Source organism: Stenella coeruleoalba (assembly GCF_951394435.1).
Source record: "Stenella coeruleoalba genome assembly, chromosome: 18".
Taxonomy (NCBI): Eukaryota; Metazoa; Chordata; class Mammalia; order Artiodactyla; family Delphinidae; genus Stenella; species Stenella coeruleoalba.
Window position 1 is genome coordinate 50,760,503 of NC_137164.1, and position 72,089 is coordinate 50,832,591.

General features: G+C 38.1%; 1 protein-coding gene across 1 annotated transcript; it reads left to right on the forward strand.

Annotated features, from left to right (window-relative positions):
• Window positions 1-25,631: 25,631 nt before the first annotated feature.
• LOC307176610 (uncharacterized protein) lies at window positions 25,632-41,058 on the forward strand (the record flags this gene model as incomplete). Its single annotated transcript, XM_079902941.1, has 2 exons — window positions 25,632-27,223; window positions 40,815-41,058. Exons 1-2 carry the CDS (start codon window positions 27,093-27,095, stop codon window positions 41,056-41,058), a joined length of 375 nt encoding a protein of 124 aa, XP_079759067.1. The 5' UTR covers window positions 25,632-27,092.
• Window positions 41,059-72,089: the final 31,031 nt, after the last annotated feature.

Consider the following 72,089-nt stretch of genomic DNA (forward strand, 5'->3'; position numbering starts at 1 on the left):
AAAACCCAACACAGCCAAAAATAAATTAAAAAACCAAACCAAACCAAAAAAACCCCGAGAGTATTTATAGAACAATGAAGGGGGCAGTGCCAGACTGTTTTCCACTGATTGCACTGAACACCTCTGGAATTTTTAGTTCTAGGTGCTATAAAGTATGTGGATATGTGTGCATATGAAATTGCTAAAAGGGCTGAAATCCTGTCAGAGAGAAAATAAATGAGGAATGTTTTGGTGGGGGAGAATAGCATTATAGCTATCTTTAAATATTGAGATCTTCCAAGTGGAATGTGGCCAGATACTGGTATACTAAGGAGAGGGTTTGGGCCTATGGATGATAACAAAAACAGTTTTTTGTTTTAACAGGAGGAAGACATTTCTGATAGTGCCGTTTCAGGATGGCACGGGCTGCCCCATTAGGAGGTGGATACTTCTCCGTAGAGGCATTCAAGCAGACACAAAACAGCAAATGTCAGAATTCTGATCAACAAATACAAATTATCTCCCTCCTAAGAGAACTCTAAATTATGTGGTAAGTCTATAACTTTGGATACAGAGGGCTGAAGATGCCAAATAATGTTACAGATAGTCTCAAAGGCAGCCAGGGCAGACCTACTTCTATTGGTATTTCTATGCTGTTCAACCTACTTAATTTGCTGGTGCAAAATATTTTGCATATGTGAAAATAGGGCTTTACAAATATTTGCCCAGAATAACTGTGGCTTGCTCTAGACTTTATAGAAATTTAGTAGAGAAAACAAAGTAGTCAATCTGGTATAAAACATATTGAAAAATATGGCTGTGTGCCATATATCATATGATACATTTTATATGTGGAATCTAACAAATGATACAAATGAACTTATTTACAAAACAGAAACAGACGCACAGACATAGAAAACAAACTTGTGGTTACCAAAGGGGATGGGGGGAGATAAATTAGTAGTTTGGGATTAACATATAAACACTACCACATATAAAATATGTAAACAACAAGGACATACTTATAGCACAGGGAACTATACTCAATATCTTGTAATACCTATAATGGAAAAGAATCTGAAAGAGAATATCCTATCTATCTATCTACCTATCTATCTATCTGAGTCACTTTGCTGTACACTTGAAACTAACACAACATTGTAAATTAACTATATTTCAATTTAAAAAATCATTAAGAAAAAAAAGAAAAATATGGACTTCCTTGGTGGCACAGTGGTTAAGAATCCACCTGCCAATGCAGGGGACACGGGTTCGAGCCCTGGTCCAGGAAGATCCCACATGCCGCAGAGCAACTAAGCCCATGCACCACAACTACTGAGCCTGTGCTCTAAAGCCTGTGAGCCACAACTACTGAGCCCACGTGCCACAACTACTGAATCCCGCACACCTAGAGCCTGTGCTCCACAACAAGAGAAGCCACCACAATGAGAAGCCCGTGCATGCAACAAAGAGTAGCCCCTGCTTGCGGCAACTAGAGAAAGCCCACGTGCAGCAACAAAGACCCAATGCAGCCAAAAATAAATAAATTAATTAGTTAAATTAAAAAAAAAAGAAAAATATGACTATGTGCCACATCTCTCCCAGTCCCAGTCTGGTCCCTTCTTATTATTAATTTATTTTTGTTTGTTTAATTAAAACGAATTAGAATCAGTAAACAGCATTTGCACAGGAACTTCTGGGAATCATAGTTGTCCTTCTTTTTATTTATTAGACAGTCATATAACCTGCAGTGTATCCATCTGCTAAAAGTCATGTTTTCATGGTGTTTTGAATCAGAGAATGGTTGCTCTCCCCTGCGGTTTGATCCTCCTCTTCAGGGAGCACACATTACAGTCATACTTTTTTAGAGAAAAAGTATCAAAAAGCGGTTTGTCTTGTGACTTTTTGACTTCTCCGCATCCCCTTCCAGTCACAATCTTCTCCCTCCTTCCAGACTCTGGGACTTGAATGTATAATTGCAGCCCGTTGTCTGCAACGTAATTATAGCCTCATTGACTTGTTGCACAGCAGGATGACAAGAGTGCTGGCTGTCAGACAGGGTCAGAGGTCAGCCATTACCCCACAGATTGCAGGCAGCAGCCTCATCAGGATTCTCGGGAAGTCTCTTCTCAGCCGTGGGACGGGTCTGCAGCTGCCTGTGTGCCTCAGCAGATGACTCTTTGCATGAAAACACGGACTGTTTTCAAGACACAACATCCCAAGATGCCATTTGACTTCTTGTTTTCTTATTAAAGACATAACAACCATTCTGAAGTGAAAGAAGTTATTTTCCTGTGCTTTTCATATAAATTTCAAGCAGAATCTGTACATAGCCAGCATTAAGATATTACATCTATTTTCCTTCATACAGTTAAGATTTTAAAATAATATTTAAAAAGAAAGTTAAATCAGGAGGCTACGTTAGGATGGAAACTGCTATGTACTAAATAGGAAAATAACTTGGACACAAACAAATGAATTGTATTCAGACTGAAAATCCTATAGATCCTGTAAATAAAGGATCATAAAATCATGATGTAAGAAAATAAAAAGCACATCATATGTCAGTTAACCTAATCTTAAAGGTGATAAAAGAATATTCCTTAAACAACATTTCTTATGTTTCATCTAGTCTGGATTTAAGTCTCTGATGGGATGCAAACTCAGATATATTTTTAGAGAAGGAATGTTTTAATATTACTGAAAGATCATTCAATCCCATTTTCAAATATTTGAAATATTTCACATAACTGATATTTTCAAAACTTTAAACAGACATACTGATCTAACTCATGGTAATTTCAATGAATAAATCTGACAGAATATATAATTGAGAATTTGCTCATCGAGTTTGCAGATTATACTAAACTAAGTGACAATGTTAATGTCTGAGAAGCCAGGATAAAATATAACACGACCTTGAAAAAAGTGTTTAATCTAAAAAAGAGGACATTTAGTAAGTGGATAGGGGACAATAAAGTTTAAACACAAACATAATGGGGGTGGGGAAATAACCCAGTAAATTTTGTTGTTAACGCACTAAATAAGAGGTGTGAATAAAATACTTTTATGAAACATGCTGAAGTGATATCAGGATTCAGTAAATGTGTTAGACATCAGGAAGCATTCCTACTATTCTATTTTTACAAAAAGAGACTATTGTATTTCATTTCTATGACTTCATTTCATTATATTATTCATGTCAGGGAGCTGTAGTGACCTCATTTAGTCAGAGTTTAGAGCAGCATTTTAAGCCTTAGAAAGCCAACAGGTCATCAGAGAAAAGTCATTTTTAGGTTTACCAGGCTGAGGTGCAAACATAGAAATCAGGATACGGTATAACACTGAGTTATATACAGGAAGTGAGAGCAGTAAGAAACCTAAGGCAGGCTGAGTTAGATGGCCGCAGCAGGGTCAGAGACAGAGGAAGTAAGAATCAGGCTGTCAAACCAGAGGTGTGAGCACCAGGGGTCACAGTGAGTGTGTGGGAAGCCCCAGTCCAGTTCTCTGCCTGCAACAGGGGTGTATGAGACATAGACAATTCCAAAGATCTGGTTGTACGACCTCCTTCACCTCCTTCACCTGATCTTTCTGGTTAATGCTAAGAGAACTACCACCATTACATATATCCATCATAACAATAAAAGTCTCCTTTATGAGGGCTTACTATGTGCCAGGACATAGGATAGGGATTCATTTATTCATTCATTCCTTTATTCTATAAATATATATTGAGCCTAGAATGTGCCTGGTACTGTGATAGTATTAGGATACAATGGTGAGTAAAACAACATGGTCCTCAATCTCATAGCAAGGGTGAGACAGATATTAATCATATGGTGTATATAACCTAAATAAATATAAATATACGTATAATTAAAAGATGTGATAAGTGCTATTAACAATAGAAAAGGACACCTAGGAGACCTGGGGCCCTGACTTGCTCTGAGAAAGTGCTGCAATGTGAATGATGAGTGGAAAGAGCTAGAGAAAGAGGAGAGAATGGGTACTCTGGACAGAGAACAGTTCTTAGAGGATGTGAGAGCCAGTGAGGTATCTGGAAGAATTCCACAAAGAAGACTGGGGATGTGGAAAGAGGCCAGATCACACAGGACCTAGCAGAGTATCTCAAGGAATGACAGGAAACTGTTGAAGGCTTTCAAGTACTGATATAACATGATCCAATTTTTCTTATGATAACCCTGGCTACAGTGTGAAGAATGGCTTGGAACGAAGACACAAACTAGCTAAGGAGTCAGTGGCTTGGCTCATCATGAGAAAGATAGGGAATAATAATTTACGCAGCGCTCGCAACCTAGTAGGATCTTCATTTTACAGAGGAATAATAGACAGAGGCTTGGAGAGGTTAATTTCCAAAGTCACTCACTTACAGTGGGAGAGATTAACTCTTTCATGTTTAATCTTTCTAGTTACATAACTCATTGAAGCAAGATTCATACAAATGTAGAATTGGAATGGGAACTTAGATCCTATGTAAATTAATTCATTGATTCATTCAAATATTTGTTGAGTGGCTGTTCTAGACACATATTGAAAAAGTCCCTCTTCTAATAAAGCTTTTTAGTGGATGAAAATGGTAATGGATTAACAAACTAGCTACTAAATGTCAGTGATACAATGATAGCAGTAAACCAAGGTCATGTGATAGGCAATGATGGAATGGTTCCTTTTGTTCAGTGGTAGCGAGAAAGGCTTCCTAAAACCAGAAAATGAAGCCAGCCTGAAAGAGGGCAACAGAAAGAGCCTTTCAGGCAGAGGGGATTGCTGAGACACAGACCATGAGATGGGGACAAGCATGACATATTTGAGGGACAAAAAGAACCTCAGGGTGGCTAGAGTATCAGGGAGAGTGGCACAGGATGTTTGAAGAGATCATCGGGGTCCAGGTTCCAAAGGACCTTGTAAGTGTGGGGTTTAGATTTTATTCCAATTGAATGAGAAGCTTTGGGAAGGTTATTAAAGAAAACAAGGTAAAGAAGACAGGATATGATTCCAGTTTTAAATGATCACTGCAGCTGCCATGAGGAGGGTAGATTGTAGGGGGCAACACTGGATGCTGGGAATGTCATCAGGAAGCTGCCTCATATGCCTCCCGGGTAAGAGATGATGGGGGCATTGACGAGGTGGCAGAGCAGTGGAATTGGAAACAAGTGAATGTTTGAAGACTTCTTTATTATGGAAAATTTCAAATATATACAAAATTAGAGAAAATGGTAAAGTAAAATCTGATATATCCATGACTCACAGTTAACCATTATCAACTCATTGCCAATTTTGTTTCTTCTATACCTCATCAACTTCTTTAGATTTTCTTGCAGCAAATAGTATGCTATTTCATCCATAAATATTAAAATATGAATCTCTGTTGTCTGCAAATAGTAGACAAGGGTTTATATTTTGAACAGAATACTAATTTATACCTAAAAGTGAACAATAATTAATTCCTAATGTTATCAAATGTCCCTATCAGTGTTCAAATTTCTTTGTCTTATGAATTTTTTTTCAAAGTTTGTTTGAGTCAAGGTCCTCATGTTCATATATTGCATTTGGCTGATGTGTCTTCTCTCTCTCTCTCTGTCTCCCTCCCTCTCTCTCTCTCTCTCTCTCTCCCTCTCTCTCTCTCTCTCTCTCTCTCTATATATATATATATATATAAAATTTCTTTTCCCTGTAACTTAATTGTTGAAGAATTTGGGTCGCTTCCTGAAGAGTATTCATCAGTTTGGATTTTATTAATTGCATTATAATGGTGTCATTTTACATGTTCCTCTATCCCCTGTATCTTTTGAAAACTGGCATATAGAGTGAGAATTTTAATTGGATTAAAGTTTGATTTTTTTCTTTCCTTAGGCAAGTGTACTTCCCTCAGGAAGCATATAACATCTGATTGTCTCTTGATGCTAGCAATTGCTGATAATCATTGTTCAGATACTTTAACTAATTAGTGGTGCAAAACAGTGGTAATGTTGATATAATTCTATTATTCAGAAGTAGATTGTTTTGAAAAAATTTTAAAGATAGTGTGAACAAGATCGCTGATGGAATTTTGATAAAAGGGCGAGAAAGAGAGAAATTGGGAATGACTCCTAGGCTTTCGGCTTGAAAAATCAGATTGAGAGTATTGCCAATTACTGACTTGGGGAAGGCTGAGATAACAGGTTTGGGATATGTGAAGAATGAAAAGTGAAGGATTACATAGCTTATGAAAATTGAAGTGTCTGTGTAAAGAAGGCAGACTAGAACTTAGAAAAGGGATCAGAACTGTATAGCATAGTCAGACTGAATACTGCTGTTTAAAGATGATTAAGATTACCTAGGGGGAAAGCGTTTAGAAGGAGAAGAAAAAAGTTTTGAAGACTTTTAAGGAATGCGAGCAATTAATCCCTAAGTACAACCATGTTGAGAATTGAACCGAAAGGCCAACACATCTCAGAAGGCCTCTTCATGTTCACCAGTATAAACTGGAGAAAAGTATGTCCCGTTTGCTCCACAGAGGAGAAACACGCTAATTTAGGCTTGCTTCGGGATAAGTAGTACTAACCCACAAAAGGCAGAACAGGCCCTCGTGGCACACACCTGAGACCTGACATCAGGAAGAATCTGTTGTTTGTCCACAAGGTAATAACCACTGCAAAGCCCTACAGTGAGAAGAGTTATAAACCCCATCCCTACTGTGGTAAGCAGAATCCTAACATGGCCACTACGACCTTTGCACTTGGTGTTATAGCTGTGATTATGTTACATGGTGAAAGGCATTTTGCAGATGTAATTAAGGTTACTAATCTGTTGACTTTACACTAGGGAGATTATTGAGTGAGCCTAACCTAATCACAGGAGCCCTTTAAAAGCAGAATTTTTTTCATGGTGGCAGAAAAGAAGTCAGAGAGATTCTAAGTGTGAGAAGCATTTGAGAAGGTATTGCTGGCTTGAAGGTAGAGGGGGCCACATGGTAAGGAATATGGGTCACCAAGGAAATAGAGACCTCAGTGTGGTAACCACAAAGGACTGAATTCTGCCAACAATTTGAATAAGGTTGGAAGTGTGTCCTCCTGGGCCTTCAGATAACAGGGCAGCCTGGCTGATACCTTGATTTTTTGCTCTTTTGTGACTCTAAACAGAGAACCCAGTTGAGCCTGCCTGGTCTTCTGACCTCCAGAACTGTGAGGTAAAGAATGGGTGGTGCTTTAAGACGTGAAGTTGTGGTAATTTGTTACTCAGTGTTAGAAAACTAATATGCCTGTGCTACGCTGGGCACTGTGACAGACTGCTACAAGGTATGCGACGATAACTGTGTATGAATCCTGCTTTCAGGGTGCAGGCCTAGGATGGTTCTGTCATTCATTTATGGAAACAGAGGAGGTGGAACTAGATTGTGCCTTGAGAGTCCAACCAGCTCTTCTCTTCTGTGTGGAAACAAGCAGCCACAGACCTCGTTCTTTCTTCTGCTCTTCCCCCTCACGGAAACAACACACACTTAGAAGTTACACGATGAACTGACACACAGCACTTAAACTTGGCCGTATTGATATAGAATCATTGACTTAAGCTGGAATGTTGTAAGATGAATAATACTAACATTTGCTCAAAATCGTTATTTTAAAAAGTATCCAAAATCTACTGAAAGCACAGAGTAAGTGCACTATCATCCAGATACAGTATTTTGATGTTCTCAATGTACAAATATGAACGTGAGTGGATGGTGGGCCACAAGGTAGAGACAACCTGAGTTCCTGTATCACGACATGGAAGATTGCAGGCTGATCAGGGACACCTACAGTGGACTATTAAGTGTCAAGTAAATTTCACTGTGTTAAACTAAGAAGTGTGTGTGTGTGTGTGTGTGTGTGTGTGTGTGTGTGTGTGTGTATGTGTGTGTGGGTAAAAATAAATGGTAACAATTCTGCCAACTTTGATCTTTATAATCTGAAAGTTTCACATATCTGATCAAAATCCTCTTATAGGACATCAAGATGTCACTAGTAATTCAAATCCATGTTATAAAAAGAAAACATAAAAATTACATGCAATTTGGCTTTTTATTTTGCAGAAATAAAGTATATCTTTACTTACAATGTGTCATTTTCAGATCACTCTTTGTACCCCTTTATTTTGTTATAAAAATAGTAACGAGATAATTTTTAGCTCTAAGTAAAGAATTTCCAAGGTTATTAAGCAGTTTTTATTTGTTGTTGACCCCATAGCTAAATTTCCATCAACTATAATAATTATGTGATTCCCCCAAAACAAAAATGATGTAACAAGTATAAACAAAGTCTGTGGTCAACAGGTAATATTTTCTCTTTACATAATTAATTGAAAGTAAATCAATAAGCAAACTCACTTAAATGTAAAAAATAATTTTCTTTAATTATACAGTAATGGATATTATGAAAAGTTATAAATAAACTCTGTAATAAATATTTAATAGTAAACTAACCTAAAATGAAATGTTTTCTTACTAAAGGCCACCTCTTTCCCATATACCACACAAAAATATTGAATGACTTAAAAAACTTTTACAAGAATTCACAAGATTATATACATATGTTTTAAAAATTTATTTATTTAATTAATTAATTTATTTTTTTGCAGTATGCGGGCCTCTCACTGTCACGGCCTCTTCCGTTGCGGGGCACAGGCTCCCGACGCGCAGGCCCAGCGGCCATGGCTCACGGGCCCAGCCGCTCCGCAGCATGTGGGATCCTCCCGGACCGGGGCACGAACCCGTGTCCCCTGCATCAGCAGGCGGACTCTCAACCACTGCGCCACTTCAATTTATTTTATTGAAGTATAGTTGATTTACAATGTTGTGTTAGTTTCAGGTATACAGCAAAGTCATTCAAATACATACATATACATTCTTTTTCACATTCGTTTCCATTATGATTTATTACAGGATACTGAATATAGCATAAGATTGTATATTATTGTAAAAGGAATTTAAGAATCAGGAAAAGTGAGGTATGATGGTCTGATAAATTCAAATATACTTTATTAGATAAGCAGGTTAATGATAAGAATTGATATTAACAATGTGATACTATTATTTGCTTTTCCTTTGGGTTTTATTTCCTGATTGATTGAGCCTTCTCTGAAAGGGTAGGTATCACCTTAACATGATTTCGTTTTGATTTCTCCAGGCTGGTCTGCCAGACTCACTCTCTCCTTTGTCCCCTCCTCCCCTCCGTCCATATTTGATGAGAACCCACTATGGGTCGGGCGCTGTTCAAAGCTCAGGCATTGTACTGTGAACACGATCCCTGACCACAAAGAACATTAGGTCTAGTGAGTAAAACAGACAAGTAGCAACATAAGTGACATTTATAATGCGGGGCGCTGTACACTAAGATAGAGAGCAAAAAGGATGATAAGGAAACAGATGGCAGACGCAGCCAACCCAGACTGAGGAGGTGAGAAAGCCTGTCCTAAAACCTGTCTATGTCGGGGCCCCAGTGCTGCTGAGCAGCTGGCCAAGCAGAGTTCAGGAAGTTTCCCAGACGAGAGTACAGCAGGGTTTGCAGGTACAGTGCAGGGCATTGGAGCTGGAGCTGTAAGCAGAAGCCAGGTACCTTATAAGCCATGGACCTTACATGCCTTGTTAAGAACTTTAGACTTCATCCTAGGAGCAATGGGGATCTAAGAAAGGATTTTAAGCAGGAAAGCAACACGTTTGGTTTGTGTGGTAGGAAGGTGACTCCTGCTGTACGTAGGGAAAGTGGAGGTGGGCTGTCCCATTACCAGTGGTGGAAGGAATCCAGGAAGACATAATGATGGTCAAACTAGGGTATTGGCTGTGGATGTGGAAGAAGTGGACAGATTCTAGAGACATTAAAAAAGGCCTCAATTGGATTTTGTGACTTTAGAAAAAGAGGTGGGAGTGGAAGTCTTTTTGTATTATACTTTATAATCACGTATTTTAAGACTGAGTGGGTTTCTATTCCACTCTTTTGAGACCAGGCCCTTTTTTTTCATGCTAGCCCCTCATCTGATCCCAAACTGGGGATTCTAGTCCTATCTCTGACCTACATGTAAAGAGAGAAGTCATCCAAGCCTCTTGGTGCTGTCCCACATCTAATCTCCCTCTTCCATCTAGGGGCCAGAGCAGCCCAAGTTTGCATTTCAAATATCTGTTTGTTTTAGTGTATGATTGTTCTTCATTCTTGTTATGTACTAGGAGTTTAAAAGTTACTCATGACGACCTAGAGGGGTGGGACAGGGAGGGTGGGAGGCAGGCTCAAGAGGGAGGGGATATGGGGATACATGTATGCATGTGGCGGATTCACTTTGTTGTACCACAGAAACTAACAGTATTGTGAAGCAATTATACTCCAATAAAGATGTATTAAAAATAAAAATAAAAGTTATTCATAATTTGAGATAGTGGATCTTAACGCATCCCAACAGATGAAGGTTTTGTGTAAATCTCTCCCCACTCCTTTCAGACTCGCGCTGTGTTCTCCAACACTCCATGTAACAGCAACCCACATTTTAATGCAATGACGGCTATGAAAAAATAAAACTATCAGTCACTGTCAGATACTTTATAAATGGAGACAGAGGAGGGGTTCTGTTCTCTGTGTAACAGGACAGAGGAGAAAGGTCAGTGATGTATCATGTGGTTTAGGATTTCCCCTTAAGCAATCTTCTAAGACTTGCTCACAGTGTGGAAGCTTTTGTCTGGACAAGGACTCTGACGACTGCTCCTCCACTGAAGGCTACAGATTTTAAGTCTCTGCTCTGTACAGTATTGAAGAAAGGAAAGAATGCCTCTCAAGTGGATTTGGAGAAAAAATTAATTTTTGCCATTCATGATGGCCAGGAACTAATATTAACAGTTGTTTAACTTATGAAAAATTAATTAGATGACATAAATTATGTATGTGGGAAAAAGAAAATCTATCAATGGGTGGTTTGAGGATTCAGAAGACCACTTAAATTGCTAACAAAAGGTATTTTGTGCAGCAGGTCACATTTGGGGTGGGCTTTTGTTCCTCCTTTGTGCCTGAAAATGATGAATACAGAATTGTTCTTATGCAATTCCCTGGTAGTGAGGGATAGTCATTTCAGTAGAGTTTATCACTATGTACTTGTCTGCTGTTTGGACGCATAGAAGGCAATTGACAAAAATTTAATAGAAAAGTCGGAGAACTGAACTGGAATGTCTGAATACTGAACCCATGTGCCTGGCAACACAGCAGAGCCTCATAACGCGTCCTTCTACCAGATCTCATGAGAAAAGAACAAACACAGTGATCCAGGAATTCAAACCCATACATGTAATGTAAAAAGTAAACAACAGACCGATGCCAAAAGAAGTTTAGATTTATTTTTTTAAATCTTGTAGAGTGATAAAACATATTTTCTTACATAATATCAGTCTTAATAGACTATTTAATTTACTGTACTTTTTTTCTGGTTAGCTTACCAAGAAATATAGGCAGTGGCAATATCCTTGAATAGTTGCAAACTGGAGCAGAATGGGTTGGAAATGTTTAATGTCGCTTTGAAAGACACATTGTAACTATGACTATCAATTAGTATGTCCTTTTTAAAAGTTCCATGAATCTATTTTTGGAACAATGTGGGATACAGTAATTAAATGTAAATAAATATAGTTTAAATTCAAAATAATTTATTTCTAGTTTAAATTCTGTAATGAAACAAATAAATTATAACTGAGGAAATCTTAGCTATTCTAAGTTAATGATATATTTATCTTTGGTTCCAATCTTGTTGCATATGATTGGAATCTTTAGTATAAATTAAATTATATTCTTCAATTAGTACACCATAGATGGTTAAGCATTAAATGAAAAATCTCAAATTCCTGGTACTATCTGACTTTCTATAGCTGTTTCTCTTTTACTGTTTTCCTTAATCTCAAAAAAAGATATATTTTCTTTAATTAAAGAAAATAGCTTAATTAACACTAAGCAACAGTGTCCCTAATAAAATTGAAAGAAATTAATGAGTTTGTCCTGGAATTAGAGACTCTTAAAAGGAAAGTACAAATACAAATATCTAAAGGATAGTCTAAAATCAAGAGAATACTTTCACCTGCATATTTTAGTAAGCAGGTAGGCATTTATAATCCCAGCTGAGTGTGACTTCTATTTTTGAGGGGGAGTCATGTCCAAGGGCTTCACTGTGGTATGGAATATGGAACATGCGGTATACAACTGATTGTCATGGTGATATCACCATTGAAATTTTATCATACATCTATGGTTCTACCGAAGAAATAATATGGATAAAAGTGTTAATTGCAGCTGTACTGTCAATTCTAAGGGCCTCTTTTAATTCACAGATGCCCAAATAGTAACTTAAAACTGAGTGACTGAAACGTGTCTCATTATATTCTGGGCCTTTGCAGTGTCAAATCTACAGAGACAAGTGCACCTGGAGACAAATGACCAGACACCATGAAACAGAAGCTTAATTATGTTCACTTACATTTTCAAATTATTCCCAACAAATTACCTTGGGTAGGTGCTACATCCATCAAGGCAAGTTTCTAATTTCATATTCACAGTAATGTTCTCCTGTAAACTCCTCTAATAAGGCCCTAACTAAGTTTTCCTTGTGACCTCACTTAGCTGAAATATTGCAGGCTGTGTGTTTTGTAGTGTCTCCAATTAATTTTTGACCTTGGTGCTGCCTGGGCACAATGAGACAAGTGAAGGGTGGAGATCAGATTTAATTTTGAATTTCCGGACGGCTGCTGGTTTGTATCTCAACTTGAACATTACTTAAACATGTTATTTTTGGTCAATGACTTTTTATGCAGCATACTGGGCAAATGTAATTAAGCGGGCTAAGTTTTGTTCTCAGCTGTCGTCTGAGTTCTTGCATAGGAACTTGAAATCTCAACAGGAAACACCTGTATGGTAGTTGTATACCAATCCTTTCCAGAGAATTAATATATAACGTTGTTCCTGAGCCTCACAAGCTCTTCCCCAAATAGAAATGCTCAGCTGCATTTGAAGGCTGCATTTTTAATTATTACTAAAAATTCAACCTCGGCTTAGAAGTGAATCTTTTTATGAGGGTATATTACACTTAGCTATATGAATGGTCAGCCACATCATTCATTTATTTCATCATTCAATTTTAGAAAATCTGTATTCAACCAACCTGTACTGAATGCCTACTCTGTGTAAGGATTGTGGAGGTATATACAGAGAAATCAGATCTAGGTCCCACCCTCAAGAGAGATTGATTAACAAGAAAAATATTATTGTCTTAAATAGAGCCCAATTAATCCCTCCTTAGAGACAACCAGCTGATATTTGGATAGGCCGTTTGCTTTGTAAAAAATCAGTTGAAATCATGCCAATGCAGGGGACACAGGTCCAAGCCCAGGAAGATCCCACATGCCACGGAGCAACTAAACCCATGCACCACAACTACTGAGCCTGCACTCTAGAGCCCACGTGCCACAACTACTGAAGCCCGCAAGCCACAACTACTGAGCCCACGTGCTACAACTACTGAAGGCCATGCACCTAGAGCCTGTGCTCCGCAACAAGAGAAGCCACCACACTGAGAAGCCATGCACCGCAATTAAGAGTAGTCCCCACTCGCCGCAACTAGAGAAACACTACGTGCAGCAATGAAGACCCAACACAGCCATAAATAAATAAATAAGTCTATATTTAAAAAAAGATTAAACAGGGCTTCCCTGGTGGCACAGTGGTTGAGAGTCCGCCTGCCGATGCAGGGGACACGGGTTTGTGTCCTGGTCCGGGAAGATCCCACATGCCGCGGAGTGGCTGGGCCCGTGAGCCATGGCCACTGAGCCTGCGCGTCCGGAGCCTGTGCTCCGCAAGGGGAGAGGCCACAATAGTGAGAGGCCTGCGTACCGCAAAAAAAAAAAAAAAAGATTCTTAAACAGGAATCTTTCTTGCCTATAAGAGAATTATACTTAAAAAAAAAAAACACAATGTGAGCTTCTGTTTTTGGCAATATAGAGATTAAACATAATTTTAAAACTCAAAAAATCTAGAAATGAAGAATACACATAACAAAACTATTCTTTGAATTTCATAGCTGAACTCCGGATGAAGTTGAAGAAATCCTCAAAGCCAAAAAACTAAGAGGGTTTGAAAACAAAAGTGATAACTCAAGTTGAACATGAGGCTGCAGTATCCTGGTAAAATTTGAGTTTTACCTTACTTAGAGGTTTGGGTTTTTTTTTTTTTTTTGTTACTTCTTGAGGTTTGGGTTTTAATAGCTCAGTGGGCTTAGAAAATAAGGCCTTGAGCTCAAGCAAGAAGGACATCAAAATTGAGATCCCAGCATAAAGTTGAAGGTCTTGAAAAGTTGTATCCTTAGTGACAGGGTAGACCAGAAAGCTCATCTGTTGCAACAGAGAAATGGCAGGGATATTATATCAGTGTCCACCTCAGCTCAGGATAGGACGAAAAGTTTCGCCAAGAACCTGCAAGTACTGACTGCCCTCATTCAAGTTTAGTATTTGAATTCACTATAACAGACATATCTAGATAACATTAAGCTAAGAAATTAATTTGACGTGACCAGGGATCAATAGTGCCCTATGCAGTATGAACAAGGCAAACACAGTTCAGTCAACAGTGATACATGTTTAGCCTAGACCTCACAGCAACCCTACATAGAAATCATCAGGTTATAGTAAAAAATTAGTATTCATATCCAAAATATACAAAGAACTGTTAAAATTCAACACTAAGAGAACAACCAATGCAATTAAAAATGGGCAAAAGATCTGAATAGGCACCTCATCAAAGAAAATACATGGATGTCAAATATAATAGCCATGAAGAGATGCTCCATATCATATGTCACTAGGGAACTGCAAATTAAAACAACGAGATACCACTACACACCTATTAGATTGGCGAAAATCCAAACATCGACAATACCAAATGATGAGGAGAATGTGCAGCAACAGGGATTCTCATTCAAAGTTGGTGGGAATGCAAAATGGTTTAGAAACTTTGCAAGTTTGGGAGTTTCATACAAAGCTTAACATAGTCATACCATATGATCCAGCAATGACTTTCCTAGGTATTTACCCAAATGGGTTGAAAACTTATATTCACACAAAAACCTGCATACAGATGTTTATAGCAGCTTGAATTGTCATTGCCAAAACTTGGAAGCAACCAAAATGGATAAACAAACTGTGATACATTTCTACAATGGAGTATTCAGTGATGAAAAGAAATGAGCTATTGATCCATTAAGAGACATGGAGAAATCTTAAAAGAACACATGTACTTCAGTAAAATTTTAAAAAATCCAAAAAAGTTTAAAAAGCATACTGTAAACGAAAGAGGCCAGACTGAAAAGCCTATGCACTACTATATATTGATAATTTCAACAATGTAACATTCTGGAAAAGACGAGTGCAAAAGAGATAGTAAAACATTAGTGATAGTCAGAGATTCAAGGGGAGGGAGGAGGAGAGATGAGTGGTGGAGCACAGAGGATTTTTAAGACAGTGAAACTATTCTGTGTAATACTGAAATGATGGATATATGACATTATACGTTTATGAAAATCCATAGAACTGCGTAACACAAAGTGCACCCTAATGTAAACTATGGATTTTAGTTAATAATAATGTATCAACATTGTTTTTAATCAATTATAGCAAATGCAACCACACTAATGTATAATGTGAATAACAGGGGAAACTGTGTGTGTGGGCAGGGGAGGAGGCATATGGGAATTCACTGTACTTCTCTTTTTTTTTTATAAGTCTAAAACTTCTCTAAAAAATAAAGCTGATTAATTTTTTAAAAATTACAAAACACATAAAGAAAGAAGCTACCATAAAGGGGAGTCAACTGGAACAGCTAAAAAAGAAATAGCACCTTGGTAATATCAAATAAGTGATTTATTAGAATATAAAATTAGAGTGTTTGAAATGTTTAATGAGCAAATATTACAGTGATCAATAAATAAGAAAAGATGAAGAAAAAAAGAATCAGGATTATTTGAAAATTAGCCAATAGGTATTCTAGGAGAAAAAGTTATAATTGAAATGAAAAACTTAGTGAGAACACTAGACTTCCACTTTTCAGCCAAGGTGGAATAACAGGGACTATATTTAACATCCCACCCGAACCAACTTAAAAAAATGAACAAAATATAAGAAGCAATGGTTTTCAAGACACTAGATATCAGATATCAAGGGACACTGATACATGTAAGACAAGAAACAAATAAGGTGAATCCTATGGTTGTCTGAGATTACTGTCTTGAGAGAGTTTCTAAGCCATGGCAACGAGGGGGAACCCAAGCAGAACCCAGCAGGCTCCCTGAGTTCAGGAGATGGAACTGATAGTCCTGGGAGACTAAGGTAGCTAGATGTTGCAGGATAGACAACCTGAAAGGAGAGAGCTGTACAGACAGAACTCTGGAGTTCTGCAGAGGAGCCCCCTCGAGTATTCAGCAGAATTCTGCCTATGCATGTGGGGAAACTACTGGAGGCTAGAGCTCTTGAACCACTCAGAAGGATTAGAAGTAACAGTGCCTGATGCTTATAGAGGGCTGAGAATATTGTCTGTCCCACTAAGCTAAGTGAAAAGTCCCAAAATTTAAAGGACATTTGGTAAAGTAAGGAGAAGAATCTTGCCTCTGTAATATGGAATAAAGAGCTCTAGACTGAGCACTGCTTGTGTTACCCAACAAATTTTTAAAATGAGACCAAAATGATCAAACGGTTGCCAAGTAACCTAATTAGATCCCAGATAGAGCTCATAACTGTTTTTGGGAACACAGAATGCCCAGCATTCAATAAAGCAAAATTCAAAGTGCCCTGAATCAAATAAAAAATTTACCAGGCATGCAAAAAAGCAGGAAAATTCCATTCATAATGCGGAGATAAATCAATCAGTTGAAACTAACCCAGAAATGACACAGATGTTTGATCTAGCAAACAAAAACTTCAAAACAATTATTATAACTGTGTTCCATATGTTCAAAAAGTTGTGTAGAGACATAAAAAGGACCTGAATCAAACTTCCAGAGATGAAACTTACATGTGTTAAGCAAAAATTATATTGGATGGGATTAATAACTATTAGACACTGGAAAAAAATATATGAGTAAACGTGAAGACATACCAACATAAACTATCCAAAATGAAAACCAGAGAGAAGAGAGAATTAGTACAAAACAAAACAACAAAAAAAAACCCAAACAGAGCCTCAGTGAACTGCAGGACAACTTCAAGTGGCTTAATATATACATAATTGGAATCCCTTAGGAAGAGTACAGAGCACAAGACAGAAAAAATATTTGAAGAAGTAATGGCCAAAAGTTTCCCAAACTTGATGATAATTATAAATTTATAGATGAAAGGGTCACAATGAAGCCCAGGCATAAGAAACATAAAGAAAACGACATCAATGCACATCATAATAAAATTGCTCAAAAGCAGTCATACAGAAAAGTCTTAAAAGTAGGCAAGGAAAAAAACACATACTACATGTAGAGAAACAAAGATAAACAAACTATAGTTAGAAACAATGTAAATGACAGTGGAATAATATTTAAAATACTGACAGGGAAAAAAAAAACCTGTAAGCTTAGACTTCTTTACCAAATCAAAATAACGTTCAAAAATGAAGATTAAAAAAAAATTCTTTTTCAGATATAAAAAGGTGAGAGAACTCACCGGCAACAGAGTCTCACCACAAGAAATATTAAGAACAGTTCTCTTTTTGATGGAGCTAATGGCAGACTCTAGGAGGGCTCAGACCAAGGAGTACTTCCCAGAACTTCTGCTGCCAGTGTCCTTGACCGCAAAGCGACACACAGCCAACACCTGCCTCTGCAGGAGACCCTCCAACACTAGCAGGAAACTTGCACAAGCCCCTTAGATAGCCTCATCCACCAGAGGGCAGACAGCAGAAGCAAGAGGAACTACAGTCCTGCAGCCTGTGGAACAAAAACCACATTCACAGAAAGATAGACAAGATGAAAAGGCACAGGGTTATGTACCAGATGAAGGAACAAGATAAAACCCCAGAAAAACAACTAAATGAAGTGGAGATAGGCAACCTTCCAGAAAAAGAATTCAGAATAATGAAAGTGAAGATGATCCAGGACCTCAGAAAAAGAATGGAGGCAAAGATCGAGAAGATGCAAGAAATGTTTAACAAAGACCTAGAAGAATTAAAGAACAAACAAACAGACATGAACAATACAATAACTGAAATGAAAACTACACTAAACGGAATCAATAGCAGAATAACTGAAACAGAAGAAAGGATAAGTGACCTGGAAGACAGAATGGTGGAATTCACTGCTGCGGAACAGAAAAAAGAAAAAAGAATGAAAAGAAATGAAGACAGCCTAAGAGACTTCTGGGACAACATTAAACGCAACAACATTCGCATTATAGGGGTCCCAGAGGGAGAAGAGAGAGAGAAAGGACCAGAGAAAGTATTTGAAGAGATTATAGTTGAAAACTTCCCTAACATGGTAAAGGAAATAACCACCCAAGTTCAGGAAGCACAGCGAGTCCCATACAGGATAAATCCAAGGAGAAACACGCCGAGACACATAGTAATCAAATTGGCAAAAATTAAAGGCAAAGAAAAATAAATTATTGAAAGCAGCAAGGGAAAAATGACAAAAAATATACAAGGGAACTCCCATAAGGTTAACAGCTGATTTCTCAGCAGAAACTCTACAAGCCAGAAAGGAGTGGCATGATATACTTAAAGTGATGAAAAGGAAGAACCTACAACCAAGATTACTCTAGCCGGCAAATATCTCGTTCAGATTCAATGGAGAAATCAAAAGCTTTACAGACAAGCAAAAGCTAAGAGAATTCAGCACCACCAAACCAGCTCTACAACAAATGCTAAAGGAACTTCTCTAAGTGGGAAACACAAAAGAAGGAAAGGACCTACAAAAACAAACCCAAAACAATTAAGAAAATGGTCATAGGAACATGCATATCAAAAATTACCTTAAACGTGAATGGGTTAAATGCTTCAACCAAAAGACACAAGTTTGCTGAATGGATACAAAAACAAGACCCATATATATGCTGTCTACAAGAGACCCACTTCAGACCTAGGGACACATACAGACTGAAAGTGAGGGGATGGAAAAACACATTCCAGCAAATGGAAATCAAAAGAAAGCTTGAGTAGCAATACTCATATCAGATAAAATAGACTTTAAAATAAGGAATGTTACAAGAGACAAGGAAGGACACTACATAATGATCAAGGGATCAATCCAAGAAGAAGATATAACAATTATAAATATATATGCACCCAACACAGGAGCACCTCAATACATAAGGCAACTAGTAACAGCTATAAAAGAGGAAATCGACAGTAACACAAAAATAGTGGGGGACTTTAACACCTCACTTACACCAATGGAAAGTTCATCCAAAATGAAGATAAATAAGGAAACAGAAGCTTTAAATGACACAATAGACCAGATAGATTTAATTGATCTTTATAGGTCATTCCATCCAAAAACAGCAGATTACACTTTCTTCTCAAGTGTGCACGGAACATTCTCTAGGATACATCACATCTTGGGTCACAAATCAGGCCTCAGTAAATTTAAGAAAATTGAAATCATAACAAGCATCTTTTCTGACCACAACGCTATGAGATTAGAAAAGAATTACAGGGAAAAAAACGTAAAAAACACAAACACGTGGAGGCTAAACAATATGTTACTAAATAACCAAGAGATCACTCAAGAAATCAAAGAGGAAATCAAAAAATACCTAGAGACAAATGAAAATAAAAACACAATGATCCAAAACCTATGGGATGCAGCAAAAGCAGTTCTAAGAGGGAAGTTTATAGCTCTACAAGTCTACCTCAAGAAACAAGAGAAATCTCAAATAAACAATCTAACCTTACACCTAAAGGAACTATAGAAAGAAGAACAAACAAAAGCCAAAGTTAGCAGAAGGAAAGAAATCATAAAGATCAGAGCAGAAATAAATGAAACAGAAACAAAGAAAATAATAGTAAAGATCAATAAAACTAAAAGCTGGTTCCTTGAGATGATTAAAAAAATTGATAAACCATTAGCCAGACTCATCAAGAAAAAGAGGGAGAGGACTCAAATTAATAAAATTAGAAAAGAAACAGAAGTTACAACAGACACTGAAGAAATACAAAGCATCCTAACAGACTACTACAAGCAACTCTATGCCAATAAAATGGACAACCTGGAAGAAATGGACAAATTCTTAGAAAGGTATAACCTTCCAAGACTGAACCAGGAAGAAATAGAAAATATGAACAGACCAATCACAAGTAATGAAATTGAAACTGTGATTAAAAATCTTCCAACAAACAAAAGTCCAGGACGAGATGGCTTCACAGGTGAATTCTAGCAAACATTTAGAGAAGAGCTAACACATCCTTCTCAAACTCTTCTAAAAAACTGCAGATGAAGGAACACTCCCAAACTCATTCTATGAGGCCACCATCACCCTGATACCAAAACCAAAGATACTACAAAAAAAGAAAATTACAGACTAATATCACTGATGAATATAGATGCAAAAATCCTCAACAAAATACTAGCAAACAGAATCCAACAACACATTAAAAGGATCATACACCATGATCAAGTGAGATTTATCCCAGGGATGCAAGGATTCTTCAATATATGCAAATCAATCAATGTGATACACCATATTAACAAATCGAAGAATAAAAACCATATGATCATCTCAATAGATGCAGAAAAAGCTTTTGACAAAATTCCACAACCATTTATGATAAAAACTCTCCAGAAAGTGGACATAGAAGGAAAGTACGTCAACATAATAAAGGCCATATACGACAAACCCACAGCAAACATCATTCCCAATGATGAAAAACTGAAAGCATTTCCTCTAAGATCAGGAACAAGACAAGGATGTCCACTCTCACTAATATTATTCAACATAGTTTTGGAAGTCTTAGCCAAGGCAATCAGAGAAGAAAAAGAAGTAAAAGGAATACAAATTGGAAAAGAAGTAAAACTGTCACTGTTTGCAGATGACATGATACTATACATAGAGAATCCTAAAAATGTCACCAGAAAACCACTAGAGCTAATCAATGAATTTGGTAAAGTTGCAGGATACAAATTAATGCACAGAAATCTCTTGCATTCCTATACACTAACGATGAAAAATCTGAAAGAGAAATTAAGGAAACACTCCCATTTACCATTTCAACAAAAAGAATAAAATACCTAGGAATAAACCTACCTAGGGAGACAAAAGACCTGTATGCAGAAAACTATAAGACACTGATGAAAGAAATTAAAGATGATACTAACAGATAGAGAGATATACCATGTTCTTGGATTGGAAGAATCAATATCTTGAAAATGACTATACTACGCAAAGCAATCTACAGATTCAGTGCAATCCCTATCAAATTACCAATGGCATTTTTCATGGAACTAGAACAAAAAATATGAAAATTTGTATGGAGACACAAAAGACCCCAAATAGCCAAAGCAGTCTTGAGGGAAAAAAACGGAGTGGGAGGAATCAGACTCCCTGACTTCAGACTATACTACAAAGCTACAGTAATAAAGACAATGTGGTACTAGCACAAAAACAGAAACACAGATCAATGGAACAAGATTGAAAGCCCAGAGATAAACCCACACACCTATGGTCAACTAATCTATGACAAAGGAGTGAAGGGTATACAATGGAGAAAAGACATCTCTTCAATAAGTGGCACTGGGAAAACTGGACAGCTACATGTAAAAGAATAAAATTAGAATACTCCCTAACACCATCGACAAAAATAAACTCAAAATGGATTAGAGACCTAAATGTAAGACTGGGCACTATAAAACTCTTAGAGAAAACATAGGAAGAGCACTCTTTGACATAAATCACAGCAAGATCTTTTTTGATCCACCTCCTAGAGTAATGGAAATAAAAACAAAAATCAACAAATGGGACCTAATGAAACTTACAAGCTTTTGCACAGCAAAGGAAACCATAAACAAGACGAAAAGACAACCCTTAGAATGGGAGAAAATATTTGCAAACGAATCAACGGACAAAGGATTAATATCCAAAATATATAAACATTTCATGCAGCTCAACGTTAAAGAAACAAACAACCCAATCAAATATGGGGAAAAGACCTAAATACACATTTCTCCAAAGAAGACATACAGATGGCCAAGAAGCACATGAAAAGCTGCTCAACATCACTAATTATTAGAGAAATGCAAATCAAAACTACAATGAGGTATCACCTCACACCAGTTAGAATGGGCATCATCAGAAAATCTACAAACAACAAATGCTGGAGATGGTGTGGAGAAAAGGGAACCCTCTTGCACTGTTGGGGGAAATGTAAATTGATACAGCCACTATGGAGAACAGTATGGAGGTTCCTTAAAAAACTAAACATAGAATTACCATATAACCCAGCAATACCACTACTGGGCATATGCCCAGAGAAGACCATAATTCAAAAAGACACATGCATCCCAATGTTCATTGCTGCGCTATTTACAATAGCCAGGTCATGGAAGCAACCTAAATGCCCATCGACAGACGAATGGATAAAGAAGATGTGGTACATATATACAATGGAATATTACTCAGCCGTAAAGAGGAATGAAATTGGGTCATTTGTAGAGACGTGGATGGATCTAGAGACTGTCACACAGAGTGAAGTAAGTCAGAAAGAGAAAAACAAATATCGTATATTAATGCATATATGTGGAACCTAGAAAAATGGTACAGATGAACTGGTTTGCAGGGCAGAAATTGAGACACAGATGTAGAGAACAAATGTATGGACACCAAGGGGGGAAAGCAGTTGGGAGTGGGGGTGGTGGTGTGATGAATTGGGAAATTGGGATTGACATGTATACACTGTTGTGTATAAAATGGATAACTAATAAGAACTGCTGTATCAAAAAATAAATAAAATTCAAAAAAAAGAAATGCCACATTCTAAAAATTTTTAAGTTCTTGAAATCATCAAAAATTGACTTTGAACTAAAGTACCAATTTTTTGGTTACAAAAAGTCTTGACATCAATTATCACAAGCTTTTAATTAATGTCTCAAACAAAGAATAACCATCAGCATATTAATTAACTGACATTTTAAAAATATTAGTATAGTATCAATTTTAACATTTATTTTAATTGAAGCCACTGACTTCCATTGTATTAATTAGCATCTGTCATAAAATAATGTTTTACCGAATGATTTTCACACATTTGTGTTTTTCAAAGTATTATCGCTGTCAATATTTTCAACACAGCTATATTTGTATATAATATACAATTTGTGTGTATAATGTATGTGTGTGTATATGTATGTATATATATGTAAATAAGTACTTTATGCAATAAAGTATCATTTAGTTAATAAAGCATTGGTCATCACAATATAAAGTTACAACAAAAATAAAGAAAAGAAGAGTTCTTAAGACAAAAGGAAAACAATACCACAAGGATCTGTAGATCTACACAAAGGAGTGAAGAGCAATGGAAATGGGAACTACATAGTTAAACATACATCCAGTCTTTCTTATTATTTAAATCTCTTTAAAAGATAATTGACAGATTAGACAAGATAATGACAATGTTGTATGGGCTTTACATCATACGTGAAAAGCACAGAGGTCAGTAAGGAAAAAACTGACAATACTATTGCACGTTTATTATATGTTCAGTGGCATAGTATTACTTACAGATAAACTGGAGACTAAAAAATGTATAGTCTAAAGAAACACTAAAACAACAAAAACCAAGAGAAGATAAAATCAAATCATTTAAAATGTTTAATCTAAAAGAAGGTAGAAAAAGAGAAAAGAGAACAAAGAACAGATTGGGACAAATAGAAAACACTTAGCAGGAAGAAAGATTTGAACCTAATCATACTGATAGTCACTAAGTAAATGCAGAGATACATCATGATCATGAGTCCGAAACTGAATATGGTTAATGTTAATTCTCCCTAAACTGATCTCTACATTTAATACAATCCACATAGAATTCCTAACAGGCTATTTTATAGAAATTGACAAAATTATTTAAAAATTAATATGGAAATGCAAAGAATCTAGAAGAGGCTAGATAATTTTGAAAAAGAAGGACTAACACTACCTGATTTCAAGAGTTATAAATCTACTCAAATCAAGACAGCATTGTATCAAGATAGAAAAACAGACCAATAGAACATGATATAGAATCCAGAAACAGACCCACACATATATGGGAAATGGATTCTGATGAAGGTGCCAAGGCAACTCAGGGGAGAAAGAACAATCCCTTTAACAAGTGGCGTTATAACAGTTGGACATTCATGTGCAAATAAGAAAGAAAAGCAGAAAGGAAGGGAGGGAGGGACAGAAGGAGGAAGGAAGGAAGGAAGGAGGGAAGAAAAGAAAGAACTTTAATCCATATCTCACACCACATACAAAACTTAACTAAAAATGAGTCATAAACTAAACATAAAGCATAAAACTATACAGATGATAAACACATGTAAAGCTCAACTTTAATCATTAAGTAAATGCAACTTAAAACCACAATGACATACCACTACACACCTAGAAGAATGACTAAAATCTAAAGAGATTGACCATACCAAGTATTTGCAAGGATGTGGAGGAACTGGAGCGCAACTATATTGGAAAACATTTTGGCAGCCTCTTAAAATGGTAAACAGTTAGATATTGAAATCATTAAGAATGAGGACAATTGTATAGGATAGAGTGACAGACGTCTGCTTAGAGCACACACACACACACATACACACACAAAACTTTTAAGGACTAACATGAAGAGCCCTGGGATTTGTAGATATGTTTAACAAAAGCACAGTGACTAATCTAATATGATGACAAGAGCTTCAAAAATGAGGCTTTTTCAGGAAGTAAGGAAGGGTAAGCATCTGGAAGTGCCAATGAGGAGCAAGACATGCACTTAATCATCTCCAGATCCAAAGACAAGAAGACTGTGGAGAAAAAAGCTCTGCTGGAGAGGGCTTCCAGGGAAGAGTATCTTTGGAGACAGCCAGGGCTCCCTCAGAGCTGGAAGGTCAAGGGAAACATAGGGAAGAGAGACAGAACATATAGAGAATTTTGATGATGACAGACTGTGAGTTCCAAGAAATGCTGACAGAATTGTTTATGAAGAGACGTTGTTTATCTGAGGACTATGAATAGATTTTATTTTGTAAACTGTGTACGAAGGCAGATATTTATGTGTAGACTGTGCCTGTGGTTACGTTCCCATTCAATGAAGACATTTTCTAGAACACTTACCTAAAACATTAAAAGACTGCTTTGGCTATTCGGGGTCTTTTGTGTCTCCATACAAATTTTAAGATTTTTTGTTCTAGTTCTGTAAAAAATGCCATTGGTAATTTGACAGGGATTGCATGGAATCTGTAGATTGCTTTGGGTAGTATAGTCATTTCCACAATATTGATTCTTCCAAAACTTTTTATTTTTTATTTTATTAAAGTATAGTTGATTTACAATGCTGTGTCACGTCCTGGTGTACAGCAAGATGATTCAAATATATATGTATATATGAATATATTTCTTTTTCAGATTCTTACAGACATAGAAAACAAACTTATGGTTACCAAACAAAGGGGCGTTGGGATAAATTAGGAGTTTGGGATTAGCAGATACACATTGCTGAAAAAGAAATAATAATCATCATCATGGTAGGAGGGAGACGCTCAGGACAGAAAACCCAATGGGAGAGGAGAGGGGCTCAGGCCAAGAGAGCTGAAGGAGGAGATGCTCTCAACACAGTGCCCAGCAAAACGAAAGGAGAATGTGCCAAGAGACCAGGATGAGGAGGCACTAATGCAGATGGCATTACTACCCGGCTGGGAGGCAGGGCACAGCAGAAGACAAGACTTCCTAAGGTCAGTCTAGGGGGAGAGGCAGGACTCAGGCCAGCCTGCCTGGGGTGGAAAACGGCGGCAGCGAAGTGCGGTTCTTACCTGTGTGGCAGCTCAGGAGGATCCGGCCTGGTGTGGGGTCGGGGCTGTGAAGAGCAGCGCCTGGCCGGGATGCTGGCCTCCAGACAGAAGCCTGAGAATGGTGTCTGCTGCTGGGCCGAGACTCTGGAGTAAATGGCAGCAAAAGTTCAGACCGCTGAGTCCTGGAAGCACTAGGAAGCAGATGGCACGTTGGAGCATTCTGGGTCTGGGCAGCCTCTTCCTGGTGGGGCTACTTCTTGGCACGTTTCCCCTCTGAACCACGGTCTGGGTTCGTCCGCTGACCGGGCCAGTGCATCTTGTGAGTCCCGTGGCGGCCTTGCTTCCGGGTGCACGGCATCAATTTTGGCCCTTCTGGGCCACCATCCTCTGAGGTCTGAGCGGGAACCCCGGCTGCCTACGAGGTCAGAGCCTCTTCACCTGCACACCGTTTACAGAGGGCAGGTCAGTGTCCCCAGGGATGAGGAAAATGGAGGCTGCAGTGGAGGAAGCTTTCATGCTGCCGAGAAGCTCAGTGGTGCCGGGTCACTGGAGACTGGCGGAATCTGGGCAACAGGACCAGGGGTGCCAGTCCTGCCGGTATCCATGGCAGCAGGGGTAACCTCGTTCTTAGGCCCACCGGCCGCCTCACTCTGCAAGAATTCAGACTGCTGCTGCTTCTCTCCTCCTCCCAGCCTGACTAGGTGGCCATGACGCCAGGTTCTCAGAAACAAGACACTTCGCTGCTAACTCCGGCTCAGGTGGAGCCTGCGTTAGCGGAGCGAGGAAGCTGGGCGGACTCTGGTCGAATCTTCGCTTCTGATTGGTGAGCCGGATGTCGCAAGACTCTTCTGTCTTCCTAGAGCGGTCCAACCCAGATCCTTCTGGCCGCAAACGGGAGAGTGTGCACCACCGCTTTAGAATCTGCCCGGGACTGGTCGGTAATATGAATATCCTCAATCTTTAAACATAGCCCCAAAAGTGTGTGACTGTGTGTAGGAGGGTCTTGCTCTTTCGAGTGACCCCAAATCAGCATGTCAGCATCATTCTGGTGGCTCCAACTCAAGAAATCACTTAAAAGAAATACCGCACTGGTCAGAAAAAGATAATCCCCTAGCTAGGTCGTCCTCATGGAATCCGGTCAGAACACCGGGTCTACGGATGACCCCACAGGAGACAGCCCTGGGACTCCTCCTGGCATCTGGATCACCCCCTGCCGAAGTGGTATCAGTTTAAGAGTTGAAGTTTGGCCTTCTGAAAGGTGAGAAATGGGATGAGGGCCACGCTGTTCTTGAAATGTTCGGCACTGCCGCCTCTGTAGTTCCCAGGCACTAGTGGGAGTTTTAAAAATTTAGCTCAAGATGTTGAATATGGTTCTCCGTGCTACACAGTAGGACTTTTTTGTATATGTGTGTGTGTGTGTGTGTGTGTACATGGAAGAGTGTACCTGGGGTTTTGGAAGTTTGGAAGACTGCTTCGGCCCACCTGGCCCACTGAGGCACAGGCAAGGATTGCCTGGGATTAAGAGTGGTACTGCCCTTAAATATACAACATTTGTATAGATTACATAGTAATCTAGTAATGAGTGTATGCTAATTTATTTGACCTTGTTTCATTCTTGGCCACAGATGTCTAGTTTCTGGTAATATAAATATGTTCTGATGCACAGACGTTAAGTTTAATATTTAGACATTTATTTTAGTTATTATTACAAAAAGGTTGCATGTTTAGTACCCAAAACAGAAAAGCAAATGTAAGAAAACTTGCACCTGAATTTCCACACACCCATAGGTAACTACTGGAAATGTTTAAATATATGTTGGCAGAATGGCCATTCACATAAAAAACAAAAAAACCCCAGATACACACACACATATGTATATATAAACAAAAAAGGCCTACTATGTAGCATGGGCAACCATATTCAACATCTTGAGCTAAATTTTTAAAGCTGGGTTTGCCATGTAGAAAAGGCAGAGTGAGGAGAGGGTATTCCAAAAGAAGGGAGTGCTATGTCCAAAAGTAGTACAGAGTGATGAGGTACAATAATTGTAGTTCAGTATGGCTGGAATATGTAAATAATAGGGGGGAGCAATGGACATGAGGCTCAAAAAGAAGATAGCAATCAATCATGAGGGGCTCTGCCTGCTGTGAGATTTGCTCATCTCTTGGTGACGGATGAACTTTGAAGGATGTTTTTTAAGCAGGGAAGGGGCAAGACTAGATTCATATTTTCGAAGATCATTTTGGCAATCATCATCATGGAGTTACTGACTGCTTGCTTTAAATACATTATTATGGTTAATCCTGAAAATCACAGTGTGAATGAAATATCATTATTTTCCACATTTCACAAATAAATGATTAGGGAACTTGTCTAAGGTCACTCATCTATTAAGTGAAAAAGCAGGGATTCAAACCAGGGCAGTTTGAACTAAGCTCCCTCACTTCTAACCACTACATTTCATTGCTTCAGAGTAAATTCTAGTGAAGTGTGGGTGATCAGGGATGGTCAAAGAGATTATTGAAATAAAATAGGTAAGAAAGTAGTTGATAAGAAACAAATCAATTCAAGAATTATTTAAGAGTAGAGTTTCCTAGTACCTGATTTTGAATTGGGTCCGCCAGCATTTGAAATGTGCGGGAAGTATGTTGAGAAATATTTTATATTTTTAAGTAAAAAGTATTATTATTGTGTTATGATATAACTTTTATGCAAATCTTCTTGCTCATTCTCTGGGGCTACATTGTGATCACTCAGCTTCTTTGCTGTGTGGTTAGCTTAAGTATTACTGTACAATCAGTGCAGATCACTATGGCCAACTGTGTTATTTTGAATTTATATGAGCTTCTCTAATATGAGGCAATGTATAGACACACTATATCATTAAAATTTTTCTTTTCATAAATATTCATGGTTTTGTTCAGCTTTTATCTTTCTCATAAAATGTGTGTTCCTTTTGGGAAAGAAATATTTGGTGGCTTTAATAGGCTGGCTACCCTAAATCAAGTAGTTTGTTCAGCACTTCTTGCGATCATTAGCAACACCTGCAATAGTTTGTTGTTTTGAAAGTTACATTTGTGTTGTAGAAGTACTTTTTCTAGTTTTTTATAGTCAGTAGATGTAATTTTAAGTTTATGTATGAAACACTAAATACCAAGAGTGTTTAAATATCTGGTGATCTGGTTTCCTTCTGATAATTCACTACAGCATGCCTTAAATAATTACATCTAGCTCTGGATAGCTTCCCCTCTAACTCAGTGAAAAAGGCAATGTCACATGACCAACCTAGACATTCCAGCCTACCTGTTACCCATTGTCTGACCAGTCTTAGCTTCTACCTCGTACCCTTACTCCTTTCTCTTGGTTACAATGACTGCCTTGCTTTTCCTCAAACAAGCCAAAAACGCCAGGCCTTTGCAATTGCTATTCTCACTATCTGGGATGCTCTATCCTACAGTATGCATGTGGCTGGCTCCCTCACTCCCTTCAAGCCTTTGCTTAAAATCTCTCCTGATGAGAAAGGCCTCCCACACCACCCTACATGTAGTACTTCTTTCAAAATTCTCCTTCTTACCCTGTTTCATTTAGGTTCATTGCACTTATCCTCACCAGATATATTGTATTGATACATATGCAAATGATACACAGTGCAAATCCAGATGCCAGACTCGTGGGTGGTATAGTCTCTGCCCTGATTTCTAGGCCCTACTTACTTGCTCTTGTTTCTCTAGTGATACAGTTTTATAAAAGCTCTAACCATCATCGGTTCACATAGATGGTGAGCACCCCTGTTCTGAGCTTCAGCTCACGGCAGGGAGAACTCACTGAAGCTCCAAGTTTTAGGCTGTGCGTTCTGACATAGTCTCATCTTGTAGGTGGCACTTTTAATTTTTATTACCAGAGCCAACACTGTCAGCAGTCTTTACGTGTTTCCAGTTTTGGAACCAGCAAATTCCACCTACTGCTTTGTATTTCTTTTCCATTTATGATCAGGAAATTGTACATCTTGTCTTTGAGAGTGGTTTTAACTTTCCAGTTTCTTTTACTTTGTTTCAATTAAAATTCATATGGGAAATGGGTATGAATTTGTGAACTTAATTAACACTGCTCATTGTTTGATAAGTTGGAAATGGCAGAGATATTTAATTAAACTTTTTTATTCTGAATATCACAGCTGCTCTTAGTTAGGCAAGTGGTTCTGTGGCACTTGGATAGGCAATGAAATAGAGTTTGGTATAATTCCTCCATAAAATAAAAATAGGACAGCCTAGTTACTTTTTGAAATACATAGTGTATTGTATATACCCTGTTCAATGCAAATATTTGCCTACTGAGGTGAATGGCATTCTATTTCATTTTATTTATTGGAGACCTGGGCTGAATATTTCATTCCCTCCCAAAGACGAGATGTTCTCAATGTAACATTCAGGGAGCAGGACCAAATATGCTTTGAGTATGCTTTGGAACCTTGTTATAAAAGATTAATGATCTTTCATTCAACAGGTTTTTTTTTGGTTTTCCTTCAAATGTTCACGTGACCGATAGCTTATCCATGTGCATTGTACGTTACAAATGAACTTGTCAGAAAAGGAATTATAGATGTCCGGGAACCAGAGATAACTTAACCTCAGGACCCATTTCCCATGCCCCACCCCTGGATAATGTGCAGAGTGTTCTTTCGTTAGGAAGAAAAGGTTTTCATTATTGTCAGACAATGATTATTGTCGTAAGTTAGTCCCAGGATTATAGAGATTTTTACATATTTTAAGGTTTACTTTGCTTTTTTGCTGGGAGTAATACCATTGCAATAAATGCAATGTGAGTGGTTGTCCTTAAGCTCCTAATGTGAGAATAGCATGTTTGAGGACATGTTTGTAATGGAAAACTAAAGATCATGGATTGGATTGCTCTCCAAAGGGGGATGAAAGGTAGAATGGTTGCAAACACCCTCCACCCAGAGCAACTTTATTTTAGAACATTTCCTGTTTCTCTGAAGTTGACAGTTACAATTTTACATAGCATGTTAGCCATCTTTAAACAAAAATTCAAATTGTTAAACAGCTCTCATTATTGTACAGAATTTTTAGCAACAAAACCATGGGAAAAAAGTATTTCATGGGTATAAAATAGGAGAGGCAAGATTGACCAAAATTGAGATTGAGTTAAATTAGGAGATTTTCTCTTATTCAATAAGCCCAAACTTTAGATGCTCATAAAAGAAGACGATGAGGACAGTCCAAACATGCTCATAGCTCCCCACATACACTGTTAATCAGGGGAGAGTTGTCAGACCGGGAGACAGAGGAGTCAGGAAAAGGGAACCTGGGATTCCAGGCCTCCTAAATACAGTGGCTGCTCCACAGTTTTCTGAAAAGAAGGGCTTAAAGCTGTTTTTGTATAACACTTTTTTCATTCAATATAGAAAAGCATCAGTTATCCATATCAAAGATTGTGGGGAGTGAGGCTGTTGGAGATTACAGGTCCCTCACTTTCTTCCCCCATCTAATGCCACCAAGTGCTACTAGCTGTAAACACAACCGAGCCTGAAAAAAAAGAGTCTGTATACTTTGTGTCCCATAAGCTGTCCTTCAGTCTCACTCACTGAGTGATAAGAAAATGCAAAAAGCCTGTATTGACAAGTTAAACGTTTCAGCCAGTCTATGAAACAAGACAAGAGAAAGATGTCCGAACTTGGGGCATCTGAAATATGATCTTGGGAAGATTAAAATAGTAGGTCAGGGGCTTCCCTGGTGGCGCAGTTGTTGAGAGTCTTCCTGCCGATGCAGGGGACACGGGTTCGTGCCCCGGTCCGGGAAGATCCCACATGCCGCGGAGCGGCTGGGCCCGTGAGCCATGGCCACTGAGCCTGCGCGTCCGGAGCCTGTGCTCCGCAATGGGAGAGGCCACAACAGTGAGAGGCCCGCGTACTGCAAAAAAAAAAACCAAAAAACCGTAGGTCAAGCCACAGGCTGTGTGGGTCACCACCAGTGCAAATGAGCAGATGCAGGGTGTCCTAGTCCTAAATTGCTATAATAGATAAGGTTGGCGTAAAAAGCAATAAGCCAGTTTTATAAGTATTCAGATGCACCAAACACAACCAAAAATGTGAGAGAAATATCTAATAGACTTTTTTTGGAGGTAAGAATGGGATTATATTGTTTAAATTGGGACCAGATGAAAATCAAAGTGTTCTCCTGCCTAAATGGGAAAGGTTTCAAAATAAATTTGGTAACTCAAAAATAAAGATTTTTACATTAGACATGAGATAACTCTGAGATAACCAATGAACTAACTTTCTAATAAATATAGATTTAAAAAAATTATCAGTATTCTTGACTGCTTGCATGAAATTTTTGTTTGTCTTAAATAATTTTGAAATGGTTCTTTATTCATAAACTTGATGCAAGTTTACAAAATTTACTGTACATGGCCAAATAAATCTGCAATGAAAAATAAGGTCCCCCCAAAAAACTCAGAAAACAAAGCATGGGGGGCTTGGGGTGGGGGTGTGATGAATTGGGAGATTGGGATTGACATGTATACACTAATATGTATAAAATAGATAACTAATAAGAACCTGCTGTACAAAAAATAAAATAAAGTAAAATTCAAAACATAAAAATTAGAATTACCATCTGATCCAGCAAAATTCCGCTTCTGGTTATATACCCAAAACAATTGAAAGCAAAGTCTAAAAGAGATACATGTTCCCCCATATCCATAGTGAAACGGGAGGGAAGGGGGCAGGGCACAACCTAAAAAAAAAACAAAACCAAAAAAACCCAAAGCATGCCAAATGTGCAGCTACAAAAAGTATCCACAAAAAGCTCACAGTTGCCTGTCATTCATGAATAATTTTGAAAATAAATACTTTTTTTAAAAAAGTCTTTTATTAAAAAAATTATTTATTTATTTGGTTGTACCGGGTCTTAGTTGCAGCAGGTGGGCTCCTTAGTTGTGGCTCACTGGCTCCTTATTTGCAGCACATGGGCTCCTTAGTTGCAGCAGGCAGGCTCCTTAGTTGTGGCTCCAGGACTTCTTAGTTGTGACATGTGGGCTCCTTAGTTGTGGCATGCGAACTCTTAGTTGCGGCATGCATGTGGGATCTAGTTCCCTGACCAGAGTTCGAACCAGGGCCCCCTGCATTGGGAGCGTGGAGTCTCATCCACTGCACCACAGGGAAGTCCCAAGAATATATATGAAATAACTAGTAAGATTTAGACTCTGTTAATTGGAAATTTGATGGGCTTATTTTAATGGCCAAGGATGCTGGATTTGTCAAAGATCAGTACTGAAATCTTTTAAATAAGTATCTTTCACTAAATATAATTGTCCATGTTTAATTATCACTCTTTTCTCCTTTTTGAGAGTCTGCTATGATCAAGGCACAGCATAAGGGAGCACAGGCTCTGTAGACAGACCTGTTGTGTGACCTTCAGCAAGTTATTTAACCTCTCCGTGCTTCATTTTCTTATATATAAAATGAAGATAATAGTACTTATTTCAAGGACTGGTAAATATTAAAAGTTTTAATATGCTTAAAATATACATAAGGTGCCTGGCACATATATATAAGTGTTAAATAAATAAGAGCTACAAAGATAATTGCATTTTGGGCTTCCCTGGTGGCGCAGTGGTTGAGGGTTCGCCTGCTGATGCAGGGGACGTGGGTTCGTGCCCCGGTCCGGGAAGATCCCACATGCCGCGGAGCAGCTGGGCCCGTGAGCCGTGGCCGCTGGGCCTGCGTATCCGGAGCCTGTGCTCCGCGGCGGGAGAGGCCACAGTAGTGAGAGGCCCGCGTACCGCAAAAAAAAAAAAAAAAAAAAAAAGATAATTGCATTTTACCTTCACATATTTTATTTAAGTTTTTTTATGAATATTTTCGTGTATACTATTAATTACAATATTCCTGTAAAATGACCATTGTTAACCTTATTTTTTGAATATGAGACAACAAAAGAGGTTGTTCAAAACCAATGAGCCAATAAGAACCAAATATAGAAGCAGAGTTCAGGCCCCCTGGTTCCTGCTCCAGGATGCAACTCCCTGTCCCTTGAAAACTGAGTTTTAATTAAGTCTAAGTCACACACACACACACACACACACAAAATGTGAGAGAGAACTTTGGATAAGCAAGGAAAATAATCTCACTAAGAATGAACTTCAAAGAAGATAAGTCGTTATTTAAACACGGCCAAAGAAGTGGACAGAGCATAAGGAGGAAGCAGTTAATCCAAAGGAGTCCACCAGCTTGTTTCATTTTATTTCTTAGTATATTGAGCACAATGTCCATCTGTGGCTAAGGAAGAGACCCAAGCCCTGAGTCTGTGCTAAGGGGATCCTGAGTCTGTGCTAAGGGAATCTTGAAGGTCTTCCCCAGGGTGGTCAGTACTTCGCTGCAAGGCAAATGGAGCCACAGACCCCGATACCCGCTGGGTGAAGGCAAGGCAGTGACTGTTCATAATTAAATCATTTGTAACCCTTTATCTTGTTTTGGTTCTTAGAAACAAATCAAGGACACCACTAACAATGTAAATTGGCCTTTGTAGTCTTGCCCTCTGGTATAATTAGCAGATGTCTGGTCATAAGGCAGACCAGTGCAGGAAAAATCTATTTACGTAATGAAATATGCTATTTCCACATTCTCTGGAAAGTGCTTCTTCAAGTTCCTGTGTTCCTCTTGTTGAGATGACTTGGAAAGGGGGTGTTTTACCATGTTGATTCCAGCATAGACTCCCCGGACCTGGAGTCTTCAAATTATAAAGGAACATTTAAAAAATATCAACAAATGAAATGGAAATGTAATACGTGTTGTGAGCTTTCCTAAAGGAGTCTTTCCTTAGATCTACAGTCATGAAAACACTGACAGCATGGATAAAAAAATGCAACTTTAATATTCAATAAGTATAGCATCTTTTGTTAGAACAAATGTTTGAAACTTGAGGTATATGGGGAAGAGAGAGAGAGACTTTCAATTGAAAATGTTGGGAATCTTTCCCTAGTAGACAACAAAGGCAGGCCATTTTCAGATGGAAGAGAAAAAGAGATGAAGGTATGAAGGTTCAGAGACTCATAAAGGAGAGAAACACCGGGAGTATAGACTCTGTAGCACTGTCACAAAGACTTATCAAGGTCTGGAAAGCAACGTTTCAGTGCAACTTGGAATTAGAAGAGAGAGATGCTAAATTTTGTTTGGCTACCCAAGTCTTCTCTCATTTCATATGCCAAAGTACACTTCATTGAAAAAGGTGGAAAAGATTTCTAGCAGATATTTTATAGGATCTCTTTACAATAAAAAAGGTTCAGAAGTAGGATGCATAGCCACCTGTAAGCTGGCAATCTGCCAATTAATGTAAAGTTTACAATCAAATTTAGCTAGACATAAAGTAGTAAAATTTAAAGTGCAATATTTTAAAGCTAAGAATATAAGACCAATAATTAAAAAAAAAATAGCAGCTATGCTGAGATTATCACAGCCCTGGTGGTACTGCTGAAATATTAAGAGTAAGACTTGTGTCCATGATCAGTGTTGTTTAGAGTATGATTAAATAAAAAACTCCAGGCAGATTTCTTTTAAAGCTTAGATAAGATGGATAATTTTATAAAAAAATACTTCCGACTCAAATTGACCCCAGTAGCGAGAAAACCTAAAAAGACCAGTTGCCACAGAATAAAAGGGAAAGTAGTTAAAAAGCAGGTGACGTTGATGGCTTCATGCAAGACTTGCTTCATCCTCAAAAGTACACTTTAAGAATCATATAATCTCAATGTTCCTTAATTATTTGATTGCAGGGAAAAAGAGGTAAAACTTTTAAGTTTATCTAAAAATTAGTAAAAGATTTTTTTCCCAAAACTTGACAGATTTCACCAAAAAGAGAAAACTGCAGACCAAGCCCACCTATTACGATCTGAGTAAAAATCTTAGATCAATTACTAGCAAATAAAATTCAACAATGCATTAAAAACGTAAACATTCTTACCAAGTAAGATTTATTCTAAGAATTGAAGAGTGGTTAAATATTAGAAAATCCATTAATAAAATCTAACACATTAACAGAGTTATGATTTTAAAAAAATCTGGGCATTTCTGTTCTTCATAGATGCAAGAAAGGCATTGGACAAAATTCAACACCTATCATGTTTAAAAACAAAAGCACTCAATAAAGTTAGAATTGATGAATAAATCCTTAATATGGCCATGTATATTATAAGCCTCTGTTGAGCTGGACTGAGTTATATATGCTTCTCAGTACTACACAAACATTTTAAAAATTGAGGGAAAGTATTACATGGATTTAAAAAATGAAAAATAGTATTAAAGAAAAAAACTTGTTTCAATATTAAAAAATAGAGCAACAAATCCATAAGATCTTTTAAAGCGGAAGTACACTGGGGACTAGGCAGAACCTGGAGAGGGAGGCAAACCCCAAGAGAATCTGAAGTGACATCAGTAGGGCCTGGGGGCCTTCACCGGAGCTCCTCCTAAAAAGTGAGTCCATATGAGTGAAAGGGAGCAAGGGGCGCCCTGTGCCACTTGATCTTCCAACAACAATGTTTCTTTTGTTTTTTTATTCGCCTCCAGTTTTCTATAGTTTGGATGTCTCTAGAGTGATATTGATAATTTTTGATATACCGTTTTTCACGAGAATCAGTTTAAGGAGTGTAATGTAAAGAGAAATCCATACATTATTAATCTTAATACCCTGTCAGTAAGATCCAGGTTTGCTTCCTTCTACCTCACTTAAATATTTTTTTCCCTATTCCTTTGCTGTGATTTACACATTACTCCGAAACTTTTGTCTTCCTGGAATTCTTTTAAAAATTATCACATCTTGTCAATAATTTTTAAATATGACAATTCAATTTACTTTGTAATGAGAAACTGTAAAAGTATTTTGAGAATTTGAAAGTGATATATAAGGAAAACGTTTTATAAGTATATTTCAGTTTCACATATAACAGAAGGTTAAGGATAGCAAAGATGTTGGTAATTTTGCATCAGAATGTATGCTATTTGTCATGATTGTGTAAACACCTCAAATCCATTACTTCATTTTTCTAGCCTCTTTTGGACAGACAGACAGAGAAAGGAGGATTAACATTCCTCTGAATACAAAAACTTGGGATATTCTTTCCCTTTACTTGAGGGAAAAATGCAAACTGCATAGGAAAAGAATCAGTGGTCTGTAACACAGACATCTCATCAGGTTGACAGTTTGAGTCAACCACAGGGGCAACGCCACTGGATGGTGCATTTCCTGAGAGTGGGTACCATGTCTGTTTTAGGCACTGCCGTGTCCCTAAGGCCTAGCAGTGTGCCTGGCACATGTTGGATTAGTGATTTTGGATGAATGAATGAATGAGTGTTAATGATTTGGCTAAGTTGACAACCTTTTCCTCTTAAATATTCTCCCCATGCCACACTGAAAGTCACATGATATAACCTTCTTTGCAGAGGAATGGCTTTCCTCAGTCAATGCTAAATAAGTAATAGGGACTGACTACAAAATAACTCCTATTCAAGTTAGAATGAATGTCACCAAGGTTATTTGACTTAGCCATATCAAAGTTAGGAGTCAGACAAGAGTTTTCCATTTTGAGGAGGCAAATCAATGAGGAGTTAAAGTGTCTAGTTAACAAACTCAAAATTTGTAATCGAAAACTGAGCATCACCTGAAAATTGTAAGCTTTTTAAACAAACGAAGGACATGGAGGTAAATGTTTCTAATTAGATTCACTTATCTAAAATCTTTCGCTTTCCTTAGTAGCTTGACGCTCACAGCATAAGGTCAATGTGAGATTAGTGATAAAATACACAGGATTGTAGAGTTCGTAACACAGCCTGCTTGGGAGGATGTTATGTGCATGGCCCACAGGCAGGACTGTTTATTTCAGCCCGTGACAAACATGACAAATGACATGCCACTCTGACATCATTGCTACTGGTCACTAGAAATGCTGGCTGAACATCAGCCCAGAACCCAATTCCCACAGGTCCACTGCCAAACAATTTGAATAAATCCAGGCAAGTTTACAATTTTTGCTTTGGCTGAAAAGTATTTCTTTCCCTTGGCTGTCTAAATAACTTCAGAGTATTTGAGGGTGGACTGTCACCTCCCATGCCTACAAAGTACTGTTAGTCTTTTTAAAGACATCTGTATTGAAATATAATTCACGTATCATACAGTCCACCCATGGCTTTTAATATTTTCAGAGGTGTGCAACCATGACCACAATCAACTTGAGAACATTTGCATCACCCTAAGAAAAAATCCCACACTCCTGATCTATCACCTCCCCATCTTCCTACCCCAGCTCTAGGCAAGCACTAATGATTCCCCTCCCCGGCTCTGAGGCTTGTTTTTGTTGTTATTTGCTTGTTTATTTGTTTAGTGACACGCTAAACTGTTTTAGTGAAGTTTGTCTCTCCTGAAGTGTGAAACCCTGGGTGTCTGAGAGGGCACAGCCACACAGTTATCTGAGATGACAGCATTTTTAGGAGGGTTCTGTTGGAGTGTCTCCTTTCCTGATCATTCGGCCTCATGTGGTATCACACCCACCTGTTAGGCACCACTAATTACCAACTGATTACTCCGATAGTTTTTGACAATGCCCTCAGGCATAAATAGCTCTGTAGTCTGATCCGATTAAATTCAGACAAGAGTATATTTTTGAGAACAGTCTTTATCTTTTGTACTCAGGAGGGTACTTCTTAGTTATCTTTTTCTCTGTTTCTCTCTGGTGAACTAGCTGGCCTGTAGTTAAGCTTTTTACTCCTAATTAAGAGGAGCTATTGTTTTCAAGAACACCCTTAGGCTTGAACCTCACCAAACTCTATTTCTAATAATGACTTTATCATTTCCTTTGGATAAAGCTTCAGAGGTCTCTTATAAACTGCTTCTCAACCTGGGCACAATCTCTCACTCCTATTCCAGGGCAAGCTGCAGCAGTTAGCCTCTCGTCCTCTGGTCCTTTGACCTGACTCTCCTGGTGTGGAACTTCTGCTCTATGATTAAGTTGATGTCAGGGTGATTAGGACCCCAGTATTCTTGCCAGCCATGGCTGGAGAAGACCTTCCAGGTTCTAAGTGAGGGCTGGGTGAACCTCTCAGTAACTCTCAGCCAACCTCCAGTAATACCTGGAATTTATCCTCTTCAACTTGGAGTTGGAGGGAATGAGAAATTCTGGTGATGAAACCAAAGGGGGCCCTGTGGGGTGCCCAGGCACAGAGGCCTTTTTTTTTCTAAGCTCATCAGCACAAACAAAGCTTTATTTAATTACAAGTGATGTAACCTATGTACACGTTAGTTTCCCTTCCAAGTTTAACTACTAAAATTACCCTTACAGAGATTAAATTGTAAATTGTATTTCATTAGTAATTTATTAAATTTGCCTGTCAATTGACACATTCTGTATGAAGCCTTAAAATGATGTTTTGAGAGTTTATTTACAATCATTGAAAGCAACAGTTCTGTGAAACAGGTAATTACAGCTCTTTAAACTCACAACATACATATATTTAAACATTTAAATAGAAGTCCATTTTCTTCAAAAGTAATTTTCTACTGCTTTTTCATAAAAATATGAAAAGACAACATCTGTACTTTAAAAACCTATATTTAACCGAAATCAAGATTTTTCTACAAATGATACCTCTTTCCAAAAAGCTTAAAAGATATCACAAAATAATGTGATGTTAAACCAGATAATTTCGCCATGGCCTACTACTTTAAAGAAATACTGTGCAGTATTTCTTTTTAAACTTTCATGCTGGATTTCAACTGTGTATATGCTATGTAAACATACCAGATTAATCCAATTCATTCATATTTATGCAGTAAACTGTCATATACGACCAGTTACCATATAAACTGTCATACCACAATTGCAAAATGGTAAAAGGCAATCTTTATGAAAACTTAAGATTACTTTAGTAAAAGGCAACCAACGTCACTCTAATTTTCTATAAAAATTACCTCTCTTCCTCCTACCTTTTTTTCCCCTTTGAATGGTACCTTTTATAGCATATCAACACACAATGGTATTTATATCACTTTTACTTGAGTTAGCTTTTTAAATGACTTTTCTCATACACTGAATTTATCAAAAGGCACCAAGATTAGAGTCCTATGTAGTTTCAAAATTTTGTTCCTTTTTAAGTTCCTCTAGAATAATTTTTGTCATAAAAGGGTAACTTTAAGAACCAGAAGAAAATGAATGATACAACACAGTAACTTGAAACTTGTACCATCCAAAAGGTATACATTTATAAATAGATTCCTTGAACTTTTCATTTAGGACAAGAAGTCAGAACAACTTTCTGAATATAAACATAAAAATAGAGCACATTTATTAACAGTAGGAAAGCTCTGTTTATAGAGGTATTTAATCTTACATGGTAACATACAGCCAAAAGCATTAGAAATTCACTGCCAGATAGATATTCGGAGGCACTCTCCTGAAAACATGTCTGGTACATAGCACACACACAACAAAGCATGGCATTTATTTCCCAGGGAGAAGAGATAGGTTTCATCACAGAAAGATTTACTAGATTTCAGCTTTGATTAATTTTAGAGATATATTTTAAAGATGAAAAACAAGATTCACCCCTAAAATAAAAGTCTTTATATATATAATCCATTATTAATACTCTTTATGCTCTTACAATGTAAAACATTTAGAAGCTTTTGAACTCTAAAAATTTTGATCAGTTAACCTATTTGGTCTTAACACACTCTAACTTCCCTTCTGAGAATCACATTGATGTTTTTAGTCCATCAGTCCAATATGGATGGAACAATTCTATTGCTTTTTCTTCTTCTTTGGTGGTTTGGTTCATCCTCAGAGCTACTCTCTGTGCTGCTGCTGCTATTACTAGAAGAACGGGAATCTCTTCTGCATCAGAGGACGAGGGAGAGCTTGTGGAGGAGGCTAAAGATGATGAACTGGAGGAGCTTTCATCAGAGTCACTGTCCTCTGAGGAGGACGAGGTAGACAGCTCTTCACTCCCTGATGAAGAATCACTGGCTGAACTGTCACTGCTATTGCTGCTGGAACTGGTTACACTCTTAGACCTTTTTTTCTTGTAATAATAATCTGTTTTCTTTTTCTTTTAAAGCTTTCTTTAGTTCTGCTCTTCTTGAAGGCCTATGTAGGTACTTTCTTTTTCCTGTACATTCATAAGTCCAATGCCCAAATTCCAGGCCTTTCTGACATCTTACATGTTTTACAGATGGAGAAAAACCATTATTAAAAGATTTTTTGTGGATAATGAAATTAAGGAGAAAATTAGTATAAATAACAATTCTTAGTGTATTAACTCTAAAACCTTTGGTACATTTAAAGCTATTTTAAATATTCCAAGCTGTATCACTCCCTGTGTAAGAAGATGACCTTTTATTTCTGTAGCTTTAGTATCAAAGTTGGAAGAAAACTATGGCTATCTGTTGTTCTCATCTCCTTCACAGTCCAAAGTATAAAATTGTGGAAGGGGTTAGAATATTATTAGCATCTTAAAGAGACTTTAAAATATAACTTTCACTAGCTTTTCATGTAGAATAATGATATTAACTAATTTCACCTCTCAGTGTTGTAAAGATTAAGTTAAATACAAGTTCATACATGAAAGGTCAAAAAATCTGGTACCATGTCTACAGTAGACATTCAATAAATGTTAACTTTCTGTTGCTTTCTTTTTTTTTCTTTTCTTTTTTTTATGCAGTACGCGGGCCTCTCACTGTTGTGGCCTTTCCCGTTGCGGAGCACAGGCTCCGGACGCGCAGGCTCAGCGGCCATGGCTCACGGGCCCAGCCGCTCCGCCGCATGTGGGATCCTCCCGGACCGGGGCACGAACCCGTGTCCCCTGCATCGGCAGGCGGCCTCTCAACCACTGCGCCACCAGGGAAGCCCTGCATTGCTTTCTTTAGAGCCTCAGAAATGTGAACCGAGATTCATTATTTCTCTCATTCTGAGATTATTCTAAAGCCAGGTAATTGAGGTCATGACTGAAGGCAACCTCTCTGCCATTTTACAGTGAATTAAGCTGAAGTTTGTGTTGCTCTGATGATGACAGGAGAAGATTTATGTCTGTTCCTTTCTCTCAATTCCTAGCACTTCATTTTCTTTTCGATCCAAATGCAAAGTTTCACAATAATTCTGTTTTAAATTCCAAGTTGCCTGATGGTCCCACCCATCACATATAGATGTAAATTTACAGTGGCAGATCAGTTATATAAATATTCTTAAAAGCCCTTGTTGTTAGGAGACTTACATATTCATTCATCCATTCAGTTGTTTATTCAACAACTCAAATTATGTGTTAGGTGATGAATCTAATATCTCTAAGACACAGAGCCTACCCTATAAAACTCATAGTCTGTTAGGGGAGCTAGGCATTATGGCATGTGCTATGTAAGGGATTTTTACTAGGCAATTTGGGAGGAAGAGGAGGCGTGAGTTACGTAAGAAGTAAAGAAATGATCCTCCCTGCCTTATTTTAAGGATCAGTCCTTAAATATTTAATATATATTTAAGAAAAACATAAAATATATTAGTGGGGATGGAATTGGAAGATATGTGTATATGTGAGACTTTTTTTTTTTTTTGGCGGTACACGGGCCTCTCACTGTTGCAACCTCTCCTGTTGTGGAGCACAGGCTCCAGACGCGCAGCCTCAGCGGCCGTGGCTCACGGGCCCAGCCGCTCCGTGGCATGTGGGATCCTCCCAGACCGGGGCACGAACCCGTGTCCCCTGCATCGGCAGGCAGACTCTCAACCACTGCGCCACTAGGGAAGACCTATGTGAAACTTTTTGAAGCATCCGGACAGATCATATGTTTAAACCTGTAGAAGCCAGGTTACTGTTCAGGTAAGTCAATAATCTTGAATTTGGAGACTCAGCCTTTCATATGTAAAAGTGAAACTATACCTGAAATTTAAGGAGAAAAAGTCAGCGACAGGTTGAGGGCCGTGAAAAACTGAATTGAGAGAGCCTTTTTCTTAGAGTGGAAAAGGGACATCATCTACTTCAAAGTTATTTCCACATAGTTATTCTCTTTCCTCATTTATTTCCGGATGAGAGGTAGAGGAATAAAGCATATCATGAGAACTATCCAGGGAGGGACAAAACAATATGGCCAACATCTTGACCATGTGGATCTCAGGAAAAACTCTTGTCACCCATCAGCACCCTGCTTGGGAACACGCATAAGTTAGGACTGCCTTGAGGAAGACTATTAAACCCTACGATGAGTATCAGGCCAACAGAACTGAGATAGTCTAGAAGCTTTGGTCAGATTTTTGCCTAGAGCAATACTATTGACTTTGAAATTAATCTTTATAATCTTCGCCTGTTACATATGAGGAAATTAAGACTGGGAAAGCTGAAGCGTCTTGTCCAAGATCATACCATTACATGAGAGAGAGGTAAGAACTACAACCCTGCTTTTAAAGTCAGACATCATATCCCCAATACCAGGCTGTCTCATAACTGGGAAATGCAGTCTTCACTTCTACAGAATTTTCTAGTGTTATCATATTTCGGATCCCTCCCCCCCTTAATTTTACCCAATTGATTTGACACTACAAGTCCCTATACTCACAATTTTGCATACCAGGAAAATTAAAACTATTGTCTGCACTTGAACTGGTGGGAGCCAAAGAAGGAGAGAAAAAGTAGCCTCTCTTCTAAGTCTTGCATGGTCATAACATTGGAGTCACTTTAGTGGACAAATAGTGATAGAAATCCAATTCAGCATACATTGACTGAATGTTCATTAGGTTCATGTCTACACACTGTAGATACTGAAGGAGAGAAAAAATACAATATGGGAATTTCAACATGTTGTCACCCACCTGGTCTTGGTTCACTATCAAATTCGTGGAAATGGAACTCTGTGGACAGAGATGGAAGGTAGACCCTTTCAAGAAGAGATTTTTCTAAATATAATTCACCTGTATTTTGTTTATTAATATTTTCCCAGTTCCTAGCACAGTGGCTAAATGAAACAGCTCTTAATAATATTTGATGGATAAATGAGTAAATAATGCAAAATCTTTGTTTCACATTTTGCATCATATTGTATTGGTATCCTGTAATGTGTTCCCAAAAGCATCATCCCAATCAACCTCAAGATTGACTACCAGAATTCAAACTTTACAAAGATTTGCTTGACTTGCTGGTTTCATTTAATCATTCATTCAACATACTCCAAATGCTAGGAGCACAAAGATGACTTGGACATAGGCAAAAATATGGAGGCAATTAAGACATAATAGTTAAATACCTTCCCTGGTGGCGCAGTGGTTGAGAGTCCGCCTGCCGATGCAGGGGACACGGGTTCGTGCCCCAGTCCGGGAAGATCCCACATGCCGCGGAGCGGCTGGGCCCGTGAGCCATGGCTGCTGAGCCTGCGCGTCTGGAGCCTGTGCTCCGCAACGGGAGAGGCCACAACAGTGAGAGGCCCGCGTACCGCAAAAAAAAAAATGAAAAAAAAAATGATATATTATTAGAAATATATATCAAAATTGGTAGCATAGAGATTGAACCTAATGAATTTGCCTAATTGAGATTGGAAGGGAGGCTCCTTGGTCACATCTTTACTGAGGTGATAATGGAATAATAAACTGGAGTTTGCAGGGCAGGGGGCAATGGGCAAGATAGACTAATACTACACTCAGGGAGAAAATTGTGCTATTCACTTATTAACATTTATAGAGAAAGAAAATTATCCAATCGCTAGTGACCACAGAGCTAATTCATGGTAAAAGAGGAATATATTAATAACGATTACTGTTGATGACTTTTAGCTTTACGAACGTTGGCAACTTCTGGTTTTTAATGACTACATGGTAGTGTTTTTTAAATTTCCTTTGAAGGCAAACATTTTAAATGAGAAGAACCTCCTGAGGGCTGAGAATATGCCTGGTTCTAGAGTTAATATCCAGAGACAAGTTTATAGTTTGTTTCTACTCTTAAGCTTTCGATGATTTCCTAGATATTTATTTTATTTTTAAATGATTTAAAAATGAACAACAACAAAAATCCTGTGAGAGACTGAATATACAAACAGAAAATGGCCAGGCCACACGGAAAATAGAGCTCTGATCTACAACCTTTACAGCAACCCGCCCAGGAAACCTAACCACAACTTCTGTAGCATTTGGTCCCAAACAGCCAGGACTTGCTCGATAAAGGCCAGCTTCCTTAATTTTTGTCACTGCTTCCATCTCAAGGTCAACCAGAAAAAGCCAAATATGCTCCCCAAACTAATCGCATAGGATGCCCCACTTCTAGTTAGCCCACCTCCAGCTTCCCCATTTCAAAAACTTGCAGAGTAGGGGCTTCCCTGGTGGCGCAGTGGTTGAGAGTCCGCCTGACGATGCAGGGGACACGGGTTCGTGCCCCGGTCCGGTAAGATCCCACATGCTGCGGAGCGGCTGGGCCCGTGAGCCATGGCCCTTGAGCCTGCGCCGTTGAGCCTGCGCGTCCGGAGCCTGCGCTCCGCAGCGGGAGAGACCACAACAGTGAGAGGCCCGCGTACCGCAAAAAAAAAACAAAAAACTTTCAGAGTATACCTGAAGCCTTCCTTGTTTTATCAAAAACCTTTCCCTCTCCCCTGCCTGCCTCCCTCTGAATCTCTGCCAAGTGCTAGGGACGGCGGCTGACTCTGTCCCTACAGCAACCTCCAAATGAACAGCCTCAGCATATTCTGTTTGGGTGGTCTTTATTTATTTCCACATCTGAATGATGCAACAGTCTTATTGCATCTACCTGTTCCACCTACATTCGTCTTGTTTAAGTTATAACAAAATGTGTACTTTCGGTAAAAAGAGGGAGGGTCTTATTTGAAACAATATGTTGTGTTTAGAATCTGGCTGGACTGGCAGAGGTCAGAGGGGCTGGTGCCCTGAATGTCTGGCCACTTCCTAGGAGATTTGGGAGGCCCAGAGTCCCTTGTGTAAATTTCCTCTGCCCCAGGCTTCTCTCTAATGAACTAAAGGGAACACCCATCCTCAGATAAGGCAAGTAAATAGTCCATTGTTTGCTGTAAATTTAAGAGTATCTTTAGAGATTTTATAGGTTACTCTTATCTCCTTAATATTTCTGAGATGGATCCTAGGCTTCAAGGCTGGGAAAAATAAACACTAGGCATTGTGCTTCTAAAAGGGTAGAGGAGGAAAAGTTAGGAGCAGGGCAAGCTTTATTGGGAGGTAAGATGTCTCCAGGCTTAAGTATAGGCCAGAATGCTTTTAATGACAGTGGGAATTTCCCCATACTTCCAGCCTTACTTAGTACTACTTAATACAGCTGTCGCTGGGTATGGGGTGGGGGACATTAGTTCCAGTATCCCCACACACACCCTCCCCCAGTACCAAAATCCGTGGATGCTCAAATCCCTTATATGAAATGGTGTTGTATTTGCATATAACCTATATACATCTTCCCACATACTTTAATTTTTACTTAAATTTAATTTTTTTTATAAGGGCAGAAAACAGAAAAGGAATGCTCCTTTTCATTAAAACAACAACAACAAAACTAAAAATCAACCCCCAAAGCAAATGTTCTAAGAGCTTTCTAGGTGGCAGTCATTATGAAATTTCTCCCATGTGCTTTAAATCACCTCTAGATTACTTATAATAACTAATACAATGTAAATGCTACGTAAATAGTTATAAATGCAATGGAAATGCTATGTAAATAGTTGTCAGTGTGTGGAAGATTCAAATTTTGCTTTTGGAACTTTCTGGAATTTTTTTTTTGAATTTTTTATATCTTCAGTTGGTTCAATCCATGTATGCAGAACCAGTGTACTGCTTTTGGTGTAAATAAACTGAAAGGGAGGAATCAATTTCTAAGTGGAAGCTACTATATAATTACTAAAGGAATCCAAGGTATAAAGGTTCTAACAGATAGCAAGCTTCAATGTAAATGCAACCGGATATTGATTATATTAGGAACATTTGAAACTTTTACAATGCCTTCCAACTTCTTATAGGGCCAGATAGCATTAGGGCAGTTCATATTGGAAGTGTTTCCTCAGGAAACCAGGACAGATAGAGTGTGAAGAGCCAGCCTAAGAGGCTGGTGGCACCTGAGGGGTCCTTGTACACATATTCCCTTTACTCACTAACTGGGTGTAAACTTTGTAATGCTTTTTTTAATTTTCAGGGAGCGTTTTTTTTAAACTCTGTAATTATTCTATTTTTTGTTGTTGCTGTTGTTTTATTGGGCGCCTTTGTCTTCAAATTTAGCCCTAGTAAAGACTTTCTTTGTCACTACCAAGTATGACAAAATTTGAATATATTTATTAAAAAAAAAATACTTTAACATTGGACCAAAGTCTTTTAGAATGTTAATACAGCCTCAGAGCTTTAGTTCTTAATTATACTGTCAATTAAATTCAAAACAAGCTCAGCTAGGGCCTACTGTGGATGCCATGCTCTATGAGATGAGGGGCTATGTCAACCAATATGTACACAAATAATTACAAAGTTGTGCAGAGTGATAAATGACATCAGAGATGTAGGAACCAACGGTTGTGGCAATCCAAAGGATGACAATATTACTGTAATAGGGAAGAACAAGTCTGACTCCATACTGGATCTGCCTCTTTTACTTTAAGCTTTGTATTGTACTGCCTTTGCTACAAGTTAATCACTAAAGGGATGTTGCCTATAGCTTAATGTACACATAATGGCCCATCTCCGGAACCCTGCTGCCCATGCCTGAGTGTTAAGCTAAAATACTTTTGTTTAGCTCACGGGAAAAATCCTGACCGGGCCCACCTGTAAATGTCTATAGGAAAGAAGAAATTAACACATCCCCTCTGGAGTCTGGGCAGAACCAGGAAATATTTGCAACAACTAACTACCTTTTTTACTTTACCTCCTCACCTCCCCCTCTTTGTTCTATAAAAGAAACGAGCATCCAAACCCAGGCAAGATGGTTCTTTGGGACACTAGTCCACCATCTTCTCGGTCTGCTGGCTTTCTGAATAAAGTCGCTATTCCTTGCCCCAACAATTCATCCTTCGATTTATTGGCCTGTCATGCAGTGAGCGGTACAAGCTTGGACTCAGTAACATCACTTCTGGTTGGGACACACTGGGAGCAAGCGTTTCCAAAGAGGTGATACTTAAATTGAACCTGAAGGCATTGGTAGGTTTTGAAAGACACTGATGGTAAGGATATTGATAGCTGGGAGTATAGCCATGGGAAAGGAAATTAGAAATCAGAAGGAAGAGTTTGAGCCAAAGCAGAGAGCTTGAACGGGCCAGAGCAAGTTTGGAAAAGAAACAGTTGTCAGCTGTCCAGGACACATGGACTGTAGGAAAAGGAATATAAAGCCAGGGTGGTAGATATGGTTCTTATTATAGCTGGAAAAATCATGTGAAGATTTAGTATAATACTATAGGCATGGAGGAAAGTCACTAAAGATTTTTATGCAGAGAATTAACACGATCAAATTTGCATCTTAGAAATACCGTTTTGTGTTTTAGGAAGATGTGCTACATTCAGATTAGACTTATGATAGATATGCATGATAGATTTTGATAAATATGCAGTGATTTATGAGTAGTGATATGCAGTCATGAGAAAATGTGGTAAATCAGCATAAATGCAAAGAACATTTAGGCCTTGGAGGTACACTAATTTTATATATTTATTAGGACATATCACAAGATTATTTATAGTGCTTCATAACTTGTGCTTTTAAAAAAACAGAGGGATTTGAAATTAATCTTCTCTGGATTACTGCCTAAGTGGTTTTAAGAAAGAACAACTTGAGGAGCAGCAGCTTCTTGCTTTTATAAGTTGTTAATTTTTCTGAAGTATTTATGAATCTAGACCATGTGAAGATGGGCTTTTGGCACTCAGATTTGCCATTGCTCAGGCCTTTCCACATGCCCTGGAAAACTGAGTGAGAAATGGGGAGAATTTTTCTCTTATGCAGGTAAAATAAAGAGAAAAATTAGACTACTAATCAACTCTAGTTGAGTAATTTTAAAATCAAGGATAAGAAAATGCTAGGCGTTGGAATTTTGGTCATGTGAAAGAAAAAAGTAATAAAATGTAAACATTTTACTCATATAAACACCAACTGTGCCAGTCACCAAAACACTGAGTTCCTCTGATTTCCCATGGCAGGTTGTGATGACCCCACTTCCACTGAGTTTCCTCTTTGGTCAGATCTGATACTGTTGAAGAAAGAAGGGAGCTCTGGATCACACGAGTCTTACTGAGTCTTACTGAGCAACACTGAGTGGATCTACTCTGAAGTTCAAGGTCCTAAAGAGATTAGAAGTAAAGGCTTTAGGTACTTTATTCAGGATTCTAGGAAGCCCTCTATTTACAAGGTGGTTGGAGTGTCAGAATAGACCAAAACTTCAGAATGATTCATAAAACCTTTACGTAAAATATCCCTGGCTGGAAAGATCTGGAGATCTTATGATTCTGGTGTTGGGTTCTCACAGCCCCTGAAGACCTTCCTTTGCTCCTCTTTTATTTATTTATTTATTTATTTTGCAGTATGTGGGCCTCTCCCTGTTGTGGCCTCTCCCGTTGCGGAGCACAGGCTCTGGACGCGCAGGCTCAGCGGCCATGGCTCACGGGCCCAGCCGCTCCGCGGCATGTGGGATCTTCGCGGACCGGGGCACGAACCCGTGTCCCCTGCGTCGGCAGGCGGACTCTCAACCACTGCGCCACCACAGAAGCCCTGCTCCTCTTCATTTAGCCTGGCTACCCTTTATCTCACCCTTCCTCCCAGTAAATCAGCCACTTGCCCAAGGCCTAGGCTGACCGCTGGATATATTCCAGCTGCTAAATGGGGTTAACCTGCTCAGCCGTGCAAGTGGATGAGGAGGCCTCCAACTGGAGCATTTGGGTCAATTATATCTACTTTTACTCCTTTCCTTGCCATTGAATAAATTTACTAATTGTAGTTCACTTAGAAAGGCAGCCTTGCTTTTACATTTTTGATAGTCCAGTCTCAGATGGTGTAAAAAACTATTAATGGGAAATCTCTGTGCCTGCCACTCAATTTTGCTGTGAACCTAAAACTGCTTCAAAAAATAAAGTCTAGGGCTTCCCTGGTGGCGCAGTGGTTGAGAGTCCGCCTGCCGATGCAGGGCTCACGGGTTCGTGCCCCGGTCCGGCAGGATCCCACATGCCGCGGAGCGGCTGGGCCCGTGAGCCATGGCCGCTTGGCCTGCGCGTCCAGAGCCTGTGCTCCGCAACGGGAGAGGCCGCAACGGGAGAGGCCACAGCGGTGAGAGGCCCGCGTACCACACACACACAAAGAAAGTCTATTAAAAATTATTAACACACCATGATAGCACTTTTAATCATCTGTGATAGTTTTCTTTTTATGACTTTGATGAAAATCATCCAGTAAATAACTACTGCTCATGGATGTATATATAACCATATTGCCATCTGTCAGGGGCTGTCCTGGGAACCAGATTTTATGATGAGCATTTGTCCTAAAAGACAAATGGGTGCTCTTCACAGATCAACTATACCATTTGGCAATGCATGGAATTTAGTTTTCCCTTGCTGTTAATGGATAGAACAGCAAACCAAGAAAGTCAATGTATTTTTTCCTTCAAAATCTGAATGAAGAATTTCTTAAACTTCTTGGAAAATACTAACAAAATTAAACTGTTGGCAGGAAAATTCCTCCAGATCAGTCAAATTCTGTTGTTTGTAATTATATCATTGTAATTGACAGTGATAAATATCTTTGAAGATCTGAAGTGCTTGGTATAATTAAATCCTGATAATGATAAAACAGCATATTATTCATACACTGTCTCTAGTGGAACAAGTGGGCCTGATGTACTGAAACAAAAGATATCAGATGATTCACTGATTTTAGATTTGATTTTAAACTGGCTGAAAGGTTTTGATGAAAGATAAGTATGACTTAGAAGAGGAGGAGCCTATGTGCTGTTCTCTTTTTACTGCCTCCACAAGAAAAACTCAGATAATTATAAAATGAATAGACCTCATCAATTTCCACTCTACCTTTTAATCAAAGGACTATAGCAGATATTGAAGCATATTCATCTGTTTTCTAACTTAAATGCGTGGTTTAATCAGAAGCTACATTGTGGTTCAAAATGGAAATAAAGAATTAGATGATATATTCATTTCTTCATATAAAGGACTATTATGTTATGAATAGATTCCATACTGTAAGATAGCATAGAAGTTAAAAACTGGCAGGACACATTAGGTCATTTGGTTGATCTCCATACTGAGGACAGCATTGTTTGGTACAATATACATTTCAGTGTTTTGTAATGTCAAAATATTCTAAAAGACTAAGTCCAAGCAAAAATATCTTGTAACCCTGGAGTTGTGAAGTAACTCAAAGTGATGGGAGATTAGATTACTTCTCAAAGCACCATCTGTGCCCAAAAGTCTACTAATGCATGAAGAAGTCATTGAGAAAAGCAATCGTTAGAAGAATAAGAAATATAAAACACTGCCACAGCAGAATATGGAGCTGGAGAAGGCAATGTTTAAACAAGCTGGAGTCAAGAGAAACTCAGACATGCACTCAAGATGTAGAAGATATCCCCTAGGGATAGACACCGTAGTTCCTTTAGACCTGATTGAAATGATTAGAAATCACACTGAAATGTGAAATGACTTCTATAGCTGTTGTGTGTGGGAGAAACAGGAGAAGCAAAGACTTCAAAAGGTTGAGAGGGAACAGCGGGGCCAGGCCATGTCCTTCCTGCCATGTAAACAGCTTCTGACAAGCCATATCCTCAATGAAGCCCTACTATGGGGATTAGAGAACTATTAACTTCTCCGTCAAATGATATCTAGACATGGATATGCAGACCTCCTCTCCCCAGTGCATCTCCTACCCCTTTATTTCCTATTCCTAGTGAGGAGCAGAAAATAAAACACTTATCAGGGATTCATGTATGTCTTATAATCCACCTTCACAGTAACCCTACTGAAGTAGATGGGTTCCATTTAGCACATGGTAAAATGAGAGCTTCAAAGGTATTGAGGAACTTGACCAAGGTTAGGCAGTCACTGGTCTCTCTGATTCCAAAACTATGCTCCCTTCACCAAGTGCATCTATGTGCCCTCTAACATACTTTGATCATGAGTTTTAAAGGAATGTATGTCAATGTCCATATAGGAATTAGTTAATTATTATTTGCCCCTCTTGTCTGGAGGCTCATGAATGTGGGCCCATATTTTAGATTACCTGCTTTATGTATTGAGATACTCCTAGACTCTGGCCTCACACTCGTAGTTTAACTTCTGATTTACTGAAGACACATTCTCAGGCTCTTTTATAGCATGCCTTCCTTTCTCTAACTTCTAAACTCTAGAGTTCTTCAAAGGTAAGTCCTAGGCCTTCTTCTGATGTCTCTCTAAATTCTCTTCCTAGATTTTATCTATTTCCATAGCATTATATTTCATCTGTAAAATATAAATCCAGGATGAACCCCATATTTATATTTCTAGCCCAAAACTTTCCCCTAAGTTTGACTCATATATCCAGCTGCCTGCTTGATAAGTCCATTTAGATATCTCACAAGAATTTCACATGAGCCCATCTAAGATAAACTCCTGATCTTTCACTGTCCCCAACTCCCACACTTTCTTCCTGGAATCTTCCCCATATCAATAAAAGGCACCATCATTCCACCCGGCTGCTCAAGCAAAACATCTGTGTTGAGATGAATACCCAGCCTTGTCCCATTTGTAGCCTTCATTCTGACTTTCCCTCCCCTCCTGAGGATGGAGTTTAATTCAAGGATTCCTTAATAGTAAACTTCACAGACTTTTTCTGGAAGTTCTGGACACAGATTTTTCTTTCTCACCTTTCAGTACCATGGCAAGGGGGCTGCCAAGAATGGAGTCAGCGCTAATGAAGCAAAGCTGTGAAATGGAGAGAGAGAAGCTATTTGTAGCTAAGAAACTATTTCCTAATCACATCACACGAGGCACTAGACCAGGTCTGGAATGAATCTAACCCTACTTCTGGACTTTTTCAGTGACTTTTCAATTTAACAGACTTTTCAATACTTAACCTCTAATTGTTTATCCATTTCTATTGAGTTTTCCACTCCTTGCAACCCAAAGCATATTAACACAGTTGTCTATGTGAGTCTCAAGAAAGTGGAGGAGGGGGAACTCGATGGTAATTACATCAATGGACAAGTTAAAATCTGAAAATGGATCCATGTGTATGTAGAAATCTAGTACACAGGCAAGGTGAAAGTTTGAAAGTCTGGGTAGAAAGGGTGAACAATCCAATAAAACAGTTTTGAGACAATTAACTTTGACTTTGGAAAATTATTTGTAGACTTTTACTCCTCACTATTAGTAAAAATGCATTGAAAATGGCTTAAATATCTGACTATAAATACTAGATATATTAATAAATGAATAAACTGACAAACAAATCCAAGAAGCAAACACAGAAACATGTACATATTAACTGGGGTAGGGATGGCTTAAAACAAAAAAACTATAAACAAAGTTACAATGGAAGCACCATAAATGAAAAAGACAAATTTGATTCTTTAAATCAGAATCTCAAGATTTTATGTGACAAAAGACATGCTAAGACTGTTAAAAGAAAAATAAACCAAGAGAAAATATTAGCAGAATATATAATAGACAAAGAATTAATATTTAAAACATATAACTTTCACAAATATATAAGAAAAAGACAACAAGATAGAAAAAATGGTTAAAGAATTAAACAGATAACTGACAAATATGGAATTACAAATGATCAATAAGAATGTGGAAAGCTAGTCAAGTTTTCTAGGAATAAGTGAAACTATCGAGATTTGGACCAAAACTGAGCTAGCCCTTTTCACTTGCTAGAATGGCAATAACTAACTAAATCAGTCAGTCAATCAATCAGTCAGTCAGTCAAAGTCTTGGCCAATGCATAGATAAGTACTCTGCTGGTAAAAACTATAAATTAGTTCTACTTTGTGATCCAATTGTTTCTATCCAATTAAAGTGCACATAGCATATGACTAGCAATTTCACTTTTGGCAATTATTCTAGAGTAAGACACATGATGTTTTCATGTGAACAGGTAATCATAGATGAGGGTGTTTTTTGCAGCCTGAGTCTTAACAGAAATACAAAAGAGAAATTTTATATAAATGGAAAGAGCTGAACAATTTATGGTATATTCGTATTGTACGATGTATTGCAGAAGTTAAAAGGAATAAGACATAGATTTATTCCTAGAACTTTCTACCAGATGTATTGTTAGAAGCATGATGCAATTTGCAGCATGACACAGAGTAGTACTTTTAAAATGTATATATACAAAAGAAAGAGAACTCACGAAATTGTGCCGTATATGTAAATATAAAGAAAAAGAAACACTAAATTATACCTATGGCATGATACATACCCGAAAAATGTAGGCATAGATAAAGCCCAGAGGAGCCGAGTGCAGAATTTCCAGGGATGATACTCATGTAAGAAAATCATTTAGAGTCGTCTTCTGGTAGGCACAGGGGCAGAGCGTGGCCAGGATTATAAGACCAGCCTTTGGAAGGTATTTAACACCTTCCTTGGATAAACAGCTGAGACCCAAGAATCGAAAGGTCCTGGGACAGCATCATTGGAGAAAAGAGACAAGTGTTTGGTGACAGCTGAGTTCACTGACAAAGAAATCATTCCTTGCTTCAACTTACTCACTGTCAGCTCTAACTTCAAGATCAACACAAAGTGTGCACGGCATTTTCACGTTTTGTTTAACAAATCCCTATCCCTCTGTTTCCACCGCGGACCCCTGGAATCCATTCTCCACCCAGCACCCAAAATGATGATTTAGGAACGCTACTCACTCAGGTCACTCCCATGGCTTCTCATCATACGTGGAATGAAACTCAAATCCTTCCCTGAGTCTCCAGGCACCACGTGATTCACGCTAGTCCCGCCCTCCAAACTTCTGCCCACACCTCCCACACTCACTCTACCTCCGCCACCAGGACTTCTCGCTTTTCCTTAGACATGGATGCATTTCTGCTACTTCCTATTCCTGGAAATCCGAAATTATTCTTCCTCTAGACATTCCTATCTTCACTTCATTCACGTCTGTTTACTTACCTTTCAAATGCTACCTCCTGGGAGACTAGACTGCTTACATTGCTGTACTTTTCATCATGGCACTTACCATACCTGATGTTGTACTTCTTAGATGTCTTTCTTGTCTTTGTAATTGTAAGGTCCAAAGGAGTAGGAAATTTGTCTCTTTACTTCTCTCCTGTACAACTAAGTCTAGAATAGCGACTGGGCATTGTAAATTGGGTTTTTAGTGAATGAATGAATTAGTAAACAAAGAATTGGAACTAAGAGACTAACCCAAGGTCGCAATCCTGCCAGAGCTAGAAGTAGAATTTGAATTCCAATTTTTTAAACTCAAACCCAGTGTTCTTCCTATTATATCAAAAATGTCACAATTATTTGTTTAAATGATTTTTTCGGTTATTAGGCTATTTAACAAAGGATTATAATGTGAGTAATTTTTTCTTGGAAAAATAATATATGAATAGACTAGGATTAAATACCTGCTTCTGACAGCCACCTATGCCTGATGAAAACCTTCTTTAGGGAAAGGAAAGGGGGTGGTTGCCTGGGGCATGGGAGAAACCCATAATCGGTGGGAGTGTCAAGATTTGAAATACAAAGCTGACAGGTTTCCAGGTTAACTGTGTTCCATCTGCAGTACTTGAACCATGAATGTCCATTAAATAACGAGGTTGAAGAGATCTACGGCACATGAATATTTGCATTCAGATGATACTAGGACGTGTCATTTCAGAACTAAAGCAATGGGAATAATATCTTCCAATGTTGAGGTAACCTAAGACTGTAGTAAGAAAGTAGCACTTCTAGAAGATTCCACCTGTCACCTGGTGGCTAATTATTTTCAGACTTAGTGCACAGGAAGGGATTATATCCTAAATGTAGGAGACTTTCACTGGTATTGGAAGAAGTTATCAACTTCTGGATTTATAATTTATCTGCAAAATAATTCAAACAGTTCCCTAAAATCTGGATGTTTACCATGAAAACATACCATTGGTCTCAACCAACAACACTTAGCCCAAAGAACTTGGGTCCTGGAAACAGTTGCTTAACACTCTTGGTGTGCAGAGTCCTGGCCCAACTGTACCTTTTCTGGCTATCTCAAGACATTAAGTACATCATTGACTAATGCACTGTGTATAAATCCACCCATGCTTGTTGCAAGAGTAATCTCTTTCCCTCCCTGGCTAATTTTCCTATGGTAGATTTATTCCGTTTTGGGGAAAATGCATTTACCCCCTTTCCAAATATTTGGGTCAGTGAACCCATTTCTGGAATTCAGAAGTCTGGAGTCTTTAAGATTTGGCAGATAAAAGATGATCCCTTTTGAGACTGTAGCTTAAATACAGTGAGTTGTGCACACGCTAATGGAATCAAAACGTAAGCTTACACATCCAGACTTATCTCAACATTCTGTGTTACCATTTAAAGAGAGCAGTTTGTGTCAGATCTAAGAGGCAGGGACCTTATATTACACTAGTTTATGACTAAGTCAAATGCATGTCTGCTTATTAAATAATATATCTTATTATATCATCACTTGAGAGGGTATGAAGACAGAAGAAAATATATCAAATGAGTTATTGGTATATTATAATAAAATGCACTTGCAATTAAATAATCTGTAAGGGAAAAGTTCCAGAACTCATATTGAGAAAATTCAATTACTAGTCTCTCTCTCTCTCTCTCTCTCTCTATATATATATATATACACACACACACACACACACATATGTATATGTGTGGATATATATTTCAAAATTAAATACATATTGTAATTATCACAAAAATCATTACATTTTATTTAAAACCTGCTAGGTGCCAGATACTCAAGAAATTGAGACTTAGAAATTTAAGTTACTTAGTTTGTAAGAGGGTTCCACTATTATCCAATATGACTCTAATGTGCAGAATAGCTAATATTTATTGAGTGTTTGCTAAAATGAAGTACTCTACCGAGCTCTTAATCCTCAAAACAACTCCATGTGGTAGGTACTATCATCCCAGCTTTACAATGAGTAGATCAAGACTTAAAATGAGTAACTGTGCCAAAGGTTGACAGCTAGCCTGACAGGGAGATGGGACTCTATCCCAATGCTGTCAGCCAGAATTCCAGGGATTTTAGAACCTCTTGTGTAGGGACCATTCTATTTCCTTCAGTGGTCAGAATTGCTGCAAAGATTGAGATAGGCGCTTAGGGGAAGGGGTGGTGGATTGCAGGCCAAGTGAGACTTCCAAGCAGGCCTACTGTCCCATAGGCTCCCCCTGCTGCATCTTCCTGGAATTACCTCTGATGTTGCTCAGGGAAGCCGCCTAAGCTGGAAGCTTTGAATTATGATGATTCCTGGGAATTATCATTTCCTTTTCCAAACACCTAGATCAAGCAGGGATGATTGACAAAAAGATTAATTACAGCAAATAGAAGGTATAGTTTACCCTTTTTGCGTTTATCTGAGTTGGCCACTGAAAACCTATTGACTCACTCTCATTTTGCTTTCTTTTCTGTCCATTGCTTACGAATTGTATTCTAAGACTGTTGTCACCTAATTTACTTAGTCCATATTGTGGGAATGCCACTATCATATTCTATGAGAAAATTCTACTCTCTGATGCTGTCTTTGGGGGCTGTGTAATTTATTTATGCAAAGGTCATACTTATGGGGTACAGCATTCTCTTCCTTTGCATTCAGGAATTGAGAATTGTATCTAGCTTTCTTTCCTCAATCTTCTAAATTATTTTTACTTTATGTGTTGCCATCAGAGTCATGAGAGGGTACCAGTTGTCAATCCAATACCCCTTCTCTCCTTTCTTACTAACAGAATGACAATCTTTAAGTGACCATAGGGCCACTTAAAATAATAATAATTCCCAGGTAGCTTGAGGCTATTGTATCCATCCAGTTTAGATATGTAAGAGCAAATGTGTTATGAGAAACTTCCAAGAAGACTCTTTAAAGGGATCTTAGAGGCAGACTCATTTAGCTTTCTCTTATTTTTCTTTCTGCTGTCTGGAATGTGGGTGAGATGGTTGGAACTCCAGCATCCATTCTGAATCATGAGGTCACCTTAAATCTGGAAGCAACACATCAAAAATGGTAGAGCAGAAAGATAGGAAAATCTGGGTATCTGGTGACTTCATGGAGTTGCCATACCAACCCTGGACTTTCTGGCCTTAGTCTTCTTCTACGTTAGAAAATACACATTTGAGAGTTTGTCACTGTTATTTTGGTGTTACTGTTATTCCTAACCTATATAAGACCCTTTGTAAGATAAAAATAATTATAATTTTTTGAGGGAGAGCCAAGTATATCCTAGACTTGTTGTAAATATTAAACTGTATAATTCCCACAATAACCTTATGGAAGAGCTAAGGTAATCTTCACTTCATAATTACAGACAGTAAGCCTCAGAAAGGCTTATTTGAATATTTACTCAGTTTATACAGTTAGGAAAAAACGCAGCCACAATTTATTTTATTTTAAAAATATTTATTTATTTATTTATTTTGGATGTGCCATGCAACATGTGGGATCTTAGTTCCCCAACCAGGGATCGAACCCCAGGCCCCCGCAGTGGTAGCAAGGAGTCCTAACCACTGGACTGCCAGGGAATTCCCAGGGCCACAATTTAAATTCAGATCTATATAGTAATTAGATTCTACACCTTACTCTTTTCTCCTTTAACAGTATTGGCTACCTGTGCAGTTTATTCATATCTCTACAAACTCTCTGCCTTGATTCAAATCCTGCCTCTGACTTCTTGACCTCAGATCATTTAACTCTAAGCCTCAGGGTCCCTGTAAAACAAGGGACCTATAAAACAAGACTATTAAGAGTCCTTATTTCTTAGGATTGTTTGGAAATCAAGTACATTAATTCATAAAAAACACTTATCAAAGTAGTTCACACATATAATCTTGTCGATAAATATTTCCACTGTATAACTTCATTATTTCTACATTGTAGTAGCATTAATAATTTGTATGTCTGTCTTACTTAATAGATTCTAAGGTCACAGTGACAGGAAATATACTTTTGTCATCTCTGTGTCCCTTTTAGATTTTACACAAAGCTTTGCACTTGTTAAGTGCTCTATAAATGTTCGTTGAGTTTAACTTATTTGAAAAACAGTATTGTGGGACACACTTTGCTTGATGGCTTGTTTAAACTTTATTTTTATGATTATTTAGGTGTATTTTATGATCATTTTTGTGATCCAGATAAATAGTTAAGTCTGAAGAATGCAGTTTGCCTGAGTGAAACAGAGGTCAATTATCACTCATTTCTTTAATCTTGTGGTCATTAGTTAATGGGATTTAACCATAAAAGCATTAATTTACAAAACATTTTAAGAAGCCAAAACTGTTTCATTGCCCATATTAACCATTTTGAAATGTTATACTTAGGCCAAATTCCATTTTAATTTGTATCATTGGCTTATAAGAAATAAAGAAAGAGTCTGTGTTATTTAAATTTAGCTATAAAATACAAGAAAATCTTTGTTTTGTCCATGTGAAAAAGTTCTAAAACTGACAAACTCATCTATTATTCTCAAAACTCAAGTTTTGATGCCAAAGAGCATCACAATAGTTCTTTCTTCAAAAGCCTATTCCATAAATGTATCTATCATAAAACATAAATAACTCAATAAAATTTGCATAAATATTTATTTTTCTCTTAGACATATTTCAATAGGACAATCTTGGATTCGATGTGAAATGCTATAAAAAGAAAACAACTTAGAAGTAAAATATAGTTCAGTGTCCCTAAGGATCTCACATCTTAGGGCATAATCTTCCAGAGTTATCTTCTTTATTCGTTAAAGAAACATGTGAACTTTGGATGAGGTGACATATTTTAGCAAAGGAAATTTCAGTGCTGAGAGCATGAACTTGAATTCGAACCAATTAAAACATAATTAAATTTATTTCTCAAGGAAGAAGTATTTTGGTAAGTAAACAAACAAAATGTTACTGAATCCCATTCTTTACCACTAGCAGAGGTTTTGATTGTAGCTATTTGATAATCCACAACAGGATTTTTCCTGCTGATACATTGTATACACAATCAGTAGAAAAACGAGAGAATTCTCTGCAGCACTCCATAGGAGGTGGTAGACGCCAACGTAAACTGTTTATAAAATGTTGTTCTGGTATACCCCTGTGTTGAAGAGTTGATTACGGAGGGTCTCTGTAATCCAGTTATTACATGACTGGGACAATATTTTGAAAATAATAATTTGATGTTTTGCATTCTTCTCTCCCACAAATCATTTTCCTTGGAAGCCATTATGCCATTTTGCCTCGGGAAGCAGGGAGGGTAGATACTTCTAAGTGAAAGAGATGCCAAAACAATGATCAGTGAACAAGTAGAATGGAGACACCATCACCTCAGAGTTTCTTTAAGCAGCACAGATCCACAAAGACCCTTCAGTTCCTCTCCACCCCATAAGGCTCTAAGGGGCTTATGAGGCAAGTTTTATTTAGTTTCTTTGTTGGGGGCAAGAATCAGGGTAGTAGGATAAAAGGTAGAAAACCAAAAAGAAAATATGTCCCTACCACATACTCTGGCTCAGTTATTTTAAGGACATTTCATTTTATTATTTATTTATTAATTTTTTTGAAATGGGTTAAAGTTTTTTTTTTAACCTTTTTATTTGATATTGGAGCACAGTTGATTAACAATGTTGTGTTAGTTTCAGGTGTACAGCAAAGTGATTCAATTATACATATACCTGTATCTATTCTTTTTCAAATTCTTTTCCCATATAGGTTGTTACATAATATTGAGCAGAGTTCCCTGTGTTATACAGTAGGAGGATTTCACTTTAAATTGATTAAACTTCATATTTATAGCCAAGAAATTCTTAAAATAATTTCTATATGTTTTCTCCTTAGACATTGTATTTTTTCTCTTTGAAAATTCAATTTGGGTCTTTTTATATCTTCCACGTTTCTCCTCAAAATGCTTATGTTTTCCTCTACCTTCTTGAACATATAAAATATAGTTATAACAACTCATAATAACTCTCATGATACTCTTGTCTACAAATTCTATCAGCTGTGTCGTTTCTGGATCTGTTTCAATTGATGGATTTTTCTCCTCATTCTGGGACATATATTCCTGCTTCTTTGTTTGCCTGTAATTTTTTACTGGATTCCAGACATTCTAGATTTCACCTCAGTGGGCACTGGATATTCATGTGTGTGTAATATAATATCAGTTCTTGAGCTTTGATCTGGGACACAGTTAAGTTACTTGGAAAGAGTTTGATCCTTTCAAGGTTTGCTTTCAAGTTTTGCCTGGCAGGTCCAGTGAAGTCTTTAATCTAGGGCTGATTTTTTTCCCCCATTCCTAAGGCAATATCTGTCTTCTATAATCTGTGAATCATGAAGTTTTCCCACTATGGCAGCTGGAATCAAACTATGCCTAGTCTGTGTGATTATTCCGAGGGTTGTTATGCCTATTCCTTTCCAGTGGTTCTTTCCCCAGTGTCAGGCTGGGGGAAACTCTCCGTAGGTCTCTTTGCTACTCGGCCCTGAGGACTCTTGGCCTCCCAATTCCATCTTGTCAACTCAGGAAGACCACGGGGCTTCATCCACATTCCCTTTCCCTGCTCTAAATCCTGGTAATATTTCCAGGCAGTAACCTGGTACCGTCATAGGACTCACCTCATTTGTACGCCCTCCTTTAGGGATCACCATCCTCCACTGCTTATTGTTCAATGTTTGAAAACTATTATTTCATATATTTTTTTCCTTTATTTTTTCGTTGTTTAAAAAGGCAGAAGAGTAAATCTGGTTCCCTGGACACCGTCTTGGTAAGAAATGGGTCCCTCTTTTCTTAATAGCTAAAAAACCGTCAATTTTATCTGGAAAATTTGGAAAGTCACTATACAAAACTATGCTTTGTAATAAGATTGTTCATAGTCTTGAGTTTTTAACACTTACTGAAACATTAATTCATTTTGTCAACAAACATTTGTTAAATGCTTACTATATGGCTGGTATTATGCCAGGAACTGGATTTCACAGACTTAAGTTTCTAGTATTTTAGTCATTACTTCTCTAAGGTAAATTTTAGTTTATTTTTATAATCTTAGAGATTTTATCGTCATTAGTATGAATTAATCTACATGACACAGTGTATCAGAATAAATTTTGCTCCTTTCCAAAGTTGTTTGGTTTTTCTTCAGTTATAATTGGCCCTGTGCATGCTAATGAAAATTTAAATTTCTATACATTTTCACATATAATTACTAATTTTAGTTGAAAACACAGGAGTAGGGAAACACTTAAAAATTCGCAGAAAATCAACAAAAATGATTAAGAGATTGAGGGTGACAAGAATAAAACTTTAAAAAATGAATTAAAAAAAACTTGCACAGAAACCACATTGACTCTTGGCTCAATGTGTATGTTTCCTGGCTGAGCAACAGTTGAGAAGGGAAGAAGGACAGTACCTCTTAAGTGAAGTTTGGGCAGCCATAGTGGAATCCCAGGTATTGAATGTGCTTTTCTATCTAAATGAGGGTCTCTAAATACTCAGCATCTCCCAATTATTTTACCTCCCCCTACCCCCCCCAAAATACTCTTGCTTTGTTTCCTGGTTGTATACATAGCATATCTTCATTTTCAAAAAGTCAAACAAAACTTAAAAGAGTATATATTTAAAAAAATAATCTTAAATCTTATACTCTGAAGTAATCAGCATTAATTTTTGATGACTATCATGTTATATATCTTGTTACATAAATAGCAAGCATAATTTCATATAAAAAGAATTGTACATTCTTTAAAATTATTTGTGGTCAATTTTTTAAAAATTAATTTATTTATTTTTGGCTGTGTTGGGTTTTTGTTGCTGCACACGGGCTTTCTCTAGTTGTGGCGAGAGGGGGCTACTCTTCATTGTGGTGCGCAGGCTTCTCATTGCAGTGTCTTCTCTTGTTGCGGAGCAGGGCTCTAGGCGTGCGGGCCTCAGTTGTTGTGGCTCATGGGCTCCAGAGCGCAGGCTTAGTAGTTGTGGCGCACGGGCTTAGTTGCTCCGCGGCATGTGGGATCTTCCTGGACCAGGACTCGAACCCGTGTCTCCTGCATTGGCAGGCGGATTCTTAACCACTGTGCCACCAGGGAAGCCCTATGGTCAATTTTTGTTTTCAAATTCCTTTCCCTCCCTCTCTCTCACATATATTCCTATTTTTAAATTAGTTAATTAATTAATTAAGGTTACTTTCACTGGAACCAGGGGTTAGGTTAGCCCTTCCAAAACCACATGGAATGAGAGTGGGGAAGGCTTCTTTTTCCAAAGAAAATTAGAGGTACCATTAGCAGAGCAAGGTGGATGGATGCTGGGCAATTAGAAACAGCAAATGCTCACCACATAAGGATTCTGGACATGGCGTAAAGAGACATATTAGCTTTGTGACCTTGAACAAGAGCCTTTAATTTCTCTGAGCTTTACCTTCTTCATCTGCACCATGGGCTTTTGGAAACTAAATGGAAAATGTACATGAAATGTAGAGTAGGCATTCTTTGATTGCTCACTACACTCCTACCTTTCTGCACTCATTCATGTTTTCAACAAGTATTTTGAATGCCTGTTATGTGCCAGACACTCTACTAGGTGCTAGAAATGTAATGTGGAGCAAAATCAGACGCATCCTGTCCTCAAGGAGCTTACAGATGTGGATACAACAGATACTAATCATAGAAGCACATTCATAAATGTTAAATTACATAATAAAGGGGCATGAAGGAAAGCTACCTGAGGAAGTAGTCACTGTCCTTAGATCTAATGAAAGGTCAGTAGTTGACTAGGTAAGGAAGTGGGAGAGTTTTCTAGGCTGAGAAAAAGCATCTCAAGGCCCTGCAGTGGGAAGGGGCACTGTGTGTTTGAGGAACTGAAGGGAGGCCTGCACAGCTAGAGTGCCGTGAGTGAGGGGTTGTCCAGTGCAGATGAGGCTGGAGACAGAGTTGCCTTGAGGGACCATAAGAATTTTGTTTTATTATCCTAAGGACAAAGGGCAGTCACTGATGTGTTTTCAGCCAGGCAGTGAATAATAATGTTTGCATTTTGAAAAGATCACTTTCAGTGCAGTATTAGAGAAGTGACAGCGGGAAAGGTGGCTGGTAAGAGTGGATTTGACTAGAACAGCTGGGGTGGTCCAGACCAGGGAATCTGGCCACTTAGACCAGGTTAATGTTAGTGAACATTCGGAGAGGTAGATGGATGAAGGTAACATTGAGCAGACAAGAATGGCAGGACTTCATGATGGCCTTGACCTGGGAGGTAAGGGAGAAAGTGTAGGTGCCAGAAATGAGTCGGATATTTTTGTTTTGATGCGGGGATGAAAGTTTTTACCATTCATTGCTGTGGTCTGAAGGTATAGTGGGGAGGATAGCCAGAGAACTTGAATTTGTTTCTGAATGTTGCGGAGTTTTAGATGCTTTTGAAGAATCCAAATGGTGTGTAGTTGACAGGTAGAAGTATGCATCTGTATCCCAGAAGTGAGATCTGGGCTGAAGACATAAAATGGTGTGCAACATCTCTGTGTGTAATAATTTAAACTACAGCTGAGGAAGTGATCACCTCAGGAGAACAGGAAAAGAAGTCCTTTCTTACCATTTATATTTGCATATATTAAAAATTAGCCCACAAGATGTTATGACAAAAGCTACGTTGTAAGTACTGCTGAAGTAATAAAAGTACTTATAAGTACTATATATAAGTACTCGATATACATATTCACATTTAATGTATATGTAAATATTATATGAAATCACTATATATACGTATGTATAACTAATGCTTCATTTAAGTACTATATATATATATATATATATATTTTTTTTTTTTTTTTTTTTTTTTTTGCGGTATGCGGGCCTCTCACTGTTGTGGCCTCTCCCGTTGCGGAGCACAGGCTCCGGACGCGCAGGCTCAGTGGCCATGGCTCACGGGCCCAGCCGCTCCGCGGCACGTGGGACCCTCCCGGACCGGGGCACGAACCCGTGTCCCCTGCATCGGCAGGCGGACTTTCAACCACTGCGCCACCAGGGAAGCCCCTAAGTACTATATTTTTTATAGCTATCACTTTGAACTAGTTTCCTTACTCCATATTAACAGTCATTGTTTGACCTGTTGAAGATTTAGCCTACAGGTCATTTTTTTTTCGATTACCTTCGACGTTAATGATGCCATTCTAGTTTTGTAAAACAATGCAATATATGACATGCTTTTTATGTCTGAAGAGCCTTTAGCTCATCCCTTGGTAATACGCTTTTGATAATTGTTTTTGTGGAAGTTATATTCTTCCAGGATTTATGCACTGAGACTTGGCTGTAGATTTATTAATGATTTATTAATGTCCTCTCTTTGCATTACCCTGTGTCGGTGGTCTATCGTATACAATTTCTGCTGTGTTTTTCTTTTCCCTTCATGACAGGCCTGAGAGTGAAATTAATACAAAGATTTATAATTTCCTGTTTTTCCTTCCCTGTACTATCTTTTTGTAACCTTTAGCTCGTATGCGGCCATTTCTTTAAATATATGAATTTGTAGGGATTTATACTGCATACAAAATTGACAGTGCACTGACCTTACTTCTTACTTATAGTACTGCAATTTGCAAAAATTTCATTGCAAACAGTGGACTTTGATGGTTATGGAAAACATCCAGAAACACAATCTAGAACCTTTGGATTAAATAAGAAGCAAAATGAGCAAAGTAGATCATACAAAAGGGATTTTTTGAAGTGTCATTTTTAATCTTAACAATTCATGTGAAATTTGCCTTTTTGTCTAATGTAATCATATGAGTTTTAATATATATATATCACACTCAAATTATCAATATTTATTGATACAATTATGTAACTTTATCTCTCAAAATCTTAAAGTAAAATTAACTTGTCAGGAAGATATACTATATGTATCTTGTAGTGCTTACATATTCTGTGGCACAGAACCAATGGGGTGTAGGCCTCAGTGTTAGGGCACCATATACTGCTTTTGGTTAAATTGTCCTTAGGAGCATTTAACTTTGGTTAAAAGTTTTATCTACAACAGCAAAATGGGATAAAGATACTGCAAGTGTCTGTTTCATTCAGGCAAATGATTTGAACATAGACTCATAGTCAATTAAGTTTCATTTCTAGGAATTGAAGTTGTACTTCCAGATTATGTTGCCTAGTTTTTTTGTTTTTTGTTTTTTTTTCATTTTGTAGCATAAGTTCTTCAGTGATAAGGGTTGCTAGCTATTTGTTGTTTTAGCATCCAACACAGTATGTGGCACATAAGAGGTGATCAGAAAATAAATGTTACATAAAGGAATGAAGATGGATAAGTGAGTTACCTGTGTTCAGTATACTCTAGCTGCAGTGCTTTCTGACCCACTTTTTAATTGACTACTAATATATGGAATCCATTTGGACAGTATTGAAAGTGTTCTTAAAAATAATGTTCAAAATTTCAAGTGTATTTTATAGATTCTCAGAACATGCTAACATAGCCTCATAGCATACAGTTATTGGACATTAGGGGGGAAATGGTATTTAGAAGATGGAGAATATCCAGTTAAATTTCTAAATTAATTTTTCTTATAGATGTAAAAGGTTGAAATACAGGCCTCAAGAATAAATGAGACTGTGGTTTTCTAATTAAATGAAATTCATTTCTAAATATCTGCTTCTTATTTTTTCATAAACTGTACTAAATGTTGACATTACTTTGGAGGTTGTCTTCTACGGCTTTATTCTTAATTACTCTGCATTTTTTTCTTTTATCCTTTATTGTGTATTATCTTTAAAAGTTGTTGCAATTCTTGAATAGTTGCAAATTTTCAGATTGGACTCTAATCATTTAATTATCTCCTTAAGGTGGTTGTCTAAAAAAAGGTATCTTCTAATTTTAAATATAGTTTTAAATTAAGTCAGAGGAAGCAAGGTTTGAAGTAAAGATATTTTCTTAAGTTAATTTTAATTTTGACAGCCTGCAGCTATTAGCTAATTATGGAGAGCTGCCTAAAAGAAAAACTCATTAGTATGTGAATAATAAGGCCATGTTCCTCATGTTCAGTTCAGTGTTCTTATGAAAAAAATCTTGCAAGTAAATATATCCACAGTGTTTTGAATTCACCAGTGTCTTGAATTTACTGGACTTTCAAATTTTACTACAAAAGACAGTTTTCTTCATAGTAAATTACCTATCCCACCGAAGCTCCATGTTAATGCAAACTAAAGTTGAAACAGATGGAGTAACAATAGGTCAGTCATGTAGCTGAGATTTTGTGAAGCTTTGGAAACGTGTAATATATCTTGATGTTAAAAAGGATTCATTTATATCATTTTTATATCTTTATTATGTCTTCATAGGGGTCAATCAGTGAAGTAGATGAAAATGATAATATATGAAGCCTTTACTGATCTTATGAGACATTAATCCATGTTTAAAAGGATGTCAAGGGCTTCCCTGGTGGTGCAGTGGTTGAGAGTCTGCCTGCCGATGCAGGGGACACGAGTTCGTGCCCCGGTCCGGGAAGATCCCACATGCCGCGGAGCGGCTGGGCCCGTGAGCCATGGTCGCTGAGCCTGCGTGTCCGGAGCTTGTGCTCCACAACGTGAGAGGCCACAACAGTGAGAGGCCCGCGTACCGCAAAAAAAAAAAAAAAAAAGGATGTCAAAACACTTCCACTTCCAGGAAGATGTAGTAAATACATTTTTCTTCTTCATTCCCCTAAGTACAATTTTAAAAAACTTGGACATTATACATAAAACGAACACAAGAAAACTGAAAAGTAGAAAGACCAGTTAGGGATTTGGGGACTGAAGGAATGATGCGTTGGTCAGTTCCCAGGCTTTTTTTTGGCCTCATACATTCCAGACTTGGGGCTGGAGAAACCAGAAACCAGGGATACCAAAGAGCTCAGAAAAAAAAAAAAAAAAAAGAAAAGAAACAACAAAACAACCCAAAACCAAAAATTCAACAAAAGTCTGCTTTTTCTAGCCAAGGACCGGGAAAAGGACAACCTAGCTAGACAGAAAACCTTTACATAATAACCTTCTATTACAGGCAAATAACACAGATTAAACTGTGGCCTCACTCCTACCCCACCAGCAAAGGTTGAGTGAGGCCCCTAGATTTCCACTTTTGCCAGGCTGTAATAAGGTGCCTCCAAAACTTCATCCTCTAGAGAAAAACAAAACAAAACTCATGTTCGCACAAAAGCCTACACACAGATGTCCATAGGGGCTTTATATGTAATAGCTAAATCTGGAATCAGCCTCCATGTCCTTCAGTGGTTGAAAGATTACATAAGTTGTTGTATGTCTATACCATGGAATAGTACTCAGCAGTAAAAATGAATAAACTGTTGTTGATACATGTGACAACATGGGTGAATCTTCAGAGAATTATGCTGAATGAAAAAAGCCAATATCAAAGGCTACATTCTAATTAAAACATTCTTGAAATGACACCAGCGTAAAAATGGAGAAGAGATCATGGTTTCCAAGGGCTAAAGAGGGTACAGGAAGGAGGGGAGGGAAGTAAGCGTAGCTGTAGAAGGGCCACATGAGGGATCTTGGTGGTGATGGAAATGTTCTCTGTTTGACTGTATCAGTGTTAATATCCCAGGAGTGATATTGGACTATAGTTCTGCAATTTATTGCTATTGGGAGAAGCTGTGTAAATGGTACGGGGTTCTCTCTGTGTTAGTTCTTACAACTCCATGTGAATCTATAATTATCTTAAAATTAAAAGTGAAATTAAAAAACCTCAGGTGAAAAGTAGACATTTTCCATGAATGAGATCAGATACTACAATTCCTCGCACAAAGAGGAAGATTTCCCACTTACAATGATTCTTTAACATGTTCCTCTCATGAGCTGTTTAAGCCTCTAATACCTGGTTTGGCTCGCCCTGGATTTGAAATGTAGCGGGGATAGGTGGAGATATGGCGTTCTTAAAAACTAGAGGGGCCATGTTTCCAAGATCTCTCCTTAAACTTCCTTAAAGATTCCTTGGTTGTCATTAGGCCAAACTTAAGTACCTTCAAATCCCAATTCTCGGTTATCCACTCCCTACTGTCTTAACCAGCTTCCTTCTTGAAATAGTTTGAGTCACTCTATGAAGAGTGCACACAGAGTCAGCCCATTAAAATAAAGAGAAAAACCAAGAGTTGTGTAATGCAGGCAGGGAGAAATGGGAGAGAAGATATTGTATTAAAAAATCTAAGTCCCCCACCACTTTTTGGGTAAAAATGAAAAGAATTTAATCTTGGTTTTCTGGTATCTTTAGCAAAAGAGGCACCATGATGGTCTACATAACTTCCATCATGACATAAAAGTGAGTATATTAGCTTATCAAGAGAGAGAACCTTTTGCTAGGAATAAATTCTGAATGCAATTTATTGTGTGGCTGCATATTATAAACTGTGTGGCTGGTCAAAAAAAAATTAAAAGAATAGAACCAAAGAGCATTGAACAAATGATAAGGCCATACATTGAATAAGGCCCAGGGATTTTTCCCATTGTAGATAGAGAAGGGAGGGTCTAGACTGAGTCACAGACTCAGGGCATCTGGCTGTCTGGTTGTTACCCTGAACTCACATCTAATCATCATACACTGGCCTCTACAGTCAGCTTAGTGTCCTCACCATCCCCTGCCTGATAGCCTGACAGTCACTCCTATGTCCCTGCAGCACAATGTACCCCTTGAATAAGGGGTCCTCATTACAGTTCTCCTCTGCTTCTCTACATCCCTCTTTCCCCTGGCTTTCACAACTGGGTCCTTCAAGAGTCATCACTGTCTACATAGATCCCCAGCTACCCAGGTTGCTTTCACTTCCATAACTCCTGTTAATGTAATTTCTAGAGCATAGTGCACAAGACGACTCTATATATGGCTTATTATTTTTCCATGCATGTTGATTATATATTCCCAATGAGACTGCAAATGTCTTGAGAGAAGGATATATCCAGCTATCTACTGAGCCACCTCTTTGCTTATAGGTGCAGTCTCCAGAGTGAGTCTAGCTGGATTCCTGGCTCTGCCACTTACTAGCTATGTAACCATGAAAAAATTGCTTACTGTTTCTGGGTCTTTGTTGCCTGATCTGTATGGATGTGGGGATAGTTGAATTACATACCTCAAGGGTTTGTGAGAATTGAATTAAATTATACATGTATTGCCCATAGAACAGTATTTAGCACATTGTGAAACCTCAGTAAGGTTATCTATTGTCATCTCTTCTCTGTATTACTTAGCCCTGTGTGGGAGAATCGTTATCCAACCTTATATAATTAAAAGAGTATCCTAAAGACAGAGCCTGCAAGCTTCTCACCAGAACATAAGTCCTCCTTTTCATTCTGTGTCCTCAGCTGGACCTTCTTTCCCAACTCCTTTTGGGACTGAGGGTTGGCCAATAGAATGTAAGAAGGAGTGATGTGTATCATCTCAGACTTGATTCATTAAAAACTTCCCACATGTACTCCTCCATACTTCTGGCCAGTTAGAATGGAGGTGATTTGAGATGTGGGAGTCACGTGTTGAAGATGGCAGAGTCTTTGTCAGCCTGTCACACCAAACTGTTCACCTACCTGGTCAGTTGTGTCAGGCTGCAAGAAATAAACTACTCTTGAATAAGATCCATAATACATTTCTTGGGTCTGTTTGTTATAGCAGGTTATACAACCCTGCTGTTTCTCACAATGAGGAGCTCTAACAACTGTGCATGTGAGAAACAGCTTGACATACGTCAATGCCTCTATCTTAGCGTATCTGCCCAGTTGTCTTCTAGAGTGGGCCTCCCATCAAACCGCTGCTTGTTTCCTGTCTACAACATGTCTACATGCATGGCTAATATCTCCCACTCAGCGATCTCATGGGATTGCATCTGTGTCTTAATTTTAGCTCTATTAAATAAGATTGCCTATCTTTTTTGAGCTTATCTCAGGATCCTCTGAAGCAAAAGTTGCCATTGACTGTGCAGCCCCAGTTTTAAGTAAGAGCATCCCAAACATTAAATACCACCCCCAAAATAGGTTTAGCATTTTTCAAGTGACTTGATGACACAGACATGTATGTGTGTGAAGTGTATTGGTTTGTTTGTGACTTTCCTAGGTCATCTAGCACAGGGCTGGCTGGGCTCAATAACATATAAATTCACTGATCAGTTGAACACAGCCTACTCCCTCTTCCCATAACTGCCAGAGCTGAGGTAAAGTGTTCTGGGTAACAGAGGAAGTTTATAGGTTGGAAAAGGTGGGTATGCTTGAGTAATCACTACTTTCTGTTCTTGGAAGCAGACTTTTTCTGCTTATTCATGTTTCTCAATTCTCTTTCACTGCTTTGCTCATTCAACAAACTTGGCTTTGTTTGAGGTGATGGGCAGACAAAGATGCGTCAGTGCACGTGACATTCTTAGGAGAGGTGCCGATGCATCTGCCCATCCTGTGACTTTACTGAAGAACCTATTCAAGAGCCACTTTATGGGATATTTCTACATGGGCTTGGAATTTTAGGATAAGAAAACATGTAAGGTAAGCCATCAAAATAATACTGACTGAGAAAAATTAAGTTCCAACATGGAAAAAAAAAACAACCCTTTAGTCAGGGTCAGAAGTAGATGCTTTCCTTGAGATATAAAAGTTTGTTATCCCTTTTAGCACCTCTCTGGTTTGGGAACTAAACTCCCTGCCCCGGAAAGTGAAGTGCATTGGCTATTTCTTTCTGTGAGGCACCTGAATTATAATAAAGTGACTCTAGAATTACTACCAGCGTGACTCAGTCCAAGCTGGAATGAGGGGAATTGTACGCCCTGTGACTGGGAATTCTCAGATTCCTGGAGTAGTGTCAGAATGACAGTATCTTGACCGATAGAGGCTTGTTTCTTTGCCGGTGCTTGACGGAGGGTGAACCAGTACTAGTAGCCAAAGAAAGTCAAGGTTGAGCAATAGTCACCCTCCTTTTCTCCTCCCACTTCCCTTCAGAACTGCCTTCTCCAAGTCCCAGCAGACGTT